The sequence below is a fragment of the Tenrec ecaudatus genome, chromosome 6 (assembly GCF_050624435.1).
Source record: "Tenrec ecaudatus isolate mTenEca1 chromosome 6, mTenEca1.hap1, whole genome shotgun sequence".
Classification (NCBI taxonomy): domain Eukaryota; kingdom Metazoa; phylum Chordata; class Mammalia; order Afrosoricida; family Tenrecidae; genus Tenrec; species Tenrec ecaudatus.
This window is the reverse complement of record NC_134535.1, coordinates 78,854,574-78,926,662: the sequence shown is the minus strand read 5'-3', so window position 1 is coordinate 78,926,662 and position 72,089 is coordinate 78,854,574. Positions and strand designations below refer to the sequence as shown.

Below are 72,089 nucleotides of genomic sequence, written 5' to 3'. Positions count from 1 at the left end.
GTGTGTTGTGCGGGGGTGGGGGGGGATCTTAAATACCTTCTAAGATGTAGCCTTGGTGGTGGTATTCAGCAGCGTCAGGGAAGGTAAAGGGGGCAGCGGTAGTCTGGGAAGTACTGTCATCCTCAGGAGCAGTTGTGAAGTCGGAAGTTTCTGGATCCCAGGGATCAGAGGTTTCTGTAGGGATGGTTGGAATTGGAATAAGCTCAGATGAGGCACTTCACTTAGGGAGAAAATGAGGCTCATTCTTAGGGAGATAAAATGTTGTCCTATCCAGGAAACAGGAAAAAGCAAAAATATTTTATGGATTTTATTCATTTCAGAACATGGACTGGATAATTTAGCTTATCTTATTGAGTCATAAGGGGCAGTTGAAATGTAATCTTAAGAGTCCTTAGAAGTGGACAAAGTAGGGAGAAGAGAATCAGAGAGAATATGACCACTTTTGAAGCTTCACAGACATACAACTTTGCTCGTTTTGAAGACGGAGGAACGAAGGGAGGAGTCAGGAGTGTGTGTGGTCTCCAGAATGACAAGGACTCAAATCCCCACCAGAAACTTCAGAGGGGACACAGCCCTAGAGCAACTCACCTTCAGTCAACTAACTTTTATTGATCATCTGGTCTATAAAATCTGAACAATAATAAATGTGTGTTATGTTAAACCACTATATTTGTAAGAAGCTACTTGGCACCAATTATCACACTCCAGGCTCAAAAAACAAAAGCAACAACAGAAACAAAAACAAAAACCCTCACCGTCAAGTTGTTTCTGACTTAAAGTGATCCTACAGACAGAGTAGAACAGCCCCTTTTTATTTCCAAGGCTGTAAGTCTTAATGGGAGCAAGAAGCCTCATATCACAATTCACTCTGCCCCAGGGCTCCTGAACACAGCACTAAAGCAGGAAGAGGATATTATGAAAGGAAAAGTAGAGGGCAGTGAAAAAGAGGAAACCCTCCCTGGACCAGATGGGATGGCAGTGGATGCAACAGTGGGTTCAAACAGGAGCTCTGAGGATGGTTCAGGGGGGGCAGAAGTTTGGTCCGCTGTCTATAGGGCTGTTAGCAGTCCAGACTGATTCGACGGCACTAACCACGGGAACAATGCCAGAATAAATAAATCAGGAGGTTTGATAATATGTGATCCATGAATTTTAGTTCGCTAAATGTAACTTACAGGGTGTTGGAAGCTTTGGAATAGATTTTTACCATAGAAGTTGACTAGCAACAGCTGGGAATGGAAATGATCATTGGAGGAAGGAGATCAAGTAGTACAGGATCCAACTCACCAGTAGATGACACATACACTGTATCCTCTGAGAGAGCAAATAATAGAAAGGGAGATGAAGATCGGTTTTCCCAGTGCAGACCCTTTGTGTCTGCTGCTCATGTGGAGGGGAAACAGGTCCACGGTATCATAAAATCCATGATGAACACTTAAAAACTTTTATATGTGACTTTTCTATTTTTCAAAAATAAATGTGTGATGGTCTTCCTAATTATACTTTATTGATACTTAAGACAATGAATCCAGTGTTCAGAGACATGCACTGCTGGGCATTGAGTCCACAGAAGAGTGAGGATCTGACCTAATGAGGGAAAGCAAATGGATGGAAACTCCACCACAGAATGGTCAGTTTAAAGAGCGGGGGACCTTGGGAAAGGCACTGGGTGCCGGGAGTGTCAGCATCTGTTTTTGTCGCCCACCTCCATGCACACTGGCTGTCTTGCTATCCTAGCCCTATAATGCCTGAATATTTAATTTCAAGGAAAAAAAATCTCAGATAATTACAATTATAATAAAGAATTAAACCAGCCTTTCTGATTTACTCTTGCCTACATTATCCCTTTCTCAGTCATTAGAATTGGTACATTTATGGTTTGAACAATTTTAAGTGACTTCAAGGATGAATATTCATTGGTGTAAAGTTAAAAGCAAGAACCATACCCTAGGGGAGAAGGTAGAAGATGGTGTCAAGGTAGATTTACCTGCCTGGAGCTCCTGCTGCCAGACTCCAAAATTAAGAGGAAGGTGAAGGAGACTGGGAGGCAGAGTCTTAAAATTAGAATCAGCATACTAGGGTCTGTCCCCAACCTCACTTAAAAAAAAATTTCATTCACAAAGTGGACTGAGAACGCACTGAAATGCTCTAAATTCAGTGTACTGGGCTTGTGGGCTCTGGACTGAGGCAAGAAACAATTACCCCAGGCTGATGTCCAAAGTGGCTATAATCCCAGACTTGAAGAGAGCCTCCGAAAGCTTGTCACAAGACCCCATACCCAAGCTCCCCATGCTGTTAGCTACCTTGTGCTCATAGCTTGGGGGTTGCCATAGATTTGGAGCAATTGAAAAGATTTCAGGAAATGCACCTGAGTCGGGTTGTAGTGTGGCAGAGCAGAAGTGGGTAGCTATAACCCAGGGGGAAATCAGCGCCAGTTGGCCCAGAAGAAAACAACCTCTTTGATAAGCTAGATCTCCCCTGGGGTCAGCATGACAGCCCTGAAATCAGGGCACCTCACAAGTCCAATATAAAAAAGAGAAAACAACCAACTTCATATGGAGAGGGAAGAAGCCCAGAATTAGCAGAGAACTCCTCAAGAAGAAGGACACCGTGGGAGGGCTTGCTTTACCTGACTCTGGCACATACTATGCAGCCACAGTTCTCAAAACTGCATGGTATTGGTACAATGACAGATACTCAGACCAATGGAAAAGAATTGAAAACCCAGAAATAAAAGCATCAGCATACACACAGCTGATCTTTGATAAGGGCCCCCAAAATATCAAATGGGAAGCCGATGCCCTCTTTAACAAGTGGTGCTGGAAAAAATGGATATCAATGCAGAAAAAAATGCAGAAAAATGAAGCAAGACCCTTATCTCACTCCATGCACAAGAATACATTCAAGGTGGATCACAGGCCTTGAAGTTAAACCCCAAACTATTAGGGCCATCAATGAGGGAATTGGGACCAACTTGAGAACTTTGGCGCAGGGAATACACAGGCTGTCAGAAATAGGGAAGGACACAAACACAGAGGAGGCACAAATTGACAAATGGGATATACTGAAGATAAAACACTTGTGTACATCTAAAGAATTCATCAACAGAGTAATAAGAGAGTCCACAGACTGGGAAAACATCTTTAGCAATGACACATCAGACAAAGGCCTTATTACTAAAATTTACAATATTCTGCTAGATTCCAAAAAGAAAAAAAAAACAATAGCCCACTTGAAAGGTGGGCAAAGGACTTGAACAGAAATTTTACAGGGACAGAAATCCGAATGGCCAACAAACATATGAGAATATGTTCCCGATCTTTACCATAAGAGAAATGCAAATTAAAACAACAATGAGGTACCACCTGACACCCTCAAAGGTGGCCCAATTCAAAAAATCAGAAAGCAACAAGTGTTGGAGGGGCTGTGGGGAGACAGGAACTCTCATCCACTGCTGGTGGGACTGTAATTACATACAGCCACTATGGAAATCAATCTGGCGATACCTAAAACAGATGGAAATAGAGTTACCATATGACCCAGCAATCCCCCTACTGGGCACATACCCAGAAGAGGCAAGAAACAAACCAAGACCAGACATCTGCGCTCCAATGTTCATTGCGGCACAGTTCACAACTGCAAGGAGTTGGAAGCAACCGAAATTTCCATCAACTGACGATTGGATTAAAAAACTGTGGTATATACATACAATGGAGTACTACGCATCACTAAAAAGCAGTGATGAATGTATGAGGCACATAGCGGCATGGGAAGAACTGGAGGAAATCATGCTAAGCAAAGTAAGTCAGGAACAAAAGGACAAGTACAACATAAGCCCGCTGAGGTAAGAATTAAAAATTAAAAAAAAAAAAAGCAAAAGTGGCACAGGGGAAAAAGCTACTGTATACAAACATTTTTGGGGTGAAGATTGTGTAGTATGGCAGAGACCAGACCAAAACCAGGGATGCACATGGTAGACAATGGAGAAGGAGGGGGGGAAAGGAAAACAAAAGGATAAATATAAGGAAGAAAAAGGTAGTGGGGGCATGGGGCACTAATCCACCCAAGGGGAGGGTATTGTTTATATCTCCACAGGGAAAGTGGGACCAGACTTCAACCCAGTGCCGCAAGGTGTGAATGCAATATCCCGGCGTGGAGTAGGGAACCAGTGGAGACGTCTGGGAGGCTGGCCCCAGCACCATAAATGAAGTGGATTCCTGCCCCTCCCCCAAAAAGAATTTGTTCCAAAGGACTACATTGACTCTGCAGCTCCGGGAGATGGACATATCTGATCAGAGCACACGGGAGCAGATGAAGGGGCAGGAGGAGAGAGTGGAACACAGTCTGGCCCACCAGGCCGTGATGATGATGTTCCTGATTAGAGCAGCCAGTCCACAGAGAGAACAACATGGCTGGCTCCACTATGAGAAATGATGCCACTCAGTGACTAAGGGCGATACAGGGGACAGCACCGGAGACACAGTGTGGGAATTGCACCTGACCCGATCCCACCACACCGAGGCAAATCACTAGGGGAGTGCAGCGGAACAGCAAGGGAATGGAGTGGCAAGGTCCCCAGGGAATGCTGAAAGTGGACTTTGGGGCCAGGGCGTGATGCCCCAACAGACTGGACTGGAAAACGCTCCTAAGGGCCAGCAAACGATCCCTGAACTAACTACAAGCTTTTCTCTTGTGAAGTGTTCTGTTTTGTCCTTTGTCAGTGGTTTGTTGTTGTTGTTTTGTTGTCTGGTTGTATACTGTTGCTTTGTTTTCCTCTGTCTTCTTTTTGTGCATGTTAGTGTCTCCACAGGGCTGTCTGAATAGGACAGGCTGGATGAACTATCTGGAGGAAAAACAATGGGACCGACAGTTCTGGGGGACTTTGGGTGGTGGGGGTAAGGGGGGTAAGGAAGTGGGGTTAACAAACACAGGGACAAGTGAACAACATGGGACCCCAAATGGTAGAGAGGGGGGAATGGCAGGCCTGGTGGGGAATGATCAAGGGTAAGGTTGCGTAGAGAAGAGGTATACTCTAGCCCAGGTGGCGACGAAGCATGGTAGTAGGGCAGGAGGAAAGTCAAGGGAGATGGAGAAAAGAGCTAGGAGTCAAAGTGCATTTATGAAGGTCTAGACAAAGACATGTACATGCAAATATATATAGGAGGATGGGGAAATAGATCTATGTGTCTATATTTATAGGTTAAGCATTAAGGTGGGGGAAGGACCTTGGGCCTCTACTCAAACACTCCCTCAATGCATGAATACTTTCTTTTATTAAATTGGAACTCTTTGATGCTCACTCTCCCGACACAACTGCTGGAGCCAAAGTGGGTGAACAAGTACATGTGGTGAAGAAAGCTGATGGTGCCCGGCTATCAAAAGAGATAGTGACTGGGGTCTTAAAGGCTTGAAGATAAACAAGCGGCCATCTAGCTCAGAAGCAACAAAGTCCACATGGAAGAACACACCAGCCTGTGTGATCGAGTGGTCCCGAAGGGATCAGTTATCAGGCATCAAAGAACAAAAAAATCATATCATTGACTGCACACCTCCATGATAGGATTGCTGAAGACAAATGGGTGCATAAGCAAATGTGGTGAAGAAAGCTGATGGTGCCCGGCTATCAAAAGAGATAGTGTCTGGGGTCTTAAAGGCTTGAAGGTGAACAAGCGGCCATCTAGCTCAGAAGCAAAAAAGCCCACATGGAAGAAGCACACCGGCTAGTGCGATCACGAGGTGCCAAAGGGACCAGGTATAAGGCATCATGCAAAAAAAAAAAGAGATATATGTGTGTATATGTATATATTTTTGTGTATGTATATGTGTGCATATGTATGTGTATATATATATACCATATTGAATGAAGGGGGAAGTGCAGAGTGGAGACCCAAGGCCCAAGTGTCGGCCAATGGAGATCCCCTAATAGAGGGGTTCAGGAGAGGAGATGGGTCAATTAGGGTGCGAGGTAGTACCGATGAAGAACTCAGCTTTCCCCCAGATCCTGGATGCTTCCTCCCCCCAACTACCATGATCCGAATTCTACCTTGCAGGGATGGATAGGGCAGAGGTTGTTCACTGGTACATATGAGGGCTGGTGGCACAGGGAATCTAGGGTGGATGATACCTTCAGGACCAAGGGTGTGAGGGGCGATGCTGGGAGAGTGGAGGGCGAGTGGGTTGGAAAGGGCGAACTGATTACAAGGACCCACATGTGACCTCCTTCCTGGGAGAGGGACGGCAGGGAAGGGGGGGAAGGGAGACTCTGGATAGGGCAAGATATGACAAAATAACGATGTCTAAATTACCAAGGGCACATGAGGGAAGGGGGAGCGGGGAGGGAGGGGAAAAAAAGAGGACCTGATGCAAAGGGCTTAAGTGGAGAGCAAATGCTTTGAGAATGATTGGGGCAGGGAATGTATAGATGTGCTTTATACAATTGATGTATGTATATGTATGGATTGTGATAAGAGCTGTATGAGTCCCTAATAAAATGTAAAAAAAAAAAGAAAGAAAGAAAAGAAAATGATTAGGGCAAAGAATGTATAGATGTGCTTTATACAATTGATGTATGTATATGTATGGATTGTGATAAGAGTTGTATGAGCCCCTAATAAAATGTTAAAAAAAAAAGAGAAAACATATTTTTGCAGTAAAAACCGCAAATCCCAGGCTCATTGTTTAATTCCAAGACAATGTAGCAGAACAGGTCCCTTAATATACATTATTAACACAAGAAGGGAGCCATTGCTAAGGAATGCCAGAAGTTAGCTACAAAGCAGGAAGACTTCCAACATAACAAAGAGACTCTGGAGCAAGCTTCAGTTTCAGAATGTTTTCTTTGAGCACAAATACAGAGCCCATAGCCAGGGAGCCAATTTAACACAATCCCATTCCAGTTGGCCAAGGGGAAAAGACAAAACTAAACAAAACTCAGCTATTGCATTATCAGCGGTCTTGGCACAAGCTAGGGCAACTCCTCAAGCCCAATGAGGGAGACTACTGTCTGCCGTCAGTGATCCTACATGAAGCTGGGGAGGTCTTGCCTGTCCGTATGACTAGGGGTCCCCTGTCTGTCCTTGGGCCCTACAGGTGGCTGAGGGAACCCCCACCCCACTGCAGTGCTGCATACAGCACAAGGCAGCTATACCAGTGATCTCCAGTGCTCAGCACCACTATAGGAACCGTTGCCTGGCCTTTGCTGTGGTTTTGCCTATCAGGGTAATTCTACCCAGCATCTGTGGGACCCTACACCAAGCAGGCACATCACCCCGCTACCTTGAGGCAGGGTTGGAATTCCTACAGCTCCATGGACAGGTGATCAGGCTTCAGCTATCTCCTTACTTACTATACTTTTTCTTCTCTCTTTGTTCTCTCTCCCTTCTCTCTTTCCCACCGCAGTCAGTCTCAGTGGGCCCAGTTTTGTTTTGTGTTTTTTTTTTCTTTATCGTTTCCTCTTCTCTGCCTGTCTTTCCTTTCACATGCCACTACCCTCCACCTAGGGCAACTCTGCCCAAACAGCAGGGGGGACTGCAGCCTGCCATCTGTGGGAGTGCTGCCCACTACACAAGGCAGCTGCGACAGGCCTCTACAGCAACCCATGATGCTGAGGAAAACTCCGTCTGGCCTCTACAGTGATCATGCCAACCTGTGCAATTCTGCCCAGCACCGGGGGGACCCTGCACCGAAAGGACACACCAACCGCCACCTTGTACTAATTGAGCACATTCCATAGAGAGAAAATTCTTCTATTTTGAAGTCCAGGATGAGCATGAAAATCATATATGCAGAAGGAAGACCCCATATCTAGTGTCTGGGTTTGGAATAGTCTCACCTCACCTCCTAGGTTCAATATATCATGTCTTTCTTTATGTAACATATGAGATCAAAAACTCAAAACTCACTGCCATCGGATTGATTCTAAGACTATAATACGACATGGGAATAAAAGCCTCATCTTTCTCCTGCCAAGTGGCTGGTGGTTTCCAACTGGAGACTTAGTGGTTAGTAGCCCAATGTGTAAACACTATGTGTCCAGGGCTCATAATGTGTGAAGAAAAATACATAAAACACAAGGGTGTAACTAGTGACCCCTGCTTTGTCTGAAAGTAGCGGATAAATGATGGACATAAGGATCTTTGGAGAAAACAGAAGGAATAAACACAAATGGAAAGGTTTTGACTTACTATGAACTTAAAACTAACATATTGGGGAAAAGTCTTAAACAATGAATAGCAAACAATTCTCAATTGGGTTTATCGCACATATGAACAGTGGATTTCCTTCATATCAACAAAAAGAAGCTTCTAGCCCCCAAATATCCTGAAGGCTAGGAGGGGCAGTGCTCGGAACCCCAGGACCAGTGGGGAGCTAGTCATAAAGGTCAGCAACAGACCTGGATTTATGTGTGCCTTTTCTTTTTCGTTTTGCAAGATTTATTCTCTCTTTTTATTCAATCCTTTGTTTTCTTTTTGTCTCTTTTATTGTTGTTTTGCCTACCTATATAAGATAGACATGGGAAGCAAACCCAGGAAGAAAGCAATGGGACTGATGGTTCTGGAGGGACTTGGGGGAAGTAGGAGACAGGGAAAAGGAGAGGTGAGCAAACAACGCCATAGACAGGGAACAACTAGGGAATTAAAAGCAACAACAAGGAGGATGTAGAGATCCTGGGGGTGTTGGAGCAACTTCAACCTAGCTGAGAGGAAGTACTAAGAGACAGAAGGGGGAGCATGACGGCGGGTGGGAGGAAGGTAAAAGGAAACAGGGGAAAGATCTAGGAAACAAAGCTATGGCTAGAGGTATAAACATAGGTGTGCACTTATGTAAATATATTAATTCATAAAAATAGAGCTATTGGCCTATGTACACATGTTTATATAGCAATACATTGAGGAAGTGGATGGAATTTGGGCCCCTGTATAAGCCTTCCTTCAAGGCAAAAACACTTTGCTCTAACAACCTGGCGTTCTGTGATGCTCAACCCCCCCCCCCCCCCCCAGTGGCAACGATTCACGTATTAATACCTCCTCCACCCCTAGGGGGATGAACAACAAAAATGTGGATGAAAGGAGACCTCGACCATTGTAAGATATGAAAACAATAATAATTTATAACTTATCAAGTAGTCACAAGGATGAAGGGGTAGGAGAAGGAGGGAAAAAGAGCTGATACCAAGGGCTCAAATAGAAAGTAAATGTTTAGAAAATGATGCTGGAAGCATATCAAACAATGGATGTATAAAAGCTTTAAGAGCCCCCAGTAAAATGGGGTTTGTTTGTTTTTTTTTAAACAAAGGCTCCTAGATACTGCATTGCAGAATTGATGAACAAAAATCAAAATGGATTGAATTTATTAAGATATTATATTATTTAAATTGTTGTCATATTGTTACAAAAACGAAGTGCTCAAGATTAAGTAAAAGTGATGCTTTTTGTAGATGCTACAGCATTTTAAGCTTGTCTGAGACACCAAGAAGGCAGGAAAGGAAAACTTGTTTTTCTAAAAGAAGTACCTAGCTGGGCCATCTTGACACAGTGAAAGCTGTGTTGAGAGGACCCAGAAAATAAGGATGGTCAAGGACTCCCCATGGAAGACAAAGACAGCTCGTCGGCTGAGATAAATCCATGCTAACCTGGCTGCGTGTCTCATCTGCTTCACCCCCATGCCTACATTTCACAGGCAGACTCCTTGGAAGGCATATTTATTACCGCCAAGTGCAATATCAGTACCCAATTATGAGTTCCTCTGGCACTGCTGCTGCCTAGTTTTGCTAGCCTGGCACTGAAAGAAGGTGAGTAACAAATATATATGTAAGAAAACATAAGTTCTAGGGATAAGAGAGCTCCTGAGACTCACCTGAGACCTTATTGAGGCTTCCCATTGTTTTAAATTTCAGGGGCAGTGAATTATTTAATGTGGTTCTTCTGGCCGAAGTCTCTGATGCCCACCAAATGATCTTTTCTGGCATGGATCTGGTAAGAAGGTTGGGAAGATACTGATAGGATTCATCTGTGTGTTATTGTGAGCAGGATTCCATGGAGTGCTATTCTGCTGTGTATAAAATGAGTTCTCTTACAAGTGGGAGGAGGCATCTCAATACTAACAAGAGCCAGGAGTAGAACACATCTTCTGAACCTGAGATTCCTGTGCAGTGAACCTCCTGGATTCAGCTATAAACCACACCACCCGCCCCGAGGAATTCACTTCAGAGGACAGCACTGAAGCTACACACACCTTGAGGAGAGGGTCACATCTGATCAGAGCACACAGGAGCAAAGGAAGAAGGAAACAGAGAGTGGAGCACATCCTGGCCCACCAAGCCTGGAGGTCGATATTCCTGCTCAGAGCCGCCAATGAACAGAGGACCACAGGGCCAGCCCCACTACTAGAAACAAGTACAACATCCCTCACCGACCCATAGTGCAATGGGGGACAACACTGGAGACACAGTGCGGGAATTGTGCCTGATCTGACCCCATCACACTGGGGCAAAACACTAAGGGCATGCAACAGAGCAGTAAGGGGAGCAAAGCAATGAAGTCCCAGGGAATTTATATAGTGCCTTGGGTAAGATTGACAACTTTACTATATTGTCTTCTGATTCACGAGCATTAGATGTTCGTTCATTTGTACAGGTCCCTTTTGGTTTCCTGTAGTAGGGTTCTGTAGTTTTCCTTGTATAAGTCGTTTTTTTTTTTGGGGGGGGGGTTAGATATATCCCTAGATATTTCAGTTTGTTCTTAGCTATTGTGAAGGTTACTTACTGCCTTCTTGATCTCCTCTTCCACGGTCTTGTCTATGTATGTAGACTTCTGTTTGCTGATCTTATATCCTGCCATTCTTCGGTATCCCTTTGTCACTGCCAGCGATAGTGTCATCTGTAAATAGCGATAGTTTTACCTCCTCCTCTCCCAGACAGATTCCTTTAATGTCCTTCTTCCACTGCCTTATGTTGTTAGCTAGGACCTCCAGTACGATGTTGAAAAGAAGTCAGGACATGGGGCATCCTTGACTGGTCCCCTTTTTCAGTAGGATTGTTTTATCTTTCTCCATTTACTGCGCTGTTGGCTATTGGCTTTTCACAAATAGCATATATTAACTTGAGGAATTTTCTTTCCATTCCTATCTTTTTGAGTGTCTGAATTAGGAATGGGTGTTGCATGTTGTCAAATGCTTTTTCTGCATCGATTGATATTATCATGTGGTTCTTATCCTTTTTCTTATCAATGGGATGGATTATGTTGATGGACTTTCAGATTTTGAACCGTCTTTGCATCCCTGGAATGAATCCTACCTGATCGGGATGGATTAGCTGTGTTATATATTTTTGTATACTATTGGTCAATATATTTTAAAAATTCATTTATTGGGGGCTCATACAATTCTTATCCCAATCCATACATCCATCCATTGTATCAAGCATATTTGCATACATGTTTCCATCAGCATTTTCAAAACATTTTCTTTCTAATTGAGCCCTTGATATCAGCTCCTTATTCCGCAGTCCCCCACCCTCCCTTCCTCATGAACCCTTGATAATTTATAAATTATTATTATTTTTTCATGGCTTACACTGACTGATGTCTCCCTTCACCCACTTTTCTGTTGTCTGTTCCCCTGGGAGGGGGTTATATGTAGATCATTGTGCTTGGTTCCCCTTTTCTTCCCCCATCTTCCCCTTACCCTCTTGGTATGGCTACTCTCATTATTGGTCCTGAGGGATTTATCGCTTCTGGATTCCTGTGTTTCTAGCTCTTATCTGTTCCTGTGCACATGCTATGGTCTAGCCAGATTTGTAAGGTAGAATTGGGGTCATGATGAGGCAGGGAGAAACATTAAAGAGCTAGAAGAAAGTTGTATTTTTCATCGGTGCTATACTGCACCTTGACTGGCTCATCTCTTTCTTGTGACCCTTTTGTGAGGGAAGGTCCTATTGTCTATGGATAGCTTTTAGGTCTCTGCTCCAACCCTGGTCATTTTCAACAAATTTGTTGTTGTTGTTTTGGGTCTTCTGGTGCCTGTTACCTGATCCTGTTGACACCTCATGATCACACAGGCTGGCATATGTCTTCCATGTGGACTTCGTTGCTTCTCTGTTAGATGGCCGCTTGTTGAACTTCAAACCTTTATGACCCCAGATGCTATATATTTTGTTAGCTGGGAACCATCAGCTTTCTTCACCACATTTGCTCATGCACCCATTTTGCCTTCAGCATTTCCCCTGTGCCCCTTTTGCATTTTTAAGCTTAACTCAGTGGACTCATGTTGGACTTGTCCTTTTGTGCTTGGCTTACTTTGCTTAACATAATTTCCTCCAATTCTTTCCATGCAGCCATGTGCTTCATGCATTCATCACTGCTTGTTGATGGAAATTTGGGTGGCCTAGCCAATATTTCTAAAGGATTTTTGCATTTATGATCATTAGCGATATTGGTCTGTAGTTCTCTATTCCTGTGGGATCCTTGCCCTGTTTGGGTATTAAAGTTATACTGGCTTCATAGAATGAGTTTGGGAGTTTGCCATCTTTTTCTATGGTATGGAATAATTTGTGGAAGTTCGGTGTCAGCTTATCCCTGAAACCTTGATTCAGTTCTCCACATATCTATTTCTTCTTTTGCTATGGGTCCGTTGAGGTTCTTGACCTCTATCTGGGATAATCTAGGGAGGGATTGTTTTACCAAGTATTTGTCCATGTCTTCCATGTTGCTGTTTTCTTCATTGTGTCTTGTTCTGGTTGACCAATTATTTGGATATTATTCCTCTTCATGGGATCTGGCGTTGTTCTCAGGTTTTCTTCCACCTCTTTCATTGTCTTGTTTGACGGTCTTTCCAGTTTGTTGAAGTCTACCTGATTGTCCTCAAGATTGCTGGTGTGATTCCCCACCTCTTCTAGTCTGTTGGTGAGGTCCGTTTTCTTGTCCATTCATTCTTGTATTCCCCTTTTGTGCGTGAACTTTATCCCCTCTATTGTTGACTTCATCTCCTCTATCACTGTGTCCTTATTCTGCATTGCTTCCCTCATATGCCGTATTACTACAAGCAGCATTCTGAAGATTTCTTTCTGTGGCAAATCAATGCCTGTTTCATCTACGAGCGTTTTTAGGCTTAGGACTTCTGCTTCATTTTGTTTTTCTAGTTTTCTTGTTGAGGGATTTTGAGATAGGTTGCTGTCTGTGTGTCATTTTAGAGGAACTCACCACCATATTCCAGGGAGACCAAGGGGCCCTGAGCTCTTTTCCTGTTAGACTGGTAAGAGTGGTTCTGGGGAGTAAAGTACTATGGTGCTGGGTTTGAGTACTGTGTAGGTGAGGTGTCATAGCAACTCTGTTACTGGTGGTGATGGGGGCCCTCCATGGGTTGGTTGAGGTCAGCGACTGTAGGTATGCCACTGGCCCAAGTTGGGGCAGACCTAAGGTGAGGACATGGTCCTGCTCTGGACTCTCTGGTCACTATTTACAGCCTTTGAAAGACTCCCTTTGAAGCTCCAAACATTACAGCTATTTTTTTGCCTTTGGCTGTGGCTTTTAGTCCCTGTTGGTTTTTACTGTTTTGTTATTTTAAAATCCTACCTGTTACTCCAGAGAGCTGAGTTTTGCCTGTCTTGTTATGTTAACTCTATGTTAATGAACCAGGTTTCTGGTGGCTTACACTCATAGTTATACAAAGGAACACAGTCTGAGATTGAAAGCATTTTTAAAATTTTATTTTAAATTCTTTTAATGGCTTGTGGGGTGCTCTGGTATTGGGGCTGTGCTGTGCTGTCCCCAGAGAAATGGAACCAGATTAGCTGAGTGGTTTGGGGGCCGACCAGATCTGAATTCTCCCCCAGTGGTACTCCTTTGACACTCCTGGCTCTCTCCTGCACAGCTCTGTAGGCTGTGCTCTGGGTATCTCTGTTCTGTCACTGATAAATATTCCAGGGGCTCTTCAATTGATGCAAAATTAGTATCTAATTATCTATCACTACCCACATGGGCAACAAACGGTGTTAGGGAGAGGGGTAAGTGGGGATGGCTGAGTTAATCATTCTACTCCTGGTTGGGGAGGGGAGATGCAAGGCCCAAGGATGCAGGAGCAGGGAGGATAACAGAGAGGGGAACTCCAGTGGGAGGTTTTGTGGCTAGTTCTTGAAGGTTTTCTGCGAGCCTGGGATTATGACCACCTTTAGATAGCAGCCTAGAGAAATTACTGCATGCTGTCTGTCTTGTACCTTGTGTGCAGGAAGGGGTGGCAGACACCATCTCACTGGACCTGGTAAGGAATTTAGCAGAGCCCAAGGGGGAAATGCAGTGAATTTAGAGCATTTCAGTGAGTTTTCAAATGGGCGAAATTTCATGCTCCTTCCCAATAATTTTAGTGGATCACTGAGATTATCAGTAGAAGAGAAGAGTCCTGGTTTTAAGTTGGGCTGCTAACCACAAGGTCAGAAGTTTGAATCCACCAGCCACTCCCACAAACAATTACAGTCTCAGAAACTCACAGGGAAGTTCTACCTTATCCTATAGGGTCGTTATGAGTTGGAATAGATGGCAGGGAGTTATAGAGAGAAGAATCAAACCAAGTAATTTCACTTCACTAAAGGAAACTAGCCAAATATCTCTTTAAAATGACAAAACCAAAAACATATGCACAAAGACAGAGGGGTGTAGGGAAGCAGAGGGAGGAAAGCTTTTACACATTGATAGGCTTTCTGTCAACTTGGCTGGATCAGGCTTCTCAGTGGTTTGGCAGTCAAAGCCTCCTCCATCACTGTTACGACATAATATAATCAACTTCATGATGGGTTCTGCTGTCAGCGAAATAGTTACTGAGGTTAGAGTCCTGATAAAATGTCCTCAAGGGTGTGGTCTAATTGGTATTTAAATAGATGTGCTATGAAGAGTTTCATGCTTTGTGCTGTCATGGATCCTGCGGGTCTCAAATTGATGTTCCATTCTTTAGCCCACCATATTCTTGTCAAACCTGGGACTTATCACCAAATAACCTGTCATATTGCTTGCTGACTTTGGATTCATCCAACTCTGCCAGATATAGGCCTCATCTATTGACAGCCACCAGCCTGTAGTTTTCCTGCATTGTCTTCCTACTTCCTTGTTTGTTGGCCCCAGTAGCTGCATAGTTTAGGTAGAGTCTCTAGTTTAACACCTGACCTGTGGACTTACTAGAACAAATTCAGACTGGATTTACTCGCTCCTGCAACTGTGTGAGCCATTTTTCTTGATATAAATGTCTCTTTTTATATACCTATATAAATGTCGCCGGTTTTACTTCTCTAGAGAACCCAACCTAATGCATAAGCCAAAGATCATGCTCTACTTTATTAAAATGGTGTCTATGAGGGAGGAGATACACACAATGAGGGCATAGTTTAAAAAGAGATGGATGATATAGATGTCCTTAAGAGGCCAACGTGGGCAGCATTCACAAGAAAAATTTGGATAGACTTTGCCTTGTTCTTGCTCAGATTTATTCTGAATCATTTTTCCATGGAATCCTTGGGACTAAGAATGATGGCAGCCAAATGCCATTTACCTGCAAAGATGGAAAGAACAGTTAACAAAAGACAAGGAAAATGTATAGTTTCATCTTAAGTTATGCATAGTTAGAAAGAGGAGGTGTCAGTCTCCATATGACTAACCCAGTGCTACTATTTCCATATTTCAGATTCAGTCAAACCAGTGGCCCTAATTAGTGTCTCTAAATTAGTGGCCCTAATAAAAAGGTATGAAAAATAATAAGACAGTAAGCACAATTGCCAATTAATTCATAACATTCTTCCCGAGGTGAGTTGTGAGTCACTTCAGATGCACAACTACCTGAGAGACATCGTTTGTTCCTCATATGACTTCAATGTTTAAAGCGCTCTCGTAATACTTTCCCTTGAAACACCAGTTCTAATATTTGATGTTGTACTTGTCATCCTATGCTTTGGGAAATAGTTCCTGTTCCATGATCTGCTAATCATTTTCTGGTCTAATAATTTTCACTGGTGTGTCTCTTTGTGACTGTCTCCGGGAAAGTCTTCTATCTGAAAGTTCAAAGCTCAAATGCCTTTAAACAAATCGAATCCCTAGCCCAGTGTTTCTCAACCTGTGGTTCTACTATCAGTCTGTCTGCATGAGTCTCTTATAAGGAAATCCAATGCAAGTAAAAAGCCTACAGGTGTTAGGATTTCCCTTATTTAGCATCTCCATTCCACTAACAAGAATCTGGAAAATCTAATTGCACTGGATGAAACCAAGAAATCCCAAAGATAACCTTACCTTAATAGGCTTTGTTAGAAGTGGATGTAAAGCGCTCACCTGTGGAAAATGTATTTGTAGAGGTAACAAGGAAAACAGTTCAAATAATATGAATTCATCCTATCCCCTTAAATAAACAAAAACAAACTTTTAAGATATGAAAATGTTCTTTTTACTTTGGAACTTGTATCCTAATGCTCATGTCTGTGATTCTTATATCGTCATAATCTATTGCAGCTGATTTCAAATGTGGCCTCCACAAGCTTCCGTCTGGGATACACTGACTCCCTTTTCATTTTGGTGTGTTCTTATAGGAATGCTAATTCTATCCATGTCAATAGTGAACTGGAGCATTATGAAACCAATGATAACTCTGCTACTGTTAAAGTCATTTGCTTAATATTCATGTTTACTTCTCTGTGATGCCATGTCAGACTACATATTCTCCTAGTTTTCAAAAGGGAATAAGAATTCAGTGTTACATACTTCACATAATCACTTTTTCAGAGACTGCTGGGTTAGTCAACCAGCACTTTAGCAACGAGGAAAATATTCCCAGAAGTGGCCTTGGGAGGTCTACCATGAGTCCGGTAGTATAGTTCTTGCTGTGTCACAAAAGGCTAAGGAGAATGAATGTAAGCCCTGGTTGAAAGGTGAGAACATGGTGTGATTTTGTACAAAATGTTGTTAATGTCAGAATTCACTCCTCAAGTGCCATATGATTGTCAAAAGTTTAGGTTGAGAGAATTTTATTGACTGTGAGGAAGAAAAATACTTCTTATTACTAAGGGCAAATACTCACCGCATTAGTGCCGTTCTTGGAGGTGTTGGTAGAAGGATCCTCTAAAGTAGATAGAAATATGTTTGTAGCAAATACGGAGAAAAGGGAAGAAAATTGGCATTTTTAGAATTTTACCCAGGTAATATCCCCAAACCGTACCCGTTGTTGTCGAGTTGATTCCAACTCATTAGCAACCCCATAGGTCAGAGTAGAATTGCCCCATTAGGGTTTCTCAGACAGTTAATCTTACAGACACAGACTGTCTATCACACCTGGCTCTCATGGGGCAGTTGTTGAATTCAAACTACTGACCTTTTGGTTACCAGCCAATGACTTAACAACTTTGCCACCAGGGCTCCTTACCCAGGGAACATCTCCTTGAAAATAGTTCTCTTAAAAAATAATTAGAACGAAGCAATAAGGATGATCCCAAGTCCAAAATTTGTCCAAACACTGTTTTAGTGTTCTTAATCTGTTGCAGTTGTTTATTTCACGTTCTGAGAATATAACTACTACCTCTCCCTGTTCAATAAGCCTTACCGAGGCTGAGAAAAATGGAAACCATGTTCCACAAATGTGCACAGGATGATTTGGAAGACCAAGTAATGTTAAACTGAGCTCACACTGACAGAGACTTGTCTTTTCTCATCCAATCAATGCCATGTAGCTAAGATCTCTTTCTCTTTCTTTCCCATACCTTCGGAATTATATCTAAGTCAATCAAATGCTCAATCAACTTTGAGAGATCAGTTTCATTTCAACATCAAATGGGATGGAAAAACCACAGAAGACCCTTTTGCATGGCTAACCATTCCCTCCTTCTCTAGAGCTCACTATTAGCAAGCTGGACCTGGAGCTACTCAAATATAATTTCAAGTGTTTGGCTTCAGGATTATATGGCTGGATATGCAATAGATCTTGTATCCGGAGATAGTAATTCACACAGATCTTCTGTTTCTAATTGGCTCTCCCACCAACTTCACAATCATATTATGGCATAACTAATTGAACTTACGGCTAGTTACTGGGAGGCTTGTCATGATGGTCAAAATCAGGATTGCCAAAACCTTCATGGTGGTGTGCAGCAGGACAACTTCACTGAGGAGATATGCACTGGGTTCCAGAATTAGTTCAGAGGTCTGCTAACACCAGAAAAGTTCTTAAATAACCACCTGAAAGTGCCTCCTGTTTTCCCCTGTCAAACAGGTAATTCCTGTCCAGTGATACTAAATCTCCAAACAATGAGGAAGGAGAGAGCCTGAAGGCTGGAACACTGATCATGGGAATTGAAGCTGGAGAATAGACTAGAACAGGCTACTAGCTGAATGTTACTCCGGAAATGTTTTATATGTGTTGTATCAGTAGTACCCACTTTTCAGTGAAGAGAAATTACATTTCTACTCTATGTGGCAAAGAGTATCTCAAATAAACCCTTTTATGAGCTACCAGTTTTATCAAAGAAATTTCCATTCTTCTGAATAAGGTTTTGCTTTGAATTTTGAATTCCTTCTCTTTCTCTATCTCAATGATCTTGCATAGTCAACAATCTCTTGATTATGTCCTTTTACGATTCTGTCTTCAATCTCTCCCTTCAGCATATAAACACATGATCATCTGTTTCCAACCTTCAAGAGAGAAAGCCCTTACTCAAACTTTGAACTCCTCTGGTTGCTCCTTCTGTTCATGCTATAAAGCATTTCCAGTGGTGGTGGTGGTGGGGATTATGAATTTGTTAAACTTACAGAGTTCAGATGAGAATTATAATGAGGATAAAAGACATCTTGCACGGCATCATCCTAAACATCTTCTATGCCATTCATTTAATCTCAACTAGAGGATTTAGAAAGTCTCACAAGGTAAAAGGACTCCAAATTTAACTCAAAGACAGCAAAAACTGTCTTTGGTGTGACATAGTGTGTCTTTGTGAGGTTTGTCCCTTGGGACTCCCACCATCAGAGTTTCTCAAGGAGAGATGAACAGGTCCATGTTTTCATGTGAAGACAAATGTTAATGATCTTCAAGTTGGGAGGACAATCACTAAGTCTTCAAGTGGACTATGTTTTATGTTTTCCAATAGCAAGATTCAACCTGGGACAATATGTTTATTATGCTTTTTCACCTACTACTGAGATGGGCACATGATCAGGTAGACAAACAGGAACAACAGCCCACAGTCCTTAGACAAGAAGCCTATTCATTTTCTTCCAGGCAGCAGCAGAGATGGTAGACACAGGCACAGTCAGTACACATACAATACATTATGTATTTCCCAAACATGGGGCCAAATAAGACACACAGAACTCTCAAACAAACCAGTTGCTGTGAAGTTGATTCTGACTCATGGGAACACCATTGAGTCACAGACTCCATAAGGTTTGTGGCCTTTTGGAAACAGATCTCCAGACCTTTCTTCTGCAGCAGCACTGGATGGGTTCAAACGGGCAAGCTTTGGTGGCCTGGAGCTTAACTGTTTGCACCACCAAAGCATCCCTGAACATCACTATGCTTAAGGCTTTATGCTTTTGTGCTGTATTAGATAATCATGTGCCTATTTTGTATGTTTTCCAATGATCTAAAAACTCAGGCTTGCTGACCCTAGATCAAGTGCTTATTTTTTAAAAGTATACGATGATGATCATAATAACACATTCCTGAAATCTAGGAACTTTTTTTCTTTTTGGTCTTTGTCACAGGTTGGGTTCCTCAGAGAGTCTAGTCCACAGGATGCTGATCAAAGTGTCTTTTTGGGACGAGCCCTCATGGAAGAGGAAGACGAAGCAGGTTTTGACACACAGAAGCCTGCTGTGATGTATGTCCCTCTAGGAATCCTGGGAGGACGAACTGTTAAGACTATTTGCTGATTGAATTCCAAACAGCTGTAGCAACAGGGTTTTCCTTTGTGAGACATCTGGATGGCACATCACCACAATTCCTACCCCAGAGCTTCCCATATGCATCAGATGTTAAGATGGACTAGTCCCAATTTTCAGTTGAGGAAATAGAAGGTAAACATTCACAAAACTAGGGCAACATTACTCAGTATTAAGCAAAGCTTGTCTCTCTGGCCTCATTGGTAACCGTTAAGCAATCAAGTCGGTCAGACTCGAGTCAGGAATGTCAATCCAGAATTTTCAACGCTTTCTTGGAGATTATCCACTTGGCATTTCATGGTACTATTTTTGAAGGAATATTAAACAAAGAGATGACAGTTACAACCCTCAAGAGACACATGATGTATGAGATTGGATGTTGCTGCCTATGAGTTGAAACATACAGCTAGACAGTAGCCATTTTAGATGGGAAGTAAGGGCAGTGATTACATAAACCCGTTACATAGGCTCTTAATTAAGACGCTCAAACATGGATGATAGTTTACGTGTGTACGTGAGGCAGCACCATCACTGTGAAACTAGGTGATGGAGAACAGAACTGGGCTGGAAATCGTGAGAATTTTGATACAACATAAAGAATGTAACCAGTGTCAAGGAACAAATTGCTGAAAGGTAACCTATTTTGCTGTGTTGGCTTCCACCCAAAACCCAATGAAATGTTATTAAAAAAATGACATTACAAAAAAATTAAAAAATACATTACATAAAAGTTGAGAAAACCCTAAGATGAAATAAATACATCTATAATCATAGGACAGGATCTAACATTGATTTCTCAGTAATAGATTGAGCATGAAGTCAGAAACCAGTAAGGCTATAAATATTTAAGTAATTTTGATGTAATGTACACATGGAACAGTTTATCGGTATCTAAGTAATTTTGACCTAATGTACATATGGAACAGTTTATCGGTATCTAAGTAATTTTGACCTAATGTACATATGGAACAGTTTATCGGCAAATTCTTGACACAAGGATTTCAAAAATGCAGAACTTTGACTGAAGTTGAATATATTGAGTCCCGAGAAAAGTTCTCCAAAAAAATTCCAAATTGTGTTTGACAACAGAGGAGAGAGCTAGCCATGTGCGTGAGTATCCTCGCTCTCTCCTTTCCCTCTCCATTCTGTCTCTTTTTCTCTATAGATCAGGTACTATGAACATTGCCGCTAATGTCGACTAATCCAAAAGTTGGTTGGGATTATTTCATAACTCTATTGAATTGTACAGGTGAATGATATAAAATGATTCATAAAACTATTAAAAAGAAACTCAAGGCTGATACAATAGTATTATCTTTAATATTACTATCTATAATATAAAACCTTTATTTATATTTCAAAAAGAAAAAATTAGGGAAAAAGAGGAAGAAGATGGATTGATGCAGTGACTTCAACAGCGGGCTCAAACATAAGAACCATTGTGAGAATGGTGCAGGACTGGGCAGTGTTTCCCTCTACTCTGAATCAGAACCAACTCGCGGCACCTAACAACAACGGCAATCCAGGTGGTCACTAGAATTTGATAGGCCCACACTCTGTTTACGCATTTTGTATTGGTAGTAATAATAATTAATTTTGATTATGTGTAACAATATTAAAAAGTAACCATACAATAATGATCATTTGTGTCTCCTTACTTAGTTAAACTTAGTTAACTAAAGTTTTCTTTTTTCTTTACAACCTGCTACCGTCTTCCGTTTTAATTGCCAATCTCAAAAGAAGGCAGTGGGCTCTTGAAATTATCCCCTTTGATATTTAGATCACCTAGGCTTGACTTTTCTCTCGTTTCAGCTGCATTACAGGTATTTGTCAGGGGACCACAGAGAGAGAGCCAGAGTTTATAACTATTTCCTCCTAAGTAGCAAGTAATGGGGTTTTGGATAGAGCCTGGATAGTTGTTTATCTGTGATTAGTCATTGCTTTCAAGTCCCCTAATATGTCTCCCTACATACAAGCAAATAAGATCTTAAAGACATTTCTCGGTGGCTATGAATGTGTGTAGTTCTGAAATCATAGTCCTTTAAATCCCATGGACAATTTTTGTTTCTCTTTGCCAGCAAGGAGTTCCCTTACAGAACTTTATTGTAGCATCTTGCTCAGTCATCATCACCGTGCTACTTTATGTGTATCGCTGACTGCTAGCTTTCCCGGGGGCCTCGAATTAATGTCCTGCTGAGATCTTAGCTCATTCTCTGCTCTCATTCTGTGGCAGGGAGGAACAGCCATGTCCCACGTGTTGTAGAAAACAGTGTGGTTTAAACCTAGAAGTGATGACTTCATTCCCACCCAGTCTGCACTTCAGCTCAATCATCCTCATGCCTACTGAACTGCTCGAAACAGTCCAATCTATTTTGAAGGCACTGTTGTCAACAGAGGATTTTAGAAAACAAAACAAAACAATCTTATTCATCTTACCGCATCTGGGGCAGATCACTCTTGCCAGGTGGAATGATACTCTTTCTGCTTTTTGAAGCAGAAGGTACCTCAAAGAAAGGGGCTAAATCTCAGGCTTCCCTCATACTGGTCCTTCAAGTAGCCACTAAGACACTTATATTTGTTTAATTGTTCTTTGGGGTCTACAGAAAATAGAAGGTCCCACGACCTGCTTTTTGGGAATTTCAATCAGTTGCCACAAAACTATTTTTAATCCCTGGTGACTCTGTGTGCGTTACAGTAAAACTGCATTCCACAGGGTTTTTAGTGGCTGTGACCTTTTGGAAATAGCACGTGTGCCTTTAGGTAGATTTGAACAGCTAAGCTTTTGGTTAGCAGCTGAGTGTTTAATTGTTAAAGTTAGGCACTCTTTTTTTCATATATATGGGAAGATAAATTTTATTTCAAATGAAACAAGTTGAGGACCATTTCAGGCAATGGCTGGAAAGGGTGATATGTGTAAAGGGTTGCTAACCCTAAGGTTAGCCGTTCAAACCTACCAGCTGCTAAGTGAGAGAAAGAAGAGGCTTTCTGCCCCCATAAAGATTTAAAGCTTCAGAATGCACTAGGGGCAATTTGTTCTGTCCTATAGTGTTGTTTTGCATCAGAATCAACTCACTGGCAGTGAACTTGGTGAGTATGGGTGTATTTGTGGTGTAGTAGAGTCCTGGGTATAGTGGTTACAAGTTGGGCCATGATCTGCTTGGCTAGCCGTTTGAAACTATGGGCCACTCTGCAGGAGAAAGACTGGATGTTCTACTTGTGTAAACAGTGACAGTCTTGGAAACCCACAGGCGTCACTATGAGTCAGCATTGACTCTATGGCAGTGAGTTGGATTTTTCTTTGGTTTGTAGTGGTTTAAACATTGGGCGGATAACTACCAGGTTGGAATTGACTGGAACCCAGTAAGAAATGGGTTATGGCAGTTATATAATCTGTTGTCAAATTTAAGGTTTAAGAGTAAAGGGGTGGAGTTTAGCCTGCCAATCAGATTGCCGCTTGATGACCTCGTTTGGAGGCACTAAGGAGATAAATAACTCGTTGGAGCTTGGATACACTCTCACTTCCTGTGAGACATTTCTGATGAGAAACCATATGAAGTTAACATGATGAACCCAGAGCCCTGGGAGCTGGAGGAGCCACAAAGAGACCCCTGCCAGCACCGAGATGCTCACAACACCACTGGATCCAAAAGACTTCCTACCCACTGGCCTTTGATCTTCCTGCATTCAACATCATTGCATGTGTTTTGTGAGTCTGAAGAGGACTTTATAGATCAGTATCAGACATAGGGGCTAACATCAGACTTACGAACTTGATCTGGACTGGGCTGGGATGTTTTCTCTATATTCAATTGCTCTAGAATGTAAAGCTCTTTCTTATACCCTTATGAATGTCTCCCTGGATTTGTTTCTCTAGTCAACCCAGATTAACACATGGGTCAAGATGCTAAGAGATAGAAAGAGACATGTTTGGGGTTAGGCAGGCAGTTAGAGGCATGAGGAGACCAGAGACAAGGCTACCTTACTCTCAGGTCTGCCTGGATCCTCAGTACAATTTGAGTGTGCTGAGATCAGAAAGTACCCTTGATCTATTGATTATGTCCTTTCTTCTTTATCTTTAATCTCTTACCTCAGCCTTTAAGCACATGATATTCCAGCTTGGAAGAAACAAAATCCTTCATCAACCCAAACCTTCTCTAGTCACCAAACAATTGCTCTTCTGTACATAGTGAAAAAAAAAAATTCACAGTGAGGAAAGGCATGGATCTATTAGGCTGAGATTATTCAGTGAATAGTTTTCGCCCAAATAAAAGAAATCTTATAGGTTTACCATCTGGTAGATAAAATAAATATACATATCTTAGACTGAAACTTATAAAAATATATCATATAATATATCCCATATATACACACAGGAGGGGCTTCAAAAATGTAATGAAAAGATAATGTAATTTTCATAAGTATACATAGTGATTTATAATTTAAGTTACTCTTCTTATTCTTTTATCAATCTTTAAAATAGTAATCCTGAGAGGAAAGCAGCCTTCACATGGTTATGTTCATTTTTAACACATGATGAAGCAGAGGCCCATAGAAATTGTGTGATAAAACTCACTGAAGATGTAAATGGCCCCCATGGTGAGGTTGATGCAGACTTTTCAGCTCAGCCTGCTTGAGGTGTGATATGCGCAGAAGGTGGTGTGCCCAACACAGTGAACACATGCAGCCGTGTGCACAGAAATCCCCTGCTTCCACTGATTGCTAGCTCTTTCTTCAGAGATGCCTCTGGGTGGCTCCAGGCTCTTCCTTTTTGGTTAGCAGCTGTGCATTAACCACCCTGGGATTTCAAAACCAGTTGCTGTTGAGTTGATTTCCATTCAAGGGTGGTGCAAATGGCTAATGTTCTTGTTTGCTAACTGAAGGCTGGAGGTTTAAATCCACTCAGGGGGCCCTCTGAAGAAAGGTCTGGCTGACTTATAGAAACCCTAAACCACAGAGTAGAACTGCTCCTGTGGGTTGCTGAGACTGTATTCCATGGAGTGGCTGCTGGTTTTGAATTGCTGACTCTGTGGTTAGTAACCCTTGACTGTCTATGTCCAGAAAAACCAGCCATTCAAAACCTTATGGAACACAGCTCTATCCTAATATTCAATGGGATTTCTATGAGTTAAATCAACTTGATTATATATATACTCGAATATAAGCCGGCCCGAGTATAAGTCGAGGTACCTAATTATTACCTGGGAAACCAGAAAAACTGATTGACTCCAGTATAGCCTAGGGTGGGAAATGCAGGATGTGGATTAACACAGAGACCAGAGGAGAGAGACAGAGCGCAGCCACAGACACATCCTTACCAGCTCAGCTGCTGGCGTAAGTGAATCACTACGGTGCTTCTGCAAATTGGAGCTGTCCACGTCATAGGACAGCTCTGATTGGTTAGATGTGAGTAAACAAACATTCAAAGCCCTGCAGTGTCAGTGGGGCTTTGAATGAATGGCGGAGGAACGGCAATCACCCGCGAGATGTTACACCTCGCTGGGGTACCACTGACCCGTGTATAAGCCGAACCCCAGTTTTTCAGCACATTTTTTGTGCTGAAAAACATGGCTTATGTGGGTGAACAAGTAAATGTAGTGAAGAAAGCTGATGGTGCCCGGCTATCAAAAGAGATAGTGACTGGGGTCTTAAAGGCTTGAAGATAAACAAGCGGCCATCTAGCTCAGAAGCAACAAAGTCCACATGGAAGAACACACCAGCCTGTGTGATCGAGTGGTCCCGAAGGGATCAGTTATCAGGCATCAAAGAACAAAAAAATCATATCATTGACTGCACACCTCCATGATAGGATCGCTGAAGACAAATGGGTGCATAAGCAAATGTGGTGAAGAAAGCTGATGGTGTCCGGCTATCAAAAGAGATAGTGTCTGGGGTCTTAAAGGCTTGAAGGTGAACAAGCGGCCATCTAGCTCAGAAGCAAATAAGCCCACATGGAAGAAGCACACCGGCCAGTGTGATCACGAGGTGCCCAAGGGACCAGGTATAAGGCATCATGCAAAAAAAAAGAGATATAAGTGTGTGTATGTATGTGTATATATGTGTATATGTATATATGTATGTGTATATGTGTATATATATATCATATTAAATGAAGGGGGAAGTGCAGAGTGGAGACCCAAGGCCCAAGTGTCGGCCAATGGAGATCCCCTCATAGAGGGGTTTAGGAGAGGAGATGGGTTAATTAGGGTGTGAGGTAGTGTCGATGAAGAACACAGCTTTCCCCCAGATCCTGGATGCTTCCTCCCCCCAACTACCATGATCCGAATTCTACCTTGCAGAGCTGGATAGGACAGAGGCTGTACACTGGTACATATGAGGGTTGGAGGTACAGGGAATCCAGGGTGGATGATACCTTCAGGACCAAGGGTGTGAGGGACGATGCTGAGAGAGTGGAGGGTGAGTGGGTTGGAAAGGGGGAACTGATTACAAGGATCCACATGTGACCTCTTCCCTGGGAGAGGGACAGCAGAGAAGGGGGGAAGGGAGACTCTGGATAGGACAAGATATGACAAAATAACGAGGTATAAATTACCAAGGGCATATGAGGGAGGGGGGAATGGGGAGGGAGGGGGGGGGAAAAAGAGGACCTGATGCAAGGGGCTTAAGTGGAGAGCAAATGCCTTGAGAATGATTGGGGCAGGGAATGTATGGATGTGCTTTATACAATTGATGTATGTATATGTATGGATTGTGGTAAGAGTTGTTTGAGTCCCTAATAAAATGTAAAAGAAGAAAAGAGAAAAAAATGATTAGGGCGAAGACTGTACAGATGTGCTTTATACAATTGATGTATGTATATGTATGAACTGTGAAAAGAATTGTATCAGCCCCAATAAATTGTTAAAATAAAAAAATTAAAAAAAACATGGCTTATACACGAATATATATGGTGTATATATGTATATATTTTATATGAAATCATGTTAATCTGAAGATAATCCAGTTATTTCAGATTATACTTCAGTAAGTACTATACATGAACTTTTCTTACCCCTTAAATATTTATATCATGAATTTAACTTGGTTTATTGAAATCCATTTGCATTTCCTGAGCCTAGAGGGCCTGTGAGTGCCTTAGGCAACATCTGTATATAAAGTGAGCAAGTGTGGGGAATGAGGCTGGGATCTGAAAGTTCACCATGGAAAACTGCTCTCTCACACACACTCATGGCCAGGTAATTGAGGCTATTGCTAATTTCATAAGAAATATTGTTTCTTATACTAATGATGTGATGCATTGGGCAAATCTGCTGCAAGGACTTCTTTAAAGTGTGCCAGAACAAGGATGTCACTCTGAGGACTGATGTGAGGTATTTTCAATGGTCTCATATGCATGTGAACGTTGGACAATGACTGAAGAAGGCTGAAGAAGAACCAAAGCATTTGAACTATGGTGTTGTTGCAGAATAGTGAAAGTACCAGGGACTGCCTGAAGAATCAGGAAGAAGTACAGTCAAAATGCTCCTTAGAAGCATTAATATCGAGCCTTTGTCTTATATACTTTGGATATGCACATCATGCTTGATCATGTAGAAGGTCAGTGAAAAAGAGGCAGATCCTCAAGCTTGGCACAGTGACTGTCATTATGGGCACAAGCATAACAAAAAATGCGAGGATGGCGAGAGCAGGGCAGTGTTTTGTTCTGTTGTTGCTGTGAATGAGAATCAACTTGACTGTACCCAACAATGAATATCAAGACCAGCATCCCATAGTGATCCCTAAACCATAGAACTAGGGGAAATTGTGTGGCATTAATAATAGCATCCTTCTTGAGTGCTTAATACACGCATGGCATTCTTCTCTCATCTTTACATAGAATAACACATTTACTATTCACAGTGAACTAAGAGGTGAAAACTATTACTACCTATGAATTACTGAAGAATCCGAGGCCCTGAGAAATTGAGTAACTTGCCAACGTTCACAGAGTTAGATTCTAATCCAACTTCACTTTCCTGACATGATGCCATGAGTCAGGGCTTCCTGTATCATGTGAATTTTGCCGAGTTGGACACAGTTGTGCTAGAGGCCCCTTTACACTATTATCTGATTTGATTCAACCCAGTATACCAGACAGGGAAGATATTTCTCTCTCTGTTTTAATGATCAAGAGTTAAGAACTTGGAGAAATCAAACACTTTGACAAATTAACACAGTTGGCTTTTGGTTCTTTCAAGTAAACATGTCTGTTTATATTAGTTTAGGGCTCTTAAGATTTAGGGTTTGCAGCTCACTGCACTCGAGTTGTGGGTTAAATTAGCTTGAGTCTAATTTTCGGAGATGACACAGAATATGTGTCAGGGTAAATACAATTGAAAAAGGAACAAAATTACATACCCTCACCTTCTGGTATGAAAGAGAAAGAGACTCCCCTTTCCTTTCTTAGGAGCACAAATAAGTTTCACTCTATTACTACTGGAAGGCTGCCAGTTCAGATATACCCAGTGGTACCCCAAAAGAAAGGTCTGGTAATCTAAAGCTGTTACAATTACAATAATTGAAAACTGCACAATTCTACTCAGACACAAATAGCATCCGTATGAGTAGAAATTAACTCAACAGCAAGGTGTTGTTATTTACACGTTTTGAAAACTTCTAATTGCAAATCCTTTCTCTGCCATTTTGAAAGTATACAATTCTTTTTTAAACAGCTAATCAAGTCCTTTGCCAGTTCTACAGCCCAGGAATGTTTCCTCAAGGACTTGGGAAATATTTCTTTGAAGTACGTCATAGACACTTGAGAAGATAGGAATGTAAGGAAAATGCCTCAAGACAATACAAACTATATACGAAAAACCAACAGACAACGTGGTAGTTAATGGAGAAAAGACTAACACAATTCCACTGAAAAAGAGCACCAGACAAGGATGCCCCTTGTTCCCGCTCTTATTTAATATCATGCTGAAGGTTTTAGCTAACAGCAAAAGGCAAAGAAGAGACATCAAAGGTATTTGTCTGGGGAAGGAAGACATGAAGTTATCGTTATTTGCAGATGATATGATTTTATATATGGAAAATCCCAAAAGCTCCACAAGGCGAGTACTGGAAGCAATAGAAGAGTTTGGCAGAGTGGCAGAATACAAGGTCAGCAAACCGAAGTCCATTGGACTGATATACAAATCAGATAAGACCATAGAAGAGGAGATCAAAAAGGTGGTGCCCTTTACAATAGCCAAACACAAATTGAAATATCTATTGATATACCTGACTTAAAAAAAAAAGATCTACATGGGGAAAACTACAGAACACTATTACAAGAAACCAAGAATGACCTCAACAAATGGAAGAATATCCCATGCTTGTGGATTGGAAGACTCAATATAGTCAAGATGTCAGTTCTACCAAAGGCACTATATAAGTTTAATGCAATCCCAATAGAATTACCCCCATCTTTCTTCAAAGAAATGGAAAAATTTATAACCAACTTCATATGGAGAGGGAAGAAGCCCAGAATTAGCAGAGAACTCTTCAAGATGAAGGACACCATGGGAGGGCTTGCTTTATCTGACCTTAGCACATACTATACAGCCACAGTTGTCAAAACTGCATGGTATTGGCACAATGACAGATACTCAGACCAATGGAAAAGAACTGAAAACCCAGAAATAAAATCATCAGCATACAGACAAATGATCTTTGCTAAGGGCCCCCAAAATATCAAATGGGAAGCAGATGCCCTTTTTAACAAGTGGTGCTGGAAAAAAATGGATATTTATCTGCAGAAAAAATGAAGTAAGACCCTTATCTCACTCCATGTATAAGAATAAACTCAAGGTGGATCACACACCTTGAAGTTAAACCCCAAACTTTTAGGGCCATCATTGAGGGAATTGGGACCAACTTGAGAACTTTGGTGCAGGGAATACATAGGCTATCAGAAATAGGGAAGGACACAAACACATAGGAGGCAAAAATTGACAAATGGGATATATTGAAGATAAAACACCTGTGTACCTCGAAAGAATTCACCAAGAGAGTAATAAGAAAGTCCTCGGACTGGGGAAACATCTTTAGCAATGACACATCAGACAAAGGCCTCATGACTAAAATCTACAATACCCTGCTAGCTTCCAAAAAGAAAAATCTAATTGCCTGCTGAAGAGGTGGGCAAAGGACCTGAACAGAAGGTTCACAGGGGCAGAAATCTGAATGGCCAGCAAACATATGAGAAAATGTTCCCGATATTTAGCCATAAGAGAAATGCAAATTAAAACAACAATGAGGTACCACGTGACACCCTCAAATGTAGTCCAATTAAAAAAATCAGAAAGCAACAAGTGTTGAAGGGGCTGTGGGTAGACAGGAACTCTCATCCACTGCTGGTGGACTTGTAAGTATGTACGACCATTATGGAAATTGATCTGGCGATATTTAAAATAGATGGAAATTGAGTTCGACCCAGCAATCTCCCTACTGGGCATATACCCAGAAGAGGCAAGAAACAAACCAAGGCCAGACATCTGTACTCCAATGTTCATTGCGGCACAGTTCACAATTGCAAGGAGCTGGAAGCAACTCAAATCCCATCAACTGACGATTGGATTAAAAGCTGTGGTATATGCATACAATGGAGTACCATGCATCACTAAAAAGCAGTGATGAACGTATGAAGCACATCGCTGCATGGAAAGAACTGGAGGAAATCATGCTAAGCGAAATAAGTCAAGCACAAAAGGACAATTACAACATGAGTCCACTGAGGTAAGCTTTTAAAAATAATGCAAAAGGGGCATAGGGAAAAAGCTACTGTATACAAACATTCCTGGAGTGAGAACCAGGTAATATGGCAGGGACCAGATCAAATATAGGGATACACATGGTGGACAACTAAAAAGGAAGTGGGGAAAGGAAAAAATATAATGAAAAAGAAATGGGTAGCGGGGCACAGGGCACTAACCCGCCCAAGTGGAGGTTCTTGTTTATATCTCCACAGGCAAAGAGGGATCAGACTTCAACCCAGTGCTCCAAGATGTAAATGCAACATGCTGGCGTGGAGTAGGGAACCAGTGGAGTGGTCTGGGGGGTCGACCCCAATCCCAAATACTAAGTGGACACCTGCTCCTCCCCCCAGAAGAATTTATTTCAAAAAGCGGCATTGAATCTGCAGCTCCGGGAGAGGGACATATCTGATCAGAGCACATGGGAGCAGATGAAGGAGGAGGAGGAGAGAGTGGAGCACATCATGGCCCACCAGGCCTTGAGGACGATGATCCCAATTAGAACAGCCAGTCCACAGAGAGGACCACATGGCCGGCCCCAGTGTGAGACATGATGCCCCTCACTGACCCATAGCCCTACAGGGGACAACACCAGAGACACAGTGTGGGAATTGCACCCGATCTGATTCCGCCACACTGAGGCAAAGCACAAAGGGGGTGCAACAGAACAGCAAGGGAATGGAGCAGCGAGATCCCCAGGGAATACTGAAGGTGGCCTTTGGGGCCAGGGCGTGGTGCCCCAACAGACTGGACTGGAAAGGCCAACAAACAATCCTTGAACTAACTATGAGCTTTTCTTTCTTTTTGTGTTTTGTTTTGCTTTTTGTCATTGGTTTGTTGTTTTGTTGTATGTTTTTGCTTGGTTTTTCTCTGTCTTGTTTTTGTGCATGTTATTATCTCTGCAGGTCTGTCTAAATAAGACAGGCTGGATGAACAATCTGGAGGAGAAAATAACGGGACCAACAGTTCTGGAGGACATGGGAGAGAGGGAGGTTGGGGGAAAGGAAGTGGTGTTAACAAATCCAGGGACAAGGGAACAACAAGTGATCCAAATTGGTGGTGAGGTTGGTGTGGGAGGCCTGGTAGGGCATGATCAAGGGTAATGTAACCAAGAGGAATTGCTGAAACCCTGGTGGGGACTGAGCATGATAGTGTGACAGGAGGAAAGTCAAGGGAAATAGAGGAAAGAGCTGGGAGGCAAAGGGCATTTATAGAGGTCTAGATAAAGACATGCGTAGGAGGTCTGCTGCTCAAGGTGTTTCTTGGTGGGTGACTAATTAGTCCCCTGTGCCTCTGTTTACCTTGCAGCTAAAAGCATTGCAAAGTAACTCAGTTCTTTATGACCTTGCAGCTGAAAGCAGTGTGAGATAACTCAGTTCTTTAAGACCTCTTTAAGATTCTTTTGAACCTTGCATGTCCTTGTGTTTATCTTAGAATATAGTGCTGTTATTATTCAAGTGTTTAGAAAGCGTGCCTAGTTAAGTAACACCTGCATAGATAAGAGGTTCAGAATGTTTTTTAAAGCAAATTCTTTGATGTTTATTCTATAACCATTCCCTTGTGCAAGAAGAGTATAAAAACCAAGCTTTGAATATACTCAGTACTTCAGTCCATCAGATTGAAGTCCTCCCAATCCCATGCTTTGTATGTCTCTTTCTTTTCCTTGCATCCTCACGCCTCATTTCGGACCCAGCTTGATGCGGGATAGCTGGTCTAATTCCCCGCAGACATGTACATATGCAAATATATATGAGGATGGGGAAATAGAACTATGTGCATATATTTATAAGTTTAGTATTAAGGTAGCAGAAGGACATTCGGCCTTCACTCAAGCACTCCCTCAATGCAAGAATACTTTCTTCTATTAAATTGGCATTCGATGATGCTCACCTTCCTGACACAACCACTGAAGACAAAGCGGGCAAATAAGCAAATGTGGTGAAGAAAGCTGATGGTGCCCGGCTGTCAAAATATATAGTGTCTGGAGTCTTAAAGGCTTGAAAGTAAACAAGTGGCCACCCAGCTCAGAAGCAACAAAGCCCACATGGAAGAAGCACACCAGCCTGTGTGATCACGAGGTGTCGAAGGGATCAGGTAGCAGGCATCAAAGAACAAAAAAATCATGTCATTGTGTGCTCACCTCCATGATATGATCGCTGAAGACAAATCGGTGCATAGCAATTGTGGCAAAGAAAGCTGATGGTGCTGGCTATCAAAAGGTATAGCATCTGGGGTCTTAAAGGCTTGAAGGTAAACAAGCGGCCATCTAGCTCAGAAGCAACAAAGCCCGTGTGGAGGAAGCACACAGCCTGTGCAATCACGAGGTGTCAAATGGATCAGGTATCAGGCATCATCAGAACAAAAAATCTTACCATAGTAAATGAGGTGGGGAGTGCAGAGTGGAGACCAAAAGCCCATGTAGGCCACTGGACATCCCCTTGCAGAGGCGTCTCGGGAAGGAGAAGAGCTAGTCAGGGTGCAATGTAGAAACAATGAAAAATACAACTTTCCTCTAGTTCCTAAATGCTTCCCCCCACCCCCAACCCCAACTATCATGATCTGAATTCTACTTGCCAGTCTGGCTAGACCAGAGGATGTACACTGGTACAGATAGGAACTGGAAACACAGGGAATGCAGGACAGATGATCCCTTTAGGACCAGTGGTGTGAGTGGCAATACTGGGAGCGTAGAGGGAGAGTGGGTTGGAAAGGGGGAACCAATTACAAGGATCTACATGTGACCTCCTCCCTGGGGGACGGACAACAGAATAGTGGGTGAAGGGAGACGCTGAACAGGGCAAGATATGACAAAATAATAATTTATAAATTATCAAGGGTTCCTGAGGGAGAGGGGAGCGGGGAGGGAGGGGAAAAATGAGGATCTGATGCCAGGGGCTTAAGTGGAGAGCAAATGTTTTGAGAATGATGAGGGCAATGCATGTACAAATGTGCTTTACACAATTGATGTCTGTATGGATTGTGATCAGAGTTGTATGAGACCCCAATAAAACGATTTAAAAAAAAAACCGAAGTCCGTCGCAGGAAGATAGCACTCCCGGCTCAGTCTCTGTGTGAGGAATGAAGCCTAATGTTGGCTGGCTTCGTGCTTTAAGCTGCACAAATTATCTCCTGTCATAAACAAAAGTGCAATTTTACTTTGGATAAAAGTAAATTGGAAACGCAGGTGGCTGCTCCCAAACACTCAAATTTTAGGATGAACAACGTGTGCTGTCACATTGTCTTAAATGAGGGCCAACGATTGTGAGAACACATATGAAATGGGTGGTCTAGGAAATGTGAGACTTCTGCCTTTGTGGTTCCTTAGTGGCTTGCCCGTGATTCACCACAGATTCTGCTTTTATATTCAATAGTAAACTGCTTTGCTTTCTCTCCTACTCTTCTGGAGAGAGGTTTCAGTTTGGCAGGAAGTGTTGTATTTCATTAAATTTCCCCAACACAAACCGCCCAATCCTCAGATTATAGCAACGAAAGACTTGCATGTCCTTTCAAGTCAGTTAAGTTCCTCTGGTCCCGCCCATCCATGATCCCTTCCACCGCCCAGCAGCCTCTAGAGCAGCTGTTCTCAACCTGTGGGTCTCCACCCTTTTGGGGGCTCGAATGACTCTTTCCCAAGGGTCTCCCAATTCATAACTAACAAAATTACAGTGATGAAGTACCAACAAAAATAATGTTATGGTTGGGGGTGGGGTGTCGCCACAACACGAGGACCTGTATTAAAGGATCGTGGCGTTAGGGAGGTTGAGAACCATTGCTCTAGAGTTCTTTTATAGTTCTGAAAAGCTGTCTCCTTGAGCCTGTTTCACCCATTTATTCTCCTTTGAAATAGACTCACTGAACTAAATCCAGCCCCTTGTCTTTGCCGAGTTCTTTCTTCTAATTCACTTCCAAACGCCAAACCCATTGCCATCAAGTCATGCGGACCCATAGGACGCCTGTAGGGCGCCATGGAACTGCCCCTGCGGGTTTCTGAGCTTGTGCCTGTTTCCCGGAGCAGAACGCTCCGTCTTTCTCCTGTGGAGCCGCCGATGGCTTCAAGCTGCCCAAAGGCATAACCTCTAGCCACAGGGCTGCTTACAGCTCACGTAGGAGCTGGGATTTGTGGCTTTACACTTGTCCCTTTACCTTTTGGGCTCAGGGCTATTTGCTGTGGGCGTCCTGTCTCCCAGATTGCTTTCTTCTCTGCACGTGGGATTCCCAGATCATGTCGGATACAGCCTTGGCATGGATAAATAAGCGTTACAAGGTGACAGTGGTGATGAAGTGGGGAACAGACACCATACAACAACAACAACAACAACAACAACAACAACAACAACAACAAGCTCAGGCTCACGGAGAGGACCAGAACGAGAATGTGGCTGCCAGCCGTGTGATCTTGGCTCCCCCGCCCACCGCCCCCCAACCCGGCCCGCGCCCCCACTTCCCGGTTCCCTATCTCCTTCTGTAAAATAGAGTAACTTTTCGGGCTGAGATATGATGATTGCAGCACTTCAAAGTCCTGCGTGTCCGGACGGAGGGGTCTGGCGGATGACTTGCAAACAAGCGGACGTGGGGGCCTGGGTGCAGTTCATCACTCGTGGTGGTTGGGAGTCACTGAATTACCACGTGTGGAACCTGTGTTCCTTCAACAATTCCGCCTGGTCACTTACACAGACGAGGTGGGAGCCGCCGACTGGCCAGGGCGAAACAGGCAGTAATCAAGCTGAGGCCCACCAGCTCCCAGCGTCAGGGGCTTGTGTGACCCGGAGCCTGGTTACCTTTGGCAGCTGAAAGGAGGGGGACAGAGGCCAAGGCTGGGGAGCCCCGAGGCAGGGGAGGCAAGGAAGCCTGGGTTCCCTGCGCTAAGCAGCTAATCATAGAACTTTCCATAAACCGCCCTGCCCTGTTGTCTCCGTTCTTTGGAATCTGCCAGGAGCGGGGGGAGGGGTGGGGGGGTAGGGGGGAGCGGGGTGCAGGGAAACGGAATCGCTTTGTGTCCCTTCCTGAGTCTCCATCTCCCTGCTGTGTGTGTGGACCCGCCATCCCTGTGCCACTCCTCCGAGGCTTTCAGAACACTTCCTGTCCCGACAGACTCCGGCCTCACCTTCACTTATCCATTCCAGACGTCGTTTTAGCTGCTGGGTAAACAGATGGCAGGCATTCCTTCATTCTGCAGCCTCTGTTTCCTCAACAAGATGAGGTCAAATGTCTCTTACATGAAATAATCTCAGCTCCTCTCTCCTCCAGACCAGTTGTGATTTCCCTCGCAATTCCTTGACTCCCGCTCTGGTCTGTGCTACTTGGCAATTTACTGGGTAGTCCAGTAACAGGCAGGCACTGGGTGCACACCCACGTGCTGTGGCCCATCCACTTTTTCCTTGGGGAAGGAAGGTGCTAAGATGTCCTCCGTCCCCTGCAGCCCTGTGGAACACTACAGGTGTTCAAGACATCGTCGTTAACATGGATCTGTTCAGTAGCTAGCTCCCATGCCTGCAAAGGCCCCCACAGAGGAGGATGGAAAGAAATCCGGTAGCCTTTGGTCACCTATGGGAAGACCCCAAACAGAGCATGGAAAGACGAGGACCCCTTAGCACAGGTGAAACCTAAAACCTAGCCTCCACCTTCGGTACATCACACAGGTGGGCCTAACTCAGCCAATTCCTTCGACCATGCCTCCCCAGCCAGAGGCTACACATATCCTGGCTGTGGGAATGCTAGGTTTCTCTGGTGAGAAAAACCTCGGTCCTTGGCTTCGCAAGAGAAATAATTCACACTGAAGCCTGGTTTATGATCCAACTTGTTTTTTTAAAAAAAATGAAGGATAGAAACAATTTCAGGCATTACAGTAAACTGAACAAGCCAGGGGGTGGGGGGCAGAGAGAGAGAGAGAGAGAGAGAGAGAGAGAGAGAGGCACAGTTGGGAGAAGGCCACCAGGACCCCCTGAATTGTGTAGGAGCTGTTGGGGGTGGGGTGGGGCAGAGAGAGAGAGAGAGAGAGGGAGATATATTCTGGCTTTTCAGGGCCCCTGTTGGGAGGTGTACTGGTTGACCCCTTTGGCTGAATTAAGTCCACCTGGCCTAGACGGGGCCCCACCCAGGTGTACTGGCTTCCTGAATGGGAGCTTGCCTTCTAACCTTAAGCAGTTTCCAACTTCCTGTAAGGAGGGAGGCAGGCTTTGGCATGTAGAGGGAAAATCCCTAGTTCTGCCTCTAGCTCCCTAATCGGAAGGCCTCTCTCACTTTTACCCTGCTCCTGGTCAGAGGCAGGTAAGGGCCCCCCTCCCCTGCACAGGCACACATGCTCTTAGCCTCTGGCCTCCTGGCTCTCCCCCCCCCCCCCCACTCAGTTCTGCAGGCTTGAGCACTCTTTTCCAGGTGGTTGTTCGTGCCCAGTTGGGACCCCCAGTGCTCTTCCATGCGGCTTGGCACGCTTTCCAGAAATGGCGTGTACCCTTTTGAGGTAAAACCTGAAACTTGTCCTGTCCTTCATACAAACTCACCTGGATCACACAACGTGCTTTGGAATGAAGTCTTTCAGCGTGTGAGGCAAAGAACCGAGGTACAACCCGCTCCAGGAACCTAACAGAACCCCGCTGCCCACCACCAACACATGCCTCTTAATTCCCTTAAAACCATGACATCTAACAATTATTTTTATTTGCATTGTTTTCTGCCAGCAGAAAATCCTGCACATTTTATTTTTTATTTTGGTAATAGTCAAGAAAAGGGATCCGGAAGACCACCCCTCTCCATTTCTTATGAAGATCCACAGTTTGAGGTAGTGGGAGAAGCTGGATTTAGGGGAAGAAGGTGTCTCTAAGGGAGTCTCCTCAGATTAGGCCTCAAGAAGAAAAAACCAGGATTCTGGGGTTTTGGTGTTCTGGACCATTTCATGAAATGTCATTGGAGCAAAAGGGGTCCATGCATTTGGTTGCTACCCTAAGGTTGAGGGTTCCAGTCTACGCCCAGATACCTTCGAAGATAGGCCTGTGATCAACTTCTGAAGAAAACAGCCATTGAGTCCCCGATGGAAGTCTGTTCGACTCTAACACAGGTGGGTTACCATGAGATGGAATCTTCTCCATGACAACTGATTACGTAGGGAGGAGGAGTCAGGCTCCGAAGGGCTCCCACTGTAAGCGAAGCACTAAGGTTCCAGAGCCGAAAGTTGGACTTCCGTCTTCCTCACGAAGCTTGAGCCCTTGGAGGGTGTTCTAGAAGAAACCATTTGTCTCTAGGTCCCCACACTTGGTCATCTTTTAATCTCCCACTGCCCTAGGCAATGCCAGGGCCCGGGAAAAATGAAGTCTTTGGCCAATTGACCACTAGACATCTCCTGTGTTCAAAAATGAAGTCTTTGGCCAATTGACCACTAGACATCTCCTGTGTTCAAATACTGGCAAAGTAGAGAAACCGAAGTGCCGTTGCTAAGGTCTTTCTCTGCGCCTGCAGTCTGGGTGAGCATCAGGACACGGATTCCAAATCTCGCCATCCAACCTTCTTCCACTGTACCACGTTCTCCTACTGAAGCCAGGCGTCTGGAGGGCCAGGGAGCAGGTGCTAGATGCTGGGGGCAGTGCAGCCTCCTCTGAGAAGTGGTGGGAGTTAGGTTCTTCTGTGGAACCAGAGCCATCAGCGTAAACACTGCTGTGACGGTGAAGAAGGCCTACAGGGAGAATTGAAAAGAAACATGCCTGAAGTTTGCAGACAAGTCCATGTCCTGGGGGTTGATGGGAGCTTGCACACCTCACCTGAGGAAGTGTTTCTAACTCCTGTAAGTAATATTTACAATTATTATCTAGGTAGCAGCATCAAAGCATCATGTGACTTGAAGTGTCACTGTGACGTGGAACGCCTTTCCAGGGAATGGAAGAGTTAACCCCTTGTGCTCTCCCCCTTGGGTAGCTGTGACTTCTGAAGAAAATCACCAACAACCCGCCGTTCCTGGTCTGAATTGTGAGCACCGACACCAACATGAGGCACCTGCAGTTCTGACAATATATTTCTATTCATAAAGGCTTCTCGTGTCCTGGAAAATATTGGCAATCTCAAAATCGTTGCTGTTCCCGAGTTCCTACCCCGTACTTCTTTAGATCGGAGACCACAGCTAAAAGAGAGGAATCTATCTGCAGAAATTTCCCTGACGTTCTTTCTCCGCTGGCGACAGATATGTTCATACTGATCCTTCCTGTTCATCTCAGACAAAGGTTGGTACTTCTGGTCCTCAGAGAGCCTCTCTGAAAGTGTTTTAGATCTTAGTTCATCCCCATTCTCACACCATCATTATCCCTCACGGCTTGAATCACCACCTCTCCCTCACGACTGCTTCTTTCAGCAAATCATGTGTGCGTAAATCTTCTCCATTTTAGAAAAGGCATTTCCTGGAGTCCCCTGACCCAGTTATCTACTTTTCTTTTTATTATTTCCTAACCTTTTCCCCCATCAATATTTTAAAGCCCTGTTATGTAAATAAAACACTCTTGTCAAAGCTATGGATGACTAAAGCCAACCCAAAGCCACTGCCTTCAAGTAGATTGTGAGTGACAATATGGGACCAGACAGAACTGCCCCAAGCTTCCAAGGCTGTAAATGCTCATGGAAGCAGAGAGCCACGTGTGCCTCCCACATCAATGGAGCGCTTTCACCACTAGGGCTCCTCACACTTAGCTACAAGTCCAATGGCATCTTTTGTATTCGTTTTTCTACTGACTACATCTCATTCATTTAAGTAATCATAAAAGAAAATCCATAAGCTCCTGAAGTTTACACTGATTTTGAAACAATTTCACATGGCTTCTATTTACCATTTACTTTTTCCAATTAATATGGTTACTATTTTATGGATAGTTTCTTTAGTCTATCTTTGATTAATGCTCCCAAGTGTTGGTTTGATAGATCGACATCTCGCCACACTCTGCAGCCGGCTCTCCATCCTCTCCGTCTCTCCCAAGGGTAACAGGCAGAGTTGGCTAGTAAATGAGAGCTCTCACCTCCTGATACGCTCATCTCACAAGCAGAACATGTGGTGGGCTTTGCTGCCTCAGATTTGGTAAAAAGAAACCACCACCACCGAAAAGGAAGACCTTCTCCTTGACTCTGTCATTGATAAATTTGGTAAAGGCCAAATGGTCGAACATTTCCAAGCATGGCACCAATAGAAGGAGGGGTGAATTAGAAATTCCTGGGTGTGGTGGGAAGTAGCCTGAGTTATTTCCCCACCTCAAGAAAGTTGGAGATAGATTAAGATCTCTTCCCTGGCAAAGTCTGAACGAGAGAGTGGGAGGGGCGAAAATTTGATGGCTTAGGGCCAGAGCCTCTTTCAACAAAAAGGTGCCTTTGTACTAACTATAAAAAGACAATCCTTCACAAAAGACACACAGGTGGCCAACAGACACCAGAAGACCTTGAGATCATGAGGCATCAGAGAGATGCAAATCCAAACAGCAGGGAGATTGCTCCCTGGCAATAGCAGCAAAATCCCACAGAAAGCACTTACTGCTCAGCTGTGTGGGGAGAGGTCGGAATTCACTGAGACTGCTGGTGGGTTGATAAAATGGAAAAATATGGAACCTCCTTAAATAGCCGGAAATGGGAATATCATATGATTTAGTCATGCCTAGACTAGGAAAAACTCCTTGAGAAATAAGCGCCGGGACACAGACAGATACATGAATACCCATGTTCACCACAGCATGATTCACAACAGCCCAAAGATGGAGAAAACCCAGGTGCTCAAGACAGAAGAATGGATAAATGAGCTATGAAACGTACCTACAAAGGAATGCTAAAGAATCGTGAGGAATCTACAAAATACCCCCACACGGATGCACCCAGAGCACATGGTACTGAGGGAAATCAGTCAGTTACAAAAAAGATAAAGATTGTATGAGACCATGATCATTGACAGTCAAGAAAAGGTTCATGATACAGAGATATTTTTTGATGATCGCCAGGGGAGGACGAGAGGGTGATTCACTCACTAGAGCGTCTCATTGCCATTGAGGCGATTCCAACTCGCAGAGACTATAGATCAGGGTAGAACCGCCCCCTTTGGGGTTTTGAGAGGCAGCTAAAGCTTTGTGAGAGTGTAGAGAGCAGCGCCTTTTCTCCCGAGGAGTGCTTGGTGACTTGACGTTAGCAATCCAATGCAGGGCTCTCTGATGCCACCGGGGCTTGAGCAGTGATGCACTGAACAATCCGTCACAGGGAGGGCGGCACAGAATGACTGAGAGCCAAGAGTTTCTGGAGTTGGCAGCAGGACTCAGGCAAGGCAATGGACAGGAAAGGGGAAAACGGCACAGAAAGACCATCACTCGTGCGTTTTTTGACGTCAAGGTGAGTAGGGCTGGCTTCCAACTCCTATTCACCTGTTCAGCTGGGTGCCTTTGTGCGACACAGGTTCTAGACAGGTGTGCGCAGGCCTTTCTCAGTGCTGCTTCACTTCCTGCCCACATTCACACTCCTTCAGCTCTGGTACCGATCAACACCTGGCATTTGGTAGCCTGTTAGTCTGGGAGGTCATTAATCTCTAGGAGACAATTACAAACAGGAGCAAGTAGAGGTGGAGTTGTTTCTCAGTAGAGGTACGTCTTCCCTTAATTCTGCCTTTGATTGTGGTGAGTGTCTCTGTCTTCCACATTCCCCACAGAGGCTTTAATCTTGACAGCACTGATTTGCTTTCAGAGCTGCCCCTCTTTCTAGTGATTCCCGAAAGAATGCTAGAGGAGAGAGAGAAAGAGAGAGAGAGAGAGAGAGAGAGAGAGAGAGAGAGAGAGAGAGAGAGAGAGAGAGAGAGAGTCAGAGCTTTGTAAAGACATGATTAAACAAATGCATTGAACATTGGAAGGATTGGGTAGCCTCACCCTAACAAAAGGCACTGTCAATGAAAAAGATACATGTCAGTCTTTTAAGTGATCATAGAAGGAAATCCATTTTTCATTAATTTGAAGGCTAAATACACTTAGTTTCTAAAGTTATTGAATTTTATTGATTCTCATAAGCCATTTGGGGGGAAGAGGTAAGATTCATAATTACCTTTTATTTCAAACCACAATCTTTCTGGCTGTAATGAGATCCTTTCCTTCTGGCCCAAAATAGCACCTAATTACTCACTTGAAATGCCTAACTTCTCCCAAGACTTGCTCCCTGGCAATTTGATTCTAACATTTCTGGATACTGACATTTAACCAAGGATGGGTCAAGTGTGTGAGAACTGCAGTCCAGGGTATCACATGAGCCACCCAGGAGAATCTAATTAGGTAGAGCCCGCAGTGGCATCTTGGCATTCTCTTGTGCAAGGCTGACATCTGCTGTGCAAATAAAGCTTGAGCAAAGTTTCGCATTTTAGAGTAAATCCAGTCCGTGGTAAGAAATCCTCCACATGTTCTATTTCAATGGGCTGGCCTCGCAGTGAAGTTCCATTTTAAAATCGTGTAAGCTCACCTGAGTTTGAGATTAGCTTTAGAACGGGAGTTTACCTTCCAGGAGCCTTTAGTATTCTCAGATGAAAGCCTGTTAGTTACGTTCCCTCTTCGATCTGCTTCACAACCACTGTGTGTGATTGACCGACAGTCACACCCCCTCCCTCATCAAACCTGCTGTGAGGAGGGGGAGAGAAAGCTGTGTTTCTCAAGCCCCACCTACAGAAAGGAACTCAGAGTCGGATGGATGGAGCCATACGTGCATCAGAGTCTCCCTTTAGTTTTATGATGTGAACTGGCTCTTACCTAGATAAACACTAATGCGGGGCTGTAGATGCTAAATCGATCAGCTCTCATCTGCCACAGAACTTTTACAATAATGCTTCTCAAACGTCAGCGTGCATGTAATTCACCTAAAGATCTTGGTAAAATTCTGGGTCAGTAGGTTTTGGTTAGGGGCTAAGATTCTACTTTTCTCACAAAATCTCAGAGACTGCTAATGCCACACCTGGAGTGTTAAAGGTTCCCTAGACCAGGGGTCCTCAAACTTTTAAAAAGGGGGCCAGTTCAGGGTCCCTTGGATCCTTTGAGGGCCGGACTATAGTTAAAAAAAAGACGAACAAATTCCTATGCATACCGCACATATCTTATTTTGAAGTAAAAAACAAATGGGGCAAAAACACCTGGCAGGCCGGATAAATGTCCTCAGCGGGCCGCATGTGGCCCACGGGCCGTAGTTTGAGGATGCCTGAGACTGTTATACAAAGTGACTATTCTTGAACTGTGATTCCTGCATCAGCAATATGAACATCACTTGTTAAAATGCAAACTCTCAGGCACTTCCCAGACCTACTGAATGGTTTGGGCCCGATCATCAGATGATTCTATTGGATGTTAAAGTCTGAAAAACACGGATTTAGAGAAGCATTTATCCAATTACTTGAGGAGACAAAAAAAAGAAATCAACCACGATTTTCCAACCAAGATAAGATCAAGTAAATCAGACTGGTTATGGTATCCTTCATTAAGAGCTTAAAAAGCAACAACAACACACTAGGTGAGGCATTATGCTGCCAGGGTTGAGGGCCATTACCTTAGAGAGGAGCTCTCTGGATGGTGCAGATGTTTAATGAGTTCGGGTGCTAATCCAAAGGCTCAAGGTTTGAAACCATTCAGAGAAAAAAGCTTCAAGTCCACAGTTCTTGGATATAGGCGAGTTAGGCAGGAGTTGGACTGACTTGACACGGGCTGGTTTAGTTTACTGGTTACCCTAGACAGACTCCCACTTACTTCTTGCGTCTTTGCCGGCAGATAGTTGGTAGAGGTGGGGGTATCTCCATTTGTTGGGCCAGGAGCTCTCCTCCTCCTCATTGCTGCTTTGCACCTGTAACCAAATTACCAGTGGTGATATGCGAGTCAGTGTGAGGAAAAGCAAGGACAGGCGCAGGATGACAGACAGCTATGGGGGAAGGGGGCTAGGGGTACTTGAAAGATGTGGACTCTTCTGAAGTGGTGGGGACCTGAGTAGTCAAGGAAATAGCAGGTGGGAGAAGGCACCTATGAAAATTTTATCACACGGGTTTGAGAGTTTTTACAAGGGACTCCAGCATTTAATGGCATCCTTGCACCTGGGTGAGAGGAACCCTGAGTTTTAGAGCCCCTATGGGGCGAAGAGTTGATGGAGCTTGGTACTGTGCCCCCCATACCCATCCCCCTTAGTCCCATATTCCCTCTTCTAGGTCATGTTCTGGTTGCAGAAAGTATCAAAATGTGCTGCCCGCAGGGCCTCAAGCTGATTTCAGAGACCTGAGCTGATTGTACCTGATGTCTCTTCTTCTAAAGATAGACTTCTCCAATAGTGTATGCACTCACACCCTAGACCTGTGAGATGGCCAATGAGCAGCTGTTGGCATTTGGAGTGTGTTGGTGCAATGGTGGTGATGGTAGTGGGGCTGTGGAGTTTAGATATGCAGGCTCTGCATCCACATGTGTGGGTCTGGGTCAGGTAAGCAAAGGGAGTAGGCTGGGGCCTGGAAGTGGCTCTGCTCGCATTGCCATGCACAGAGAGGTCTTATGCATTCTGGATCTCAGCTAGACGAGAGCCTGTACACTGGTACAGATCAGAGCTGGAAACACAGGGAGTCTAGGACAGATAACACCCTCAGGACCAATAATGAGAGTAGAGATACCAGGAGGGTAAGGGGAAGATGAGGTAGAAAGGGGGAACCGATCACAATGATCTACATATAACTCTCTCCCTGGGGGATGGACAACAGAAAAGTGGGTGGAGGGAGACATCGGACAGTGTAAGACATGAAAGAATAATAATAATTTATAAATTATCAAGGGTTCATGAGGGGAAGACGGGGAGGGAGCGGGATGAATGAGGAGCTGATACCGAGGGCTCAAGTAGATAGAAAATGTTTTGAGAATGAAGATGGCAACAAATGTACAAACGGGCTTGACACAGTGGATGGATAGATGGATTGTGATAAGAATTGTACAAGCCCCCAATAAAATGATTAAAAAAAAGAATTCTGGATCTGAACTTCTGCTTCCATATCTTTATGTATACATACAATAAGATTGGAAAGGACCTATTTTATTTCACTCTCCTGTAAAACTGACCTTCATTAAATACTCTTGTGCAAATCCCACAAATGAGACAGACAGCTAGGCGTGGGGCAAACTTTCAATTTAGAACAGATTGGATGAAGAATTGGAAAGGTAGCTTTGGAAGTCTGGGCTGTCTTATGAATCAGGGTCCATGTCTTTTCACCCCCCCCCCCAATATCAATTAACCCAAACTCTCACTCAAAATCACTGCCATGAGTTAATTCCGACTCACAACGACCCTATGGGACAGGGTAGAACGGCCCCTGTTAGTTTCCAAGGCTGTAACGCTTTCAGGGAGTAGAACGTCTCATCTTTCTCCTGTGGACTGACTGGTAGTTTCAAACTTCCAGTCTTGTGGTTAGCAGCCCAATGTGTAACCACTACACCAGCAGGACTCCTCCAAAATATTTCTGCATTTAAACCAAGGAGTAGTATGTCGGGTAAGGACAGGGAGCCTATGTTCCCTTTTCTCCAATGTTCTCACCTTCGATCTAGAAGATCTTTCTCTCCATCTCTTCCTCACCTCCCACTCACTCACCTCTTCCAGATTGAAAGAGTCCTGCAGTTGCTGGGGTAGAGATCGGTGAAGGTCTGGTGTGTCCAGGCTGTGCCTCCATTTCTGCTGGATGATGGCCAAGTCCAATGACTTGACCTTCCTGACATCTTTGACCATGGCATTCTTTTGAAACAGGCTCTTTCTCGCTCTGTTCTTCCTTTTCCAGAAATTGTCCTCTAAGGCTGAATGTGCGTCCTTACTGGTGGTCTGTAGGCTCCACAGCTCTCTCCTTGCCTGTGCAAGGTCTCTGTTCCCAGGCTGAGAGGCTGGCAGAGAATGTGTGGAACAGGATGTTTCCAGACTAGAGTCCAGTGTTTTTGATGCTGTGAGTGCTGCAGGCAACTTCCTATCCCTGATGGAGGGCGCAGGCTCTGCCAGTGGGCCAGGCCCAAGCTCAGGGTCTTCCTGGAGCCCCAGCTTCTCTCCTCTCACTTTGTCCATCACTTCCCACACTACTTGGTCCAAACTGCTCCTTTTGGGGGCGTTACGAGGTGGTGATAGGTGATCTCGGGGGCATGTGTACAGGCACATCTTAGAGATGGCTTTCCGGAGACGATCTCTGGGCGATTGGGGTTCAGGCTCTGGGCTCATGATCTTAATAAATGGTACATCAGTTGGATTGCTATTCCAAATCATGTGGGAGGGTGTGAATTTTTGAACAGGAGTCTTGGAGACATAAGAGTAGAGGCAGAAGAAGGCATCAGCAGTAGCAGCCAGTGTTTGCACCTGCTTAAACCTGCCTGGGGACAAGGGTTGAAGGTGATTAGTCTGGGGACCATCAGTAAAGAATCTCTTAAAATTCTCCCTTCACTAATCTTCCTAGGCTCATAACTTAGAGAGAAGTTGTTCATCTCCTTCTGAATGCATTTCCCATCTAGAGAGACGCTACCCAGAGTCCCCGAGGACAGCTTTTAGAAGTCTGGACCATCCTAAGAATCAGGATCCATGTCTGTCTCCTGATCCCAATGAACCCATTCCTCAGCATTTCCAATTTTAATCTAAGAAGCAGTGTGTCTGACAAGGCTCTGATTCCCTAGTAGCTCTTTTACTGTAGTAACAAGATTAATTCTATATGGCATAAGAAATGATTCTCTCTTGTTAGAGGCACACACCTCTATTTTAGTTATAGGAGTACCAGAAAACTAAGACAAATGTTTATTTTAGAGATGAATATATTACTAAACAATACACTAATAGCAAGTGAGTTTTTTTTTGACACGCTTTCTAATGGAAAGTCACTTTCAAATACAACCATGAGTTATAGTAAGATTATGTCACAGAAATACAAAATTCTCAATACATTTATAGGGCCACATTTTAGCCAACAAAATACTAAATATATCAAAGCTATTAAAATGGATTATCTTTAGGTCTGAATTTAACAAAGCATTGCTTCCATCACGGTGTATATTCTGAGTAATATTTGGTTTAGATGACAAATATACAAAGGGAAAAACCAAGATCAATTTCCTGGACCATGACAAGACTGAGAAGCCTTCAAAAAGATCTTGGGAAAATGGAATTTAAAGATGATAGAATTTTCCTGTAAACGTTTTGAAGCTTAATTGTACTTAAAGCTATCAAAGACTTCTTAATAGCAACAGCTTTTTGGAGACAGCCATGGCTAGGCAATGGGCTGGGTAGAGGGAGTTAGATGGATTATACCTGTTCTGGAGCCACTGGATAGTGTCCTTGACTGTTTAACAAAAATACTGGTCGCTCAAGTTCACTCAGAGGCACTTCAGAAGAAAAGCCTACTGGTTTATTTCCAAAAAACAGTCATCAAGAACCCGATGGTGCATATTTTTACTCTGACACACACAGGGTTGTCATGAATTAGAATCAAGTCTATGGCAACTTTTAAAATGTATCATTAATCATTTTATTGGAGGGGGTCTTACAAATCTTATAACAATCCATCAATCACTTGCATTAAGCACTCTTGTACGTATGTTGTCTTGTACGTATTAAGTTGGGAATTAATATCAGTTCTATGTGACTTTTGTTTCTTCAAATGCTATCATCTGGGAGTGTGTTATAAACACTGACTCTCAGTCTGCACGTCAATCATTCTAACAATATGCCTTGGTGATTCATATGTATATACATGCTTAAGAAACATTTCTCATTGCTATTGAGTTGATGCTGACTAATAGTGATCCTATAGGACAGGGTAGGACTGTAGAACTGCCCCCTGGGAGTTTCCAAGGCTGTAACCCTTAAGAGGAATAGGATTCCTTGTCTTTCTTCTGAGGCTGGTAGTTTCAAGCTGCTGACTTTGCGGATCTCAGATCAACAAGGAACCACTATGCCACCAAGGCTCTGTAAACCATAAACAAAACCCAAACTCATTGCTGTTGGTCTGATTCACAGTGACTCCAGAGGACAGGCTAGACTGCCTCCTAGGCAGCAGTGGAATTTAGCTGGTTCTCACCATTTCAGAAGAACAGCTACCTAATATTTTGTTGAGTTCAGGCAACCAGTTATTACAATGGCACTTGTAATCAGGGTTCTCTCTAATGTGGAGGTCACAAATTTACATTCCTTCCTCTTTTTAAATATTCATCTATGCAACAGTGGTGTTCTGATAGCATATTGAAATAATAAACTACCGTTCAGTTTATCATTTAAAGAATGTACTTAAAATTATCACTAGGGATGAGAATTGTTGTTAAATTGTTTGAACCCCACACACTTCACAGGGGTTTCAAGCTTTTGCAGAAGCAGTCTTCACAGTGTGGTTGGTGACTTCTCACCACCGTTATGGTTAGCAGCTGAGCACTTTAACCTCTATGTCACCAGGAATCCTTGCAAGGAACCACAGGTACATATAATTATAAGCTCACCCCAAACAAGAAACATGCTTCTGTGATCTACCTCCAATTATACTAGAATCTAATATATAATCATATACCTGGCACATAACCTAAAGCCAATAAATCATTATCAAATTTTAATGTGCATAAAAATAATCAGAAATGAGTGTAAAAAGACTCCCACTTGGTCCTTGATTCAGTAGATTGAACTCAGGATCTAGTTTTACTAAGCCTTGAAGGTGAATCTAAAGCAAAGAGTCTGAAACAACACGATCACAAAATAGCCCTCATGTCGAGGGTGGAGTACAATATAATTTAAAACATACTCGAATACATGGTATTAGGTAGGATCTTCTTTTTTGGTAGAAGGGTAGAGGGTCCCCCATCTTTGTTTAGTATGAAATCGGGAAAACTTCCATCATTGTTTGTCTAGGTGCAATATGAAGATTCCATGAAAGAATCCTCTGAGTGTTTGTTTAAGTGAACATTCCTGAGATTCCCCGCTCTCTGGAAGTAAAGCCTAGGAATAGAAACTTCTTGGATGACTTTATAAATGCAACCTTGAGAAGCTCTGTCCCATGTAGAAGTGATTTTAACGTCATAACAATAAAGGGAGAACACTCTGTGGTGCCAACTGAGAAATAAAACAAAGCATTAAAAAAACTACACAAAATTTAGAGATTGTGCTGACTTGATACAGCTAAAGGAGAGAAGGCCTACGGGTAACGATAGTGATCTGAAGTTTCTAGAATGAAGCCAAACCCAAAGTTATCCATCTTTCCTGAAGATAAAATACAAGTAAGTAGACCCAAAAGACAATTGGTTGAGTGTAGCAAACAAGAGAAAGTAAGATTTGGAGACACTGAGCCCTGCTGGAGTCCCCGGATGGTAGAGCTAAGTGGAAAGTTGGCAAGTCTAGTCCACCAGAGGCACTCAGAAGAAGAGGCTGATGATCTACTTCTGAAAAAACATCCCCTGACAGCCCTAAGGAGCACAGTTCAGCTCCAACACACGTGATCCCTACGAGTTGGCATGAACTTGGCTTCGGTGAAAGTCTTGAAGCTGGGAGAGAAGTAGAGCTGCCTGGAGAGTACTCACTTGCCAGCATTAGGCATGGGTCCTCCATTTCAATCCTCTGCACCTGGGCCTTCAGAAAGAGCTGGAAATCAATGCCCTTGGCCTTGGAGGGGGTGGTGAAAAACCGAGCAGGGATCCGAGAAGTGTCTTTGTGGACCTCTTGACCAAAGCCCAGGCTGAAGAGAACATCTTCAGCATCTTCTTGCACCTTGTCTAAAATCTCTGAAATGCTGAAAAGAGAGGGACGTTTGTAAGTAGGGAACAACTTTGAGACACTGGATCATCAAGAATATCAAATAAAAATGCTGAGATGTAAATTCCTTGCTGGCCCTTTCTCTCTACTTTTCCTGGAGGAAATCTTTAACTTCTCAGAACATAAATTCTCTCTATAAAATATGAAGATTTAACTCCAAACTGGGCTATAGAGATGGAAGGAGATTCCAGTACATAGTTTTGAACAATTTATTACAGAGAAATTACATATGAGAGGGGGTTTTAAAAACAAAACAAAAACCCAGTATAAATGCAAAGAAATTTTGTGCTTGCTGTTAATCAACCAGTCAGTTCTCATTTGCACACAGTGGGCACTCTCTGGGCAGGTACTCATGCTTTTAAGGTACACTCAGCTGTGGGCACGTACTCTGAAACTTGCCAGTGGACTTTCTGCGGTCGGGGTGTGTAACAACCTGTCGGTGAATGCATATGGGACATAGAATTCAATGCACTCTCCACCGGAGGTAATAATCAATCAATAGCGGTTTGCTGACCGCCTGATGTTGGGGCCCCCCTGGAGCACACTTTTCAGGACAGAATCCTGGGCTGCACAAGAGGAAGCATGCTCTCTTGCGGTGGCACTACCCTGTGCCACATCTGGAGCTGGTCTCTAAGCCACGGTTCAACGGCCATGCGTGACAGATGAGGGCAGCGGGAGGAGCTGCGGCTTAGTGGAGGGTTTTGAATAATCTTCCTCTCTTTGGAAATGGTCTTTGGCTTTTCTATCCAAAGAGGGACTATCCTATTTCAGTAAAAGCTGGACGGTCAGGATGTCTGGCTCTCCTCTTCTACTTGCCACCGAAGTGCTGATGTTACCTCCAGGGTCCTGTGTTGCCTTATCTGTGAATTCTGGGCATTGGACGGCATCAGTGGTTCTCAGTGATGGTTTCACATTAAAATCACTTCAAGGAGTGGACTTGAAAAAGTACAGGTACTTAAGTCTCACTCCAGAGATCGTCTCGCACTGGGTTAAATCCAGTGGTTCTCAACCTTCCTAATGCGTGACCCTTTAATACAGTTCCTCATGTGGTGGCGGCCCCCCAAACTATTAAATTATTTTCATTGCTACTTCAAAACTGTAATTTTGCTAATGTTATGAATCAGGCAACCCCTGGGAAAGGATTGTTCAACCCCTAAAGGGGTCATGACCCACAGGTTGAGACCTGCTGCTTTAATTGATTGTGGGTAGTATCAGGGCTAAGACTCAGTAAGGATAAACGACTAAACACAGTGATATGACTAATAACATTCGGAATTCAGTCTCAAGTTCACATTTGTAAATCCTGGCTGGCCACTTTTCATTATACCGTAGGGGCGTTTATTCTTTTCCATCTTATTTTCGAATTCTTCGTATGTACATGTTGCCCACTTATCAGAGGGTTGCACTCCTAGTTCTGGCTCTTTGTCTCCTTCTTCTTTCTTCTCAAGTCCCATGCAGTCATCACCTGGCTGTCATTAGCGTTTCCCAAAGTGCATGAAGACCTGCGTATTTCATTGCTTCACACCATCAACAAATCACTCAACGTGCTTTGTTAGTCAACACTAACTGTAAGTGGAGGAACTGCTATGCTACCCACACGTCACCTTCTGGACTACCAGGTGCACTTGACAGAGGGGCCCATGTTTGATAGTGTCTATTTTGAGCAGGAGATTTCTCTGTATTCCCACTATTTTTAAAGCAAATGTGGTTACACTTCCTGTGAATGTGACTGAATGAAAAGTTTGAATAGGATATCCCAGGAAAAATAGGCAATCACCCTAGTGTTCATTCTCCTCTGTACCTTACCCTCCCACCCCTGCTACCCTAAGGACCTACCTTGAACTGGTCTTATTGGTTCCACTAGTCATGCTGCTGGAGGCTAAACTGCAGCCAAGATCGAGTAGCTGGCAGGGCCGGCCTGTCTCCAGGAAACTCCTGCAGGGATCAGAGCTCATAATCATGTACATCTTATAACTGGTCAGCACTTTGGCTTCAAGACATCCTCTATTGAGCATATTTATCCCCTAACAAATGCCTCCACCACTTGTCTATCACTTTGCTATACTGTGGTGGCTTGTGGGTTGCGGTGATACTAGACGCAATGTCACTGGTATTTCAAACACCAACAGGGTTACCCAAAGCGAATAGGTTTCAGCAGCACTTTCAGACTAAGCACAGGTGACACAGAAGGAATTGGTTGTTCACTTTGGAGGAATTAGCCATTCAACACCTTAGGCATAGCGTCAACACATTGTCAGCTAGTGAAAGCCTACAGAATAGAAGCAGAACATTGCCAGAAGATAATGCCTTCAAGTCAGAAGACACTCAATGTGTGATTGAAGAAGAGCTGCCTTCAAAACGTGAAGCCGACCATAAAGATGCAGATGGAGAAAAGCCTGTGGGAGCAAAGCCTTCAGGACCTTCATTTGCTGATGGCGCACGACTCAAAATGAGAAGAAAGAGCAGTAACAATTCACTAATGATTGGAACTTGGAATATATGAAATATAAATCTAGGGAAATTGGAAGTCATCAAAAATGAAATGAAACAAATAAAGACCAACATTCTACGTGTTAGTGAACTGAAGTGGACTGGTGTTGGTCATTTGGAGTCAGAAAATTATATGTTTATGGTTCACTGACTATGCTGGGACTGATACACTTAAGAGGAATAGGTTGGCATTTATTGTCAAAAAGGACATTTCAAGGTCTATCTTGAAGTGTAATGCTGTCTATGATAGGATAATATCTATCCATCTGCAAGTAAATACAGTCAATGCGACTGCTATTCATATTTATGCACCAACCATCAAAGCTAGTGATGGAGAAATACAAAGGTTCTGCCAATGTCTTCAGTGTGAAATAATAATAAAAAAAGAATAAGGAACAGTAGTCGGGAAAAATACAGCCTTCATGATAGAAATGAAGCTGGAGACCACATGATAGAATTTTACAAGACCAATGACTTCTTAATTGCAAATACCTTTTTCCAACAACACAAATGACAACTATACACCTAGACATCTCCAGTTGGAATGCACAAAAATCAAATTGATTACATCTGTGAGAAAGGTGATGGAGAAATTCAATATTGGCAGCTAAAATGGGGCAAGGAGCTGACTGTGGAACAGACCATCAATTGCTCATTTGTAATTTCAAGTTGAAGCAGAAGAAAAAAAATTTTAAATACCACTTTGAGTTGAATTTTGAGACTATCTCAAGAACAGATTTTCTGCATCCAGCATTAGTGACAGAAGACCTGATGAGCTGTGGGAGAACATCAAGAGCGTCATTTGCAGAGAAAGCAAACGTTCATTAAAAAGACAAGAAAGAAAAGATCAAAGTACATGTCAGAAGAGACTCTGATACTTTCTCCTAGTCATACAGTAGCTAAAGCACATGGAAAAAATGATGAAGTCAAAGAGCTGAACAGAGAATTTCAGAAGTAAGCCTGAGAAGATAAAATCAATCATCATAATGGAATGTGCAAAGTTAGGAAGCCCAAAAGGAAAAACATGTTCACCATATCTGAAACTGAAAGAACTCAAGAAAAAAAATTCAAGCCTCGTGTTGCAATATTGAAAGATTCTTGGATAAAATGCTGAAGGATTCAGATAGCCTCAAAAGAAGATGGAGAGAATACACCAAATCATCGTACCAAAAGTAACTAGTGTGCATGTAACCATTTCAGAAGGCAGCACACAAACAAGAACCAGTGGTGCTGAAGGAAGAAGCTCCAGCTGCACTGGAAGCTTTAGCTAAAAACAAGGCTCCAGGAATTGATGGGAAACTAATGGAAATGTTTCAGCAAGGTGATGAAGCACTCATTTGTTTAGGACATTTTGAAAAGAGCTATTTGGCCAACTCACTGGAAGAGATCCATATTTGTATACATTCCAAAGAAAGGTGACCCAATAGAATGCTCATGCTATGAAGCAATATTATGGATATCACATGCAAGTAAAATTTTGCTGAAGGTCATCCAATAACAGTTGCGACATTATATCAGCAGGGAGCTGCCAGAGGTTCAGGCGAGACTCAGAAGAGTACACAGCACAAAGGACAGCTACTGTTAGATTGATCTTGGCTGAAAGCAGAGAATACCAGAAAGATGTTTACTTGTGTTTTTGTGACTATGCCAAGGCATTCAGCTGTGTAGCTCGTAACACGCTATGGAAAGCCCTAAGCAGAATGGGAATTCCAGAATAATACATTGTGCTCCTGAGGAACTTATACTAGGAACAAGAGGCAGTTGTGTGAAAGCCCACATGGAAGAAGCCCACATTATGAGGTATTGACATGAAGAGGTATCAGAAGTTCAAAATCAAGGAGCCAAATTGATGGGAAGGGGTGTGGATATAGAGGAGATAAAAAAAACACAACAACAAACCCAGCTGTAAGATAATTGGAAGTCCTTCACATCCCATCCAAAGGGAAGGGATGATAAATCCAGTGTGCAATAAGGCACTGATGAATCACATAACTATTCTATAGTTCTCTGACATTTGTTTTGCCTCATTAAGCATGTTAGATTTGTGTATGTTCATCTGTGTATTTAAGATTGTTTGGTACATTAAAGTCAGAAACAGTAACAGGAGTAATAGTTCCCTGAGGGTATGGGAAGTTGGGGGTAGGGGTCAGGGGCTGGGGAAGGAGGGAAGGAGTGGGGAGCTGATAGCATTGATGATGCTATAACCCCGCTTGATGGGATTAAGCAACACAATAGTATGTGAATGGATAGATAGGATTGTGTAAGATGTGGCAAACAAAATACTCCCCAAAAACTGCTAAAGGACAAAAAGGACTAAGGGTTCCTGAGGGTGATGGCGAGGGAGAGTGGACAAAGGGGAGCTGCTCTCAAGGAGTTAAAGAAGAAAGAAAATGTTTTAAAACTGATTGCGGTAGCAATTGTATAATACTGCTTGATGCGACTGAATGGTAGAACATTGTGCTATCTGTAAGAGCTCCCAGTAAAATTAACTTTTTAAAAAAAGAGGCAGTTGTATGAACACAGACATGCACGAAGGAATATTGCATGGTTTAAAACCCATAAAGATAAGCATCAGGGTGGTATCCTATCATTGCAGTTATTCACTTTGTATACACAGCAAATCGTCAGAGAAGCTGGATTATGTCAAGAAGAATGCATCAGGATCGAAGGAGGCTTATTAACAATCTGCTTTATGCACGTGACACACCTTGCTTGCTGAAAGTGAGCAGGACTGAAGTACTTGCTGGTAAATACCAAGGATTGCAGCCTTCAGTGTGGATGGTAAATGGAGGAAAGGTTGAAGTTGTTAAGTGTTTGGTCTTGGATCCACAATCAATTTTCACGGAAGTAGCAGTCAAGTGATCAAAGGGCACATTCCATTGGGTAAATCTGCTGCACAAGACGTCTTTAAAGTGTTGAAAATCAAGGGTGTTACTTTGAGCACTAAGGTGTACCTGACCCAAGCCATGGTATTTTTAATGACCTCATATGTATATGGAAGTTGGACACTGAATAAGGAAGACTGCAGAAGAATCAACGCATTTGAATTATGGTGCTGGAGATAAATATTGTAAGTATTATGGATTTCCAAAAGATCAAACAAATCTGTCTTGGAAGAACTCCAGCTAGAATACTCCTTGGAGGCAAGGATGGTGAGACTTAATGTCAGGTCCTTTGGACATGTTGTCAGGAAAGATGACCTGGAGGAAGACATCCTGCTTGGTAAAGGAGAGGGGCAGTAAAAAAGAGGAAGGCCCTGGACAAGATTGATTGACATAGTGGCTGCAACAATGGGCTCAAACATAAGAAAAATTGTGAGGATCGAGCAGGACTGGGTAGTGCTTCATTCTGTTGTGCATAAGGTTGTTATGATTTGGAACCAGCTGAATGGCTCAACAACAACGGACACTTCACCCTCTGCTGAAGAAACAGAGTCCTTCCTTCATTCCTGGTAGGAAAATTTAGCTCTCTACTTAGGATATTTAGTTCTCTGCTTCCTAAATCTTTGTCCTGATTCCTAACCCAGTTCATTCATTCCTGAAGGAGCACTTACCTGGAGAAGCGTTTGCCATTGGCGGCCAGCAGGGTGGCTGGACAAAGAACAAAAAGGCAATGAGCAAGTTAAGAGGAAAAATTACCTCATCACTATGATAGACTGCACTGTATGGAGTGGTCTCATTTTAAGGGTAGCTTACGATCACTAAGCACAGCCCTGGAAAGGGTTGTGTATGGCAAAGGTCAGCTGGGTCTGAGCCTATGTATGGGACTCCTGATTGGTGTTCTGGGTAAGAGTCCCTCTCTCATGAATGAAGACAGAGTACTCAGCCCTCCAGGCTAGTGCTTCTTTCTGTGCCACACGAGTGGCTATTAGTTCCAGGGGCCACTAGTAGATTGTGGTGTCTCCTTTCCTTATTCAAGCCCTTATCCTCCAGTAGTTCACTCTCCCTCTTACATCCAGCACTCTTAGGTACTTGAGCCTTCCTACACAGAAACAGTTACAAAGGCATGCAGCAAATGTGAGGTTTTCAGTTATTTCTCAAGGGGTCAAAGGAAAGCTTCAATGATGGACTAGTGGGTGTAATGATAGGCGAGTGAGGATGTGTTTCTAGGCACAGGATACTTTCTATGTTTTACATTAGCTCAAAATGAAGATTTTTCTTTCAAATATAAAGTGCCCAAAGTGGGTTATTTCTTTCTGCAGTTACTTTTAATTCACCCAAGACATGCATCCCTGCTTACAGCCTCAGAGAGCTGTTCCTCTTACCCTCTGCTCCAAGGGTCAAGTCATCTTCAAAACTGGTCCCATGGCTAGGGCACCCTGTCAAGCAACCAAACAAAGATCAGAGGCAGGCAGGTTAGGGTACACATATTCACACACATGTACATTCACCACAGCATAGGCAAAAATTTATGGATGTTCTTCTTTGTACAACCATATAATCACATCAAATATCCACTCAGTTTAAAATTACTTCAACTATAAATATATTGTTGTTTGTTGTTGAGTCAATTTAAACTCACAGTGACCCCATAGGACAGAGAACTGCCCCATAGGTTTCCTAAGGTACAATCTGTATAGGTCTTGTACAATCGTTTCCCTCATGTACATTTAAACTGCTGACCTCTTGGTTAGGATCTGACTGTTCAGCCTTTACACTATCAGGACTCCTTGATTGTCAATATACTGCCCCGGTAAGCACATTCATGTTTAGATTCAGAAACAATACATATATACTCACCTATAACTAACCTGTCTACATATCACTATCATGAGCACAAGCCCCCATCAAAGAATACGCACATGGGGTATGCACTTACAAACATAAACAGGTACACATAAATGCACACTTTTATCAAGTTCTTTTCCTAAAGCAGTGATGATTAGCTGAGCAACAACTATCAGAAATTGATCTGTAAGTATTAGAGTCAGTATTAGACTCTGGGCAGGCACTCATGCTTTCATCTGCACTGCCCGGGCCTCTTAGTAAGCAGTACGAGGTGTTTTGCAGACAGTTTAAAGGCCTTAGACATCCTTATGCATGCATGTGCACACTCAAAGACACACAACACCATCGCTGTCCAGGTAGACGCATAGGAGGAAAATCAGGCACTATATTGTACTCACCATTGTAAATCAGCTGTGCCGCTTCTTCAGCAAACCTGTCCTCAGCATATCTAAGACCCAAAATTAATCTTAGGTTCAAATTATACAATTTTTAAGTGGCTTTCCTTCCAATATCTCACACATCACATAACCTCCCAGAGGGAGTACACTCACTCACTCACTCACTCAGTCATCAAGTCAATACTGACTCAAAGCGATCATACAAGGAGTGGAGCTGCCACTGAGTTTCTGAGACTAATTCTTTTCTGAGACTGAAATTATCTTTCTGGGAGTAGAAAGCCTCCTTTTTCTCTCTCAGAATGCCTGGTGGTTTTGGACTGCTGACTTTTCATTTAGGAGAGAATATTGTATTTGCTTTTATAGTGGAGACAACTAAAACAGAGTGCTTACTTCACTCTGTATTCATGGACGTCATAGACTTTTATTCAAAGACTTCATTTATTCATAGACTTCAGAGGGAGGTGGAAGTGGCATTCTAGATTGTCGTAATCATATTATCTCAAGTCAGTGTAGAAATGATTCTCCAGTCACCAGATACAATAGAATAGAAAAAGTATATAATCCCAAAGATGAAGAAATACATTAATAGAAGCAAGTACTCAGGTGCCATAATTTTCATATCAGATATGCAAATATCAGGGTTTTACCATGTTCTGAAACTCATCTCACGTACCCATACCCTGCTCCTCTCTGAGCCATAATTTTGCTGAATATAATCTTTGTCAGGAAATAATCTGCATCCTGTTTAGAAATTGTATTTTTAGACTTTTGAAATACATTCTTATAAAAATCAGCATAAATGGTGGGGAGAAATAACTCAGTTTACAAGCAAGGAAAACTCTGCTCAAAACAGCTGAGTGGATGCTATGTAAGGATGGCATCCAGGCAGAATCACCCACACGGTGCTCCTGTTGCTAGAAAATAAAGAGGTAAGGATCTTAATACTGAGAGGCGGGATGCTAAAATAGATTCAGTGTACTAAGGTCTGGTTCAGACATCCCCGTGTTATTTTTCACCCACGAAGCAACTCAAGAACTCACTGAAATGCTCTAAGCTCACTGCATCTGCCCGTGGGCTCCACTAAATCCTTGCCAGGTCCAGCATCTGATATCCCTTCCTGCACCCAAAATATGAGACCCGTGGTGAGCAGTGATTTTCCCAGACTGTTGTCTAAAAGTGGTCATAATCCCAGGCTTGCAGACAGCCTCTGAGAACTAGCCATAAGACCTCACACCAGAGTTCCTTAATGCTGTCCTCCTTGCTCCTGCAGTCCAGGAACTAGTGACTACATTGGTCACCCCATTCCCCCTCTCCCCAGCTCCATGCCTGCCAGCAGGGGTAATGATGGATAATTAGATAATAATTTGCAGCAACTGAAGAGCCACTGGGATATTTAACTGCGACAGAACACAGTTCCTCAGAGCACAACTGGCTGGCTGTGCAGGATAGTGATGGGAGTGACACAGGAGTAAAGTCAACGGAGAATTGAGTTACAGTCGGCCCCAAACCCACTCTATTAATTTGGTCCCCTTTCCTGGGGGACAGCACAACACAACCCATACCAGAGCACCCAACAAACCCACTATATAAAGGGGGAAATTTTTAAAAACAAAGAAACAAACAAAATGCTCTCAATTCTAGACTGTGGTCCTTTGTATAACTTTGAATGTAAGCAGCCGGAACTCTGTCCTGTCCTTTAGTATAACATTAACATAATAACTCTAATCTCCAGAGCACAGCCTAGGACTTTAACATAACAAAATGGGAAAAGCGAACAGGTTTGGATAACTAACAGCCCAAGCCGAAAACCAGTTCTGGGATCCACAGAGAGTCTTTAAAAGGCTTCAGATTGTGGTCAGATAGTCCAGACCAGGCCCTTTCCCTTGCTGCAGTTCCACCCCAACCTGGCCAGTGGCAGAACTACAGTTGCCTGCCTCAACCCAGACTCTCAGACATCCCACCACCGATGGCCATTGAGTCACTGCAGAAGCTGACCTACATACAAGTCCCACTAACCACCACAGTAGGCCACAGGTAGTCCTCAAAACACTCTTTAAAGTCATGCAGAGAAAGAGCTCAGGACCCCTTGGTCACCAGAAACATAGTGCCCAGTTCCAAAATGACATGAAAACAGCAATGTACTTCAATACCCTCCACAAGAAAACAAGAAAAAACACAAAATTCAACAGCGGTGGAAGATGTAAACCTAACAACACTCATAGAAGAAACAGCCATTGATCTGCCACAGGAAAAACAATTCGTCAGAATGCTGGGTGGAGTAATGCAGGATAATGAAGGAAGCAATGCAGAATAAAGATGAAATGATAGAGGGGATGAAGTCCATGATGAGGGCATGGAGTCCATGCACCAAAAGGAAATACAAGAACTAATGGATGAACTAACAGAAGCAAAACACAAGATCATGGATCTCACCCACAGACTAGATGAAGGGAGAATCAAACCAGTGACCTGGAGGGCATTTAGGTAGACTTCAACAAATGGGAAAGACATTCAAGCAAGATAATCAAAGTGGTACATACAATGGTGCTGTTAAGAATATGCTCAGACCTATCAGCAGATACCATGAAGAAGAGAAGAGTGAAGAAATATTTCTGAAAGCAGAAAGAAAAAAAAATTCGACAGCCCAACCCTCTACCCTGCCAAATTATCTATTAAGGTAAGAGTCTTCCAGGACAAGGAAAAACTCAAAGAATATGCCATAAGACACCAAACCATGTGGAAAAATCCTTGCCAACTCACTATGGTCATAAGACTACCATCTACCAAGCACAAGCAAGAGACCACCAAATAACTCAACTTCACCCAGAAGTCAATGCGCTGAAAACAATTACCAAGATAACATTGCTTCAGAGGGAAAAGGCAAGAATGAAGCTCTCCAAAAAAGCACAGCACACTGATATGAATGGAGATAGGAAAACACCCAACACAAAAGGTACGGGATGACAGCAATGAATCCAGATGGTGATAATGACTCTGAATGTCAGTGGCCTCAACTTGCCATTAAAAGATTAAGGTTGCTGCATTGACTTCTTAGCAACGAATTTGGTTTGGCTATAGTAGTAGGGTATAGCAGGGAGGGAGGCTAGACATCAGGTGCTAGTGATTTTGCTAGTTATTATTTTTCTTTATATGTATATATTTTGATTTGTTTTCCCCTATCTTTTAATTCATTTTTTGGGGTTTCTTTTTGTATTGTTTATGTTATTGCTTGCCTACCTATATAAGATAGGCATGGGATGCAAGCTCAAGGAGAAAGCAACAGGACCAAAGATTCCAGAGGGACTTGGGGGGCAGTGAGAAAACAATGCCATAGCAGGGGAGCAACAAGGAGGACATAGAGATCCTGGGGATGTTGTAGCAACAGCAATCTAGCTGAGGGGAAATACTAAGAGGCAGAAGAAGGGCGAGTGTGATGGTGGGAAAGGAGGATGGTAAAAGGAAACAGAGGACCTCATCCTGGGCATGTATGTATTTAATAGCTTTTCCCATATGTCCCTTTTTGCATTTTCTTTCTTTTTTTCGGCTTTCCTCCGTGGATTCATGTTGTGCTTGTTCTTTTGTGCTTGGCTGACTTCACTTTTAGACCAGATCATGTATACTAGTACAGATAAGAGCTCGCAACACAGGGAATCGAGAACAGATAAACCCCTCAGGACCAATAAGGGGAGAAGTGATACTAGGAGGGTAAGGGTTGGGGGTGGGGGGAGTAAGGGGGAACTGATAACAATGATTGACATATGGCCCCCATCCCAGGGGGATGAACAGCAGAAAAGTGCATGAAATGAGATAGCAGTCAGTGTAAGATATGGGAAAAAAGAATAATTTATAAATTATCAAGGTGGCTTGGGAAAGGATGGTGGGTGATGGAGGGGGAAAATGAGGAGCTGATGCCAGGGGTTCAAGTAGAAAGAAAATGTTTTGAAAAAGTGGGTGACAACATATGTACAGATGTGTTTGGCAAAATGGATATATGTATGTATTGTGATAAGAGCTATAAGAGCTTCCAATAAAATGATCCCCCCCAAAAGGAAACATCTAGGAAACAAGGCTATGGACAGAGGTATAAACATAGGTGTGCACTTATGTAAATATATTAATTCATAAAAATAGAAGTATTGGCATAGGTACATCTATTTATATGGCAATACATTGAGGTTGTGGACAGACTTTGGGCCTCTGCTCAAGCCCTCCCTCAATGCAAGAACACTTTGTTCTAACAACTTGGCATTGTATGATGCTCACCCTCCCAGCACAATCATTAAAGTCAAAATGGGTGCACAAGCAAATGTGATGAAGAAAGCTGATGGTGCCTGGCTATCAAAATATACAGTGTCCAGGGCCTTAAAGCTAGAACTTAAACAAGCAGCCATCTAGTACAGAAGCAACAAGCCCACATGGATGAAGGACACTAGCTTGTGTGATCATAAAGTATTGATGGGATCAGGTAACAGGAATCAGAGGACCACAAACAAACAAACAAACAAACAAACAAAAACATATTGTTGAGAACGAGGGGGGTCAGAGCAGAGACCCAAAACCCATCTCTAGAGAATGCAACATCCCCTAACAGAAAGGTCACAAGAAAGGGATGAGTCAATCAGGGTGCAGTATAGTACCAATGAAACGCAATATTCCTCTCGTTCCTTGAAGTTTCCTCACCCCCACTATCATGACCCCAATCGTGCCTTTCACTGTGGGCTAGGCCAAAACATGTACATAGGTACAGATAAGAGCTCAGGACACACGGAATCCAGGTTAACTAAACCCCTGAGGAACAGAAATGGGAGTAGTGATACCAGGAGGGTAGCGGGGAGGTGGGGGAGCAGGGGAGGAGAAACTCGTTGGGAAAGGGAGGCAGCAGTCAGTGTAAGATAGGAAAATAATAATAGTTTATAATTTATCAAGGGGTCAAAAGGGAGGGAGGAGGGAGAGTAAAAAGAAAAGCTGATACCAAAGGTTCAAATAGAATATAAATGTTTAGAAAGTAATGATGGCAACGTATATACAAATATGCTTGATACAATTGATGCATGCATTGTTATAAGATCCGTAAGAGCCCCTAGTAAAATGTTACTAAAAAAAGAAAACACAAAAAAACAGATGAGTGAAGGAGTTCGTGGAAATGCTTTGAACTTTTTTTTTATATCCTTATAGAAAATGTGCATTGGGTTCTTTATAAAATATGAAAAGATACTCATTCAAAGCAATCATGGGCAATTCTAGTAACATAATAAGAATGATACAGCTATGAACTTTTATACTTCCTGATATATACATATAATAAAAGATATAACACTGTCTATCTTTATTCCTAGTCAATTTTGGCAGAGCAGAACTGGCCTATAGGGCTTTCTTGGCTGTAATTTTTATGGAATCATATCACTAAGTCTTTCTCCTGTGGATCTGCTGTGCCACCAGGACTTCCTACTATAATGCTATAAAATATATTTAGATAAATAAGTGTCCACTATTGCTACTTAATATACATGCACAAATATGTATATACATACATATGTAGTCAACTGTATACACACACATTGCCAGGAGAGACTAGTCTCTGGAGGACATCATGCTTGATGAAGAGGAGGGGCATCAAACAGGAGGAAGGCCCTCAACGAGATGGATGGACACAGTGGCTGCAACAATGAGCTAGGGCAGAGGAACTATTGTGAGGATGGTGTAGGAGTGGGTTTTGTTTTGTTGTGCATTAGGTTGCTATGGGTCAGAATTGAACTTTATGGCACCTATCAAAAGCAACATAGACAACTGCTAGAATGTTGAGATTTATTATTGCATTTAATTCTTGTGTTGTAGCTACCTAGCAATGGAACTACTAAGGTCTACTGTTAGAGGCAGGATTGTGAATGGAAGGGATTAGGAAAAGAATTTCTAGATTTCTGGTAAAATTTTACTTTTTTTCCTCCTGAGTGTACTTCATCTGTAAAAATTAATTGAGCTATTTATTTAATACTTGTTTATTTTTCAGTAAGTATGTTATATGGTAATACAACTTAAAAAGCAAAAAAAAACTGTGACTGATAAACTTTCTGATAAGCATGTCCTATTTTAATAAATTTATACTAAATAACAGCACTGATAAAATTCTTGGTTTGTTCAAAGCAAAACTCATCATTATTCATTAGCATAGACAATTGTTGTTCTTGCTATTGTTGAGTGCTCACCCTCCCTTCCTCATCTGGGCCTTGACAGGGATTTCTAGATTCTCTTTAGAAAGTCTTGGTGCTGGGTGACACAAATGTTTGTGGTGAACTTCTAAGTGAAAGCCCGAACAATTGGTGATTTGAACTCACTTCCAGTGGTACTGCGGAAGAAAGGTCTGGTGATCTGCTTCTATAAGATTACAGCTAAGAAGACCCTATGGGGCAGGGTTACTCTGTAATACCTAAGGTAGAGTTGACTCGACAGCAACAGATTTGGTTTGGTTTGGTCTATATGAAGACTTGTTCATGACAAGCCTTGGAGCAGTAGACTTTTCTATGTGACCATGGGATATCCAGTCTCCATTGCAGTGTGGTGAAGAGCTGGGGTCTACTGATGCTTGTTGCTGAGCATCATGATTGAAAACTTCATGTTTATCACCAGACCTTACCTGGGTTATTACTTGCACCATAGGATCAATGACTAGAGACTAGATCCACAGTTGTTTCCCTCTCTCTAGCTTGGGGTTAGAAGGTCTTTAAACAGCATTTCTAGTGTGAAATAGAAGAGTCAAGGTACTGTCTCTTTAGTATAGCCAATTCATAATTTATAGGGGTGAGTAGTTGGATTGGGGAAAGAAACATATGGCTCTTTCAACTTCCTCAGGCAGTTTCCACAACAGCTCACTGGATAGGTTTAAACAAAATTCCACCCAGATGAATTTTAGATTCCCAAACTTGATTTTTGTGACTCACAAGCAACACAGCCAGGCTCCTAAAAGTCCCCTGAGAGTTTAAGAGGGGAAAGAAAAAGAAGAGGCGCAGTTTAAAAAAAGTACACAGTCTAAACTAGTAGCAGAATGAGCTGTTACATCTAAGGGAACTGAGAGACATTTAACACTAAAGTTGGTGAACTTCAATTTAGGAGAGCTTATCAAAACCCTTTTTACTACTAATAGGTATTTGGACTTGGAAAGAAAATAGAAATTGTATATTCTTGAAACCAAACAGAGATAATCCAAGAATTCCTATTCATTCTCCTTCCTTTGTGGTCTTGGCAGCCCACCAATCAGAGGTTGTGTTAAATCAGGATCTCCATCATACTTAGAATACTTTTTCTCCTATCTTCTTTGGTGTTTATTATTAAATTTTAAGTGTTCTTTCATTATCAGTCATCAAAAGTATCCTCAAATTTTCTTCTTATCTTGTGTAACTGGAAGCATTATATCTTTATTAAAATCAGAAAATAAAGAAAATTGGAAATACTTTCTGAACTGACAAGATGCTGATAGACTTCCTTGTGGCTGTTTAAGAAGCCTAAACATTGAAAATATATTAACCCAGAGTATAGAAATTATGGCAGACACCCATGCACTAGCCATCTAATTTTCTATAGCTATATTCAGATCCCGGGTAATAAAAGAGGTGAAATATTAAAGATACAGCTGAAGTATTATTTTGTCAATTTTAAAAACAGACGCAGAGCCTCTTTTGTAAATTTATTGCTTACAGACTTATATCTTCTAAAGCAACTGCACATATATTATCTCACCTGACCCTCACAGGAAACTTTTGAAAACGTATTATTCTAGCCCTACTACCCTCTTCCCACTTCATAATGAGAAACCTGAAGCAGAAGGACTTTGCATTGTTATTTAAGTTGCATGGGTACTCAAGGAGCATCTTTTCTTTATTTTTAAGAACAGTCTTACTGATTTATAATTCACATCGCATGCAATTCAACAGTCCAGTCCTGTCAAGAAGGGCTGTGCAATTGTTACTAAGATCAACTCTGGAACCTTTGCTTCTTGTGCTCATTGGTGTGGACTGCCCCATTTCCCACCCAGGCAATCATTAAGCCAGCTGCTATCTTCACAAATCCCCCCATCTTGGTTTCCATATACAGAAAAACATACAAAATAAGGCTAAAAAAACCCACCCCCAAACAAAAACCCCACCCACCATGACCATATCAAACAGAAAAATACTTCAATCTAAGAGAAAGTAGAGGATATTAAAAATTTAGAATAAATTCAAAATAGTTCCAAAAGGAGGTCTAATGACAAAGGGCCACACTCCAGAATAAGACCCACTGCTAAAATCTACTCTACAGCCCTCTTGGTCCGACATCAGGGCTGATCATGTTTCTAGTCTATGGCCGGCGGCAATCCACAGGAGACTCCGTCCATATAAGGGTCCTGAAAATGGATTTTGGGCTCCCTCAATCATTCATAGCGCTCTGACAGACCAGGTGTTTAGAATATAGTTACTCCTCTGAGTTTGGATCTTATTTGAAGTCCTTGACTCACACGGGTTGATATGTTTCTTCCATGTGAAATTAGCTGACTCCTCACTTATGCAGCTTGTCTTGAGACAAGCCTTTAAGAATTCAGGTGCGATTTTTCCTGAAAGCCAGCACCATCTGGTTTCTTGACCACACTTTGCTATGGCACCCATATCTTCAGTGATCTCCTCATGAGAGTGGGTACCGGGTGGGGCCATGCCACCAGAACTAATTGCTCTTATGTAAGGGCTACGGTCAAGTGAGAGTCCAAAATCCACTCATATAACTATGGTTTCTACCTGTCCCTGATTCACTTTTAGAGGCACCATTGTCATTTTATTGTAGCACACATCATTAATCACCTCCATGGGGCTTATGATAATGTTATTGATAGTAACATGATTTCAGTCAAGGGTGAAACACTGTTGAGCAAAGGAATTTATACATGTGTAGGACTCCTTATTAGACTCCAACACATACATTGTTAACTTGTACATCTTCACACGACGGTGCCTGGACACTAGTTACATACGCCGTGAGGATTGGATCTATAGGACTACTTCTAGTAACCCTCATTCACAAAGGTAGAACCATGCCTGCTAGATTAACACATGTCATAAAACCACAGAGTGCGAAAATAGCTATATATGTTGGTTCTGGGTTGCCACTCATTGGGCAACCTCAAAGCAATAGACCTGAGCCTGCCCAAAGAAGGGGCATATTATCAACTACTTGGCACTCCTTCTGACTAACCAGACAATCAGACGGCTAGTAAGTACATAGTTAATAACAGTTGACTTGAATTAAAAGACTCAAGAGCTCTTAATAACGTACGGTCATTATTGAGTTCATTGGTTCTCCAGCACATATTTTGTGAAGCACTTTACCTTCTAGGACAGTTCTCACACAGTAAAACCTACAAATGTTCCTCTTTCCGCCACCTCAGTTGCTGACCTCTAATAGATTTTAAAAGAGTCCTGGTGCCATTGTGGGTTAATCATCAGACTGCTAACCCAAAGCTCAGCAGTTCTGCCCCCCCACCCCCGACCCGCTCATTGCTCCACAGGAGAAAGATACTGCAATCTGTCCCATAAAGATTCATAGCTTCAGAAACTGCAGGGCACAGTCTTACATGCTCTGTAGGGTCATTATTAATCAGGTCAAGGGCTGTGAGTTTGGTTAGGTTGATTGACTTTCACGAGTTCCTGGGTGGTGTAAATGTTTAAGCACTAGACCACCGGCCAAAAGATTTGTGGGTTGGAGCCCATCCGGAGGTGCCTTGGCAGATGAACTTCTCAATCTGTCCTGAAAGAGCTGCAATCAACTGAGTGTCAAGTGAAAACAACAACCAACTTTAAGACCAATAATGAATCATGTTAGGACAATAAAGCAATAATTTTGTAAACAAATACTTCCTGGCTTTGCCTTATCGAACGGAATTGAAACAAGCAAACTTGAATTATTCATTCCATACCAAAAAACCAGTATGAGCCTTTTATTCCATACCAAATAAACCAGGATGAGTATTTAGATCAGTCAATAGAAATGTCTATATTAAAAGAGTTATAAGCCTTGAGACATTTCAAGAGGGGAATATAAGGGGCCGAAGGCTCACTACCCCATTAGTCATCATGCTTAAATTGGTCATAGCAACTTTCTCTCTGAGTCTAGGCAGATCAAATCTAAGATGATAGAGGCTACCAAGGTGTGTGGATATCAATTCTAAAGTATTTCTGTTGAAAGCGCTATAATGCCTTGCCTTGAACTACGCATTCTAGCTCTTCACTCCTTTGCATAGCTATGGCAAACCTTCAGTCCCTCAGGCTCTGTTCTGTGGCAGAAATAAACAACACTTAGTAATGAACCACTCTTCCGTAAGACTGAGCAGGTTGCTACTCCATTTCTTTCCTTTTAAAGTGTGTCTCCAGTTTGTAGGGGTAAATGACAGACTGAACCTGGCATTTAGTCCGGCCACCAGCTGTAGATGCAGACTCCCATCTGTTTGTCGCTTTAGAGTAGATCCATTTTCTATTTTCAGTCCTCCATTCCAATTTTGTCTCCATCCAGAGTGGCCTTGATTTACAGCCGTGAGCCCTCACATCCATCCAAACTCACACAATATTCCAGTCTTAATCTCAGCTCTAATCCTCAAACCTTGTTCAATCCTATTTCTCTCTCCCAGAGTTTCTAAGAGTCAAGCCCTACTAACTTATCCAGCCATCAACCACATCTAATTCCTTTGCCTCTCCAATACTTACCCACAGTCCTCCAGCCAGTCTTCAATTTTATTGATAGTATTCCCTAGAAAAGCCAGACACCAGATCACAATGAGAGTTGAAGGAGCCACACCTCACACCATTCTCTAATTGTTCCTCACCTTCAGTTCTTTATTATATAACACACACCAGGAATCTTTCCATTTCCTTCCAAGTGTTCTTTAAGGCCTGATAATAATATACCTATGTGCAAAAATAGTACACATTTCCACTCTCTCTACTTTCCTACCTGCTTCCTTCCAGAACTCTGGAAAACATCTAGGATGGTCTCATTTCTCCAGGTTTAGGAGCAGGGGTAGGTTTTTATGCCACAGTTTTTCTATTCCAAGACAACACAATAGGCTGGCTGATGTCTAACAGCCTCTTAACTTCTTCTTAAAAAAAGCAGAAAAGGCTTATCTCTTGTGTGTGTTTATACAATTTTTGTTACTCTTAGGTCTGTTATCTTACTTGAACCCAAAAGAAGATCTGAGAGTTACAGTAGTAATCGTACAAAAATGATGAGGAATAATAATGGGTACTATTACTTAAATTGGACAACTATGTGAGTGACTTGCCAAATTCCACAAAAGTTGTTAGTTACAGAGTTGTGGTTAGAGCCCAGGCATCCAGATTAAGTGTAACGTTTTTACACAAACACAATAACCTCCCCTGAAACCATTCTTAGGGTACCTCCAAACTCAGTTCTTACAGATGCTTTCTCATGCCTCTAATCCCATGTCTCTTTTCCACATAAGGCTTGCCTTGTAATATTTTATTTCTCTTTATTTCTATTCACTTAAACCAATCACAATGAACCTCATTGTGTACCCACCCTCAACCAGACACCAGTATTATTGCTTGCAGACCCATGTCTGCTGTCACATTTACTCCGCCACAAGACAACATAGCAGAGCGGTGACCGGCTGATCTCTCAAAGTCTCTTACCTTCTTGGAAAACATCATCCAGGCTGGAAGGCTCAGCATCTGGGACATCCTGCAGGGCAGCTGCAGCTTCCTCTTCCAGAACCTGGGTTTGCCAGTGGCGGCTCTGTCGGAGCCAGGCCCTCCTTTTCTCCCAGGATGTGGGGCTCAGCACAGAGCCCTCCATGGCCGTGACTTGGACTTCAGGGCTTCCCATTCCAGGGGTGAGAACCTGAGAGTTGAAACACAGGGTCAATTCCCTCATTCTCTGTCCAGAAATCACCAGTGTCAAAGTTGCTCCCCAAGTCTTCTCTTGTCTCTGTGCAAAAGACCTTGACCTCTCTGGGCATTCAGAAGGAGACAGGAGGAGATGTCTATCGCATCCTGTCTCCCCACCACACCACTTCGGGTGGAAAAAAAAAAAGAAGAACAAGAAGAAGAAAAAGAAAAAAATGATCTGAAAAATCTTAATTTCACGGCAAGTTTTCCACTCATCACTTCTGGAAACTTCAAACATGATTTAAATGACACTGAAAACAGTCGTTCCCCTTAGAGAATCTCTATTTTTCATGATAGCTGAATGCTATATTAGAAACTCTTCTTTAATCCTTGAGGATTTTGCATTAAGAATCCTCCATTCAAAGGGAAATAACCTTACTGAAATATTCCCTTGGACTTGAGGCTACCATGTCCTAGTGTGAGAAGAAGCAGATGACTGTGATCCCAAGGTTTTTATGGGTTCAGATCTCTTCCCTTGGGAGTGCTCAATGTATTACCACTGAGACACCATATATGGTAGCCCGAGACTATCATATGTTTGCTATTTTCATGCTTTTTTATGACACATGCTAGACTAGGCCTTTGGGAATGAGTGCTATTGTACCTTTTGTCCTTTACCCAGCTGTCATTGTTAGTGTAATCACTAACTATTAATCACTTCACTATTCATCTATGCAAGTCAACACCTCATGTACTGTGGTCTAAAAGCAAGTTCATTCGTGTATAATTTCCTTTTCTCAACAATGTTCTTAATTCTATACCACTGGTAAAACTATTGACACTATCAGTAGAATTATCTTATGCCCCATGGGGATGATTTATAATGTTCTCTAATCAAATGATAATGCTGTGCCTAAAATAAACCTAGGATATAGATTTAATCCCAGCCCTAATCTAAGAACATTTTGTTCTTATGACATGGCCCTACTTAATATTCTCCCTCAGGAAGAGATCACTGAAGATATGGGTGCTACAGCAAAGTGTGGTGGAGAAATCAGATGCTGCTCTGCTATCGGAAAGAAAAGTGCTTGGGATCTTAAAGACTTGTCTCAAAACAAGCAGCCATCTCAGTGAAGTGTGGACCAAGTCCACATGGAGGAGGCACACCAACCTGTGTGATACAAGGATTATACATAATGAAATCAAGTCCAGAGGAAGGAATGGTTTGTTGTTCAGTGCCATCAAGTCCCTTCTGAACTGTAGGGACACTATGCGCCACAGAACAAAGCCTTCCTGGTCCCATGCCATCGCACAATTGTTTCTATGTAGTCACTGTATCAGTCCATCTCAGCAAGGACCTTCCACTTTTCTTGCTGCCCAGCTACTTTACCAAGCATGATGTCCTTCTCCAAGGACTGGTGTCTCCTGACAACATGTCCAAAATATGTAAGATGAAGTCTCGCCCTCCTTGCCTCTACAGAGCATTCTGGCCGTACTTCTTCCAAGACAGATTTATTAGTCCTTTTTTCAGTCTATACTTTAAAATATTATTCTCTGGCATCAAAATTAAAATGCACCAATTCTTTGTCAATCTTCCTTATTTAATGTCCAACTTTCAAATGCATGTGAGGCAATTGAAAATACCATGGCTTGGGTCAGATACCCTGTAATTTTCAAAGTAGCATATTGCTTGTCAATACTCTAAAGAGGACAAGTGCAGCAGATTTACCCAATGCAATGCTTCTTTTGATCTCTTGACTGCTGCCTCCATGAGCATTGATTGTGGATCTGGACAAAACCCTTGACAACATCAATCTTACTGTCCATTTATCACGATGTTACCTATTGGCCCAGCTGTGAGGATTTTGGTCTTCTTTACATTGAATTGCAATCCACACTGAAAGTTGAAATCCTCTATCTTCATCAGCAAGTACTTCAACAGGCAAGGTGGTACCATCTGCATATTTCAGTTTGTTAATAAACATTCCTGTAATCCCGACGCTTCGTTTTTGATTGGATAAATCTGGTGAGAGGATACAACCCTAATGCACCTTTCTTGACTTTAAACCATGCAGCCTCCCCTGTTCTGTTCACACTACTGCCTCTTGATTCATCTACAGTTGCATATGAGCACAATGAAGTGGTCTGGAATTTCCAAGGCTGTCCATAGTTTGTTATGAGGCAAACAGTCGAACGCCTTGGCACAGTCAATAAAACACAACTAGAGGTCTTTCTGGTATTCTCTGCTGTCAGCCAATATCCCTCTGACATCAGCAATGATACCCCTTGTTCCATGTCCTCTTCTGAATCCAGACTGAACTATGGAATGATTTGATAAATGTATTAATCTCAATTAATAAAAATAAATAAATTGTTTGCATATAATGTTAATGATGTTGTTCTAAAATTTGAGTATTCTGTTGGGTCACCTTTCTTTGGAATCGGTGGAAATATGCATCTTTTTCAGTGAGTTGGCCAAATAACTGTCTTCCAAGTTTCTTGACATAGGCAAGTGGGTGCCTCCAGGGCTTCATCAGCTCGTTGCAACATTTCAGCTGATGTCCCGCCAATTCCTGGAGCTGTCGATATCCGCTTGTTTTAGGCTGATGCTTTCAGTGTCGCTCGAACTTGTTTCTTCGGCACCATGGGTTTTTGCTCATATGCTACTGCCTGAAATGGTTGAATATGTACTCGTTTTTTTTTTTGGTACAGTGGCTCTGTGTATTCTTTCCATTTTCTTTCGATACTTTCTGCACCATTCAATATTTTGCTTAAGAATCTTTCAGTATTGGAACTTGAGGCTTGACTTTTTCATTTTTTTTTTTAGTTCTTTCTGTTTAAGAGATGCTGAACATTTTCTTCCTTTTTGGTTTTCTAACTCTAGGTCTTTGCACATTTAATTATTATATTTGACTTTATCTTCTCAAGCTGTCCTTTGAAATGTTCTGTTCAGTTCTCTGACTTCACCATTTGTCCCATGTGCCTTTGCTACTCTCTGATTAGGAGCAAGTTTCAGAGTTTCTTCTGACTCTCACTTTGATCTTTTTTATTTTATTGTCTTTTTAGTGAACTTTTGCTCTCTTAATGAATTATATTTTTGCTGACCTCCCAAATCTCACCTTGTCATTTGTGTTAAAATTCAGTAGTTCTCAACCTGTGGATCACAACCTCTTTGGGGATCAAATGACCCTTTCATAGGAGTTGCCTAAGACCATCGGAAATATGTGTTTCTGATGGTCTTGGAACC

General features: G+C 42.7%; 1 protein-coding gene across 1 annotated transcript; it reads right to left on the bottom strand.

Annotated features, from left to right (window-relative positions):
- Nucleotides 1–38,092: 38,092 nt before the first annotated feature.
- TESPA1 (thymocyte expressed, positive selection associated 1) lies at nt 38,093–68,810 on the bottom strand. Its single transcript, XM_075552919.1, is given in 11 exon segments — nt 38,093–38,130; nt 38,133–38,294; nt 43,339–43,432; nt 45,203–45,960; nt 49,135–49,343; nt 51,203–51,301; nt 55,410–55,446; nt 56,121–56,174; nt 56,982–57,031; nt 67,703–67,745; nt 68,648–68,810. Coding segments are annotated over 11 exon segments (1,707 nt in total).
- Between the last annotated feature and the right edge of the window lie 3,279 nt (nt 68,811–72,089).